Source organism: Macaca nemestrina, chromosome 13 (assembly GCF_043159975.1).
Source record: "Macaca nemestrina isolate mMacNem1 chromosome 13, mMacNem.hap1, whole genome shotgun sequence".
Lineage (NCBI taxonomy): Eukaryota > Metazoa > Chordata > Mammalia > Primates > Cercopithecidae > Macaca > Macaca nemestrina.
Window position 1 is genome coordinate 104,643,576 of NC_092137.1, and position 72,089 is coordinate 104,715,664.

The following is a 72,089-nucleotide window of genomic DNA, read 5'->3' on the forward strand; positions in this document are numbered from 1 at the left end:
ATGGTGAGAGTGAAATCCGTCCCAGATCCACTGCCGCTGAACCGAGAGGGAATCCCACTTTGCAAACTGGATGCCCTATAGATCAGGAGCTTAGGAATTTTCCCTGGTTTCTGCTGATACCAATTTAAATAATTGCTAAGGCTTTGACTCGCCTGGCAAGTAATGGTCACTCTGTCTCCTACAGATGCAGACTGAGAGGATGGAGACTGGGTCATCTGGATGTCACATCTGGCACCTGAGGTTGGAAACATAAAAACAAATATTCTTACAGTTAATCATGTTATCAGAGGATTTACCTCAAGAGTCAGACAGTACAGTGCACACTGAGTGAGTACATTCTTAGTGTTCTCCTTCCTTACCTGGGAGCCAGAGCAGCAGGAGCCCAAGGAGCTGAGCGGGGACCCTCATGTCCATGCTGTGTCCTGACTGAGACTGACTCCTGCACAGGGTGTGACCAGCCTATAAAAAAGTCTTCGGGGCAGAGGGTTGTGCTCTGGGAACATGCAAATCAGCAGGGGATGGGACAGACTGAGCACAGCTGCAGGGCTGGCTCATCTCAGCAACTCAGCACAGGGGCAGTGTCCCCAGAGTCCCAGGTCAGACTAGGACAGCGCAGATTTGCCTTGAGAGAATACCTTTCTCCTTGGGGACCATACAGTTACAGAACATATTTTTTGAGTGAATTTTCAAAATTGTAATGAACCTAAGACAAGAACTCATTTAATTTTAAATGAACCTAAGACTAGATTAAATAACATATTTTACACTTGTGTTAGGAGTGTATAGGAAAGCATCATTTTTGGCAGAAAATTCATAATAAAGTTGTAGAACGTGGGGCTGTCAGTACTTTCAGTTACTCTCGAAGGAATATGATGAGTGTGAAAGTATTTAGTGCGATACTAACAATGTCTCTGTCAGTGTGACGTTGCTTCATTTTTGAAATGAACATAAAAAGAACTTTTCAGAAGCATCTTCAATAAATTCAATAGAATTTACTAATAAATTTAAGACATTGTTCTTAGCAGTACAAGGAAAAACAATTCACTAACGACGCACAAAGATGATAACTGTGTCACGCATAGATCTGCCGTTACCCAGAGTTATGGGTCTCTTTGAAGCCAGGGACAAAATGGGCTGCACCTTATTCTTGGCGTGACGATCCCCATATTCTATCCCCTTTCCTGACTTTGGTATAATTTCTTGTGGTTCTCCAGCATGGAGAGCTGACTAGTGATACCAGGTCTGATTATTTCAACTAAAATCTCTGTTTCACTCGCTGACTATAGGAGCCTGCATTAGGATCAACTTGAAGCCTTCTCTGAATCTTGGCTCAAATAATCAATTGTTTCAAAGTAGGATGACAAAGGCCACATCCCCTGAGTAATGCTCTGAGCTGCGCTCCCCACCAGCCTGTTCCTGGGGTCTCAGGAGCATCTACCCAAGAACCTGGCTTTCTGGAGAGCAGATGAGGGGGAGGCCCTGGGGAAAGGCCAGGTCAGTGAACCTCTCTCCTTAGTGAGGGTGGCTGCTGCCCAACGCATGTTCTTGCCATGCACCAGGGCATCATCCTGACCCAGATGCCAGCCTCTCTGTCTCACATCCATTTAGAGAGAATCTCCATCTTCTGCCAAGACACTGCCCATGTAGACGAAAAAGTATTTTGCACCCAAATATATCTTAAGCACTGATTTGAACCTCAATACCTCACACTGCTGCTTTTCCCCAGGACAAGTCATCCTCACTGAACAGCAGGGGAAGTGGAGTCAATTACATGAGTATCAGTGGACTGAGAAATACTCCAGGGAGAAGTTCTCATGCATAACTACCAGTGGCCAGACCAAGGTAGTGCAGCCTGTGCACAAACCTCCTGCTGCTTTTCCAGAGGACTGGATTTCTGGGAAATGGCTACCAAACAGGCTACCAGGATCCAGATATCCAGATTCAGAGAGATACATCTCTGGATTCAAATGCACTTCTTTCTTTCTGCATAATTTTAGCAGTCATTGTTACTACGCCTTGGGGGTTCATGTCATTACACTGCAGCTGACTCTCTATGGCCCTTTCTCCTCATCACTGCTCTATCTGAACCTGGGGAAGGCAGCTCAGGCTGCAAATGAGGCAAACATCATGGCCTGGAATTAGCATCCTCTAGGATGGCTATCAATCTCTGATGACAAAGGAGGTGTACACATACCCCAGCTCCCTCACCTCTCAGGTGGAATAACAGAGGCCTTTTTCCAGAGTTTCCATGAGGGCTTGAGCTCTCGTCATCCTCAGAGGTGGCTCTTTGCTGAGGTACCTTTCACTTCCCCTTTCCCTCCTCTCTTCCCTTGCTCACTTGCTTATTTCCTGCACATTGAAAATATACTGGCTGCATGGGAATCTTTGGCATCCTTCTCACTGAGGGGACCCAACCTAATGCATTGGAAAAATCCTCATTCTTGGAGGGCATCATTTTAATGCATAGGGAAATTCCTAAAATTTAAGAAATCTTTAAATTCCCTTTGCCAAACTTTCTTAGATTTGATTTTAGCAGAGATTCATTTTTTCTAGGTCACAAAATCAAAGAAGCCTTCCACAAATGGCTACACACCATGGAGTCCACATAGAGCAGAGAGTCCAAATCCCCCAGAATTTGACATCCCCACATCAGAGAGTCCTGGAGTCTCAGGTTTTTTCTAGGTCTATTGCCTCATAAATCTGCCTTGTGATATTTTTATTCTACTTTAGGGGAAGACCATCGTGGGGATGATGAAAGTTGTTTGGGGAATGAATAATACGCCCCTCCTAAAGACATCATTGTCCTAATATCTGGAATCTATGATTATTACTTATTAATATGTCAAAAAATAACTTGGCAGACATGGTTAAGTTGAGAATTTTGAAGTCAGGAGAGTATCCTGAATTATCTGGGTGAGACCAGCATAATCACAAGGGTCCTTATAATAGGGAGGGAGGAGGGTAACAGCCAGAAGGGACCTCGGACAACGGAGAGTGAAACTGGAGTGATGGAGGAAACGGCCTTGGTGCCAGGAACCTGGGAACATCAAAAAGATGGGACACTCGATATTGGATTCTCTCTCTTGAAGACTCCAGAATTAATAGAGCCCTATTACTCCTTGATTTTATTTCATTGAGACTTCTGACCTCTAGAAATGTAAGATAATACATTTGTGTTATGTGGAGCCAGTAAGGCTGTGGTAATTAGTTACAGCAGCAACAGGAAACCAATGCAAGGGGGAAAGGGTGTGTTTTACTTCCCTAGTGTATCACTGTCCTAGTTCTCCCAAATAGTTATATGTTGTTGTCTTTTGCTGTCAATTTCAACAAGAGACAGAAACCATTTTTTCTATGAGGAGAGCTGCACCACAATTCTTCTTACATAGAAAGTGTCTTGAGTAATTCTGTGGGTTAAGTTTTGTACAATCTTGGTATCTGGGAGCCTGGAAGTCATCTCTCACAGCACATGAGCAGAGGAGAGGGCTGTAGGTTTGTTGTTTTAACATTCATAGGGAAAATTAGATGTACAAGACCCAATCATTTTTTTATATATGCTTTAAGTTCTAGGGTGCATGTGCACAATGTGCATGTTTGTTACATATGTATACATGTGCCATGTTGGTGTGCGGTACCCATTAACTTGTCATTTACATTAGGTATATCTCCTAATGCTATCCCTACCTCCTCTCCCTACCCCACAACAGGCCCCGGTGTGTGATTTCCCCACCCTGTGTCCAAGTGTTTCCACTGTTCAATTCCCACCTATGAGTGAGAACATGTGGTTTTTGGATTTTTGTTCTTGCGATAGTTTGCTGAGAATGATGGATTTCAGCTTCATCCATGTCCCAAGAAAGGACATGAACTCACCCTTTTTTATGGCTGCAAGCAAGGACTGAGTCAGAGAGATGGGGGTGGCAGAGGAGACTAAATGTGGTCAGGGCCATGCAAGATGTGACTCTGCTGCCATATCTGAAGGAAAGGTTCTTGGTGTTTTTAAAGGCTTTGAGCAAGTTGTGCTTTGTAGACCAAACTGTAGAAGGGTCTGGGTTCAAGCTTAGTGTCAGCGTGATGGGAACTAGAATTCGCAGTGAGCTTGTGTTAAGAACTCCACCATGCATTTCTGGCTTTGTCTCTTCTCTGGTTTTATAGGCGGTGGGTTCCTCCATGGAATGAATGTGGCTCTGTGGAAGGAACATAGTTGTGGTCAGACAGACCTAGATTCCAAGTTCAGCTTCAACAACTGCTGACCAAGTGACTTTTATGCAAATCAGCCATGTGCTCTCATGAACAGTTTCCTCCTGTGTGTAATGGGGCACTGAGGGTATGAAAGGGGTCCTGAGGGTTCCACCAGCTGACACACCATGAAGTGAACATACATGTAGAGACAGACACACATACACACACGAGGAGTATCTAATGCCCCTTTTATGCATCCTTGAGTAACTCAGAATGTTATGTGAGATACTACCAGTCATGTCATTTTCAACTAAAATTATCAATATTTATCTTATAACTAAGAGTTGCCTCTCCGTACACTGTAGGTTTCATGTGCATTTCTTCAATCACAAAATTTTTCACCAATCTATTTATGTCTAATATCAGAAAGTTAAGCAAGGAGATTGAAAAACCACCACAGCACCTGTAGTCTGGATTTTCCCGGAGCCCCATTTGTGTTAGTGTCCTTGGGCTACTGTAACAAGTTCTCAAAAATGTGGTAGCTTCAAACAACAGGAATGGAATCACTCATAGTTCTGGAGACCAGAAGTCCAGAATCAGTTTCACTGGGCTAAGATCTTGGAGACATCGGTTCTAGCCCCTTCAGAAGCTCTAGGAAGGAGTCTGATTTAGCTCTTTCAGCTTCTGGTGGCTTCAGCTCTCCTTGGATGTGGACACATTATTGCCATGTCTATCTCTGTGTTCAGATTGCCTTCTTCTCTTCAGTCTATGGTAAATGTCTCTCTACCTCTTTTTTTCTCAGGACACTTGTGTTCACATTTAGGACCCACTTGATTAATCTAACGTCATCTCCCTGTTTCAAGTTCTTTAATTTATACCTGCAAAAGCCCTTTTCCCAAATCAATCAGATACAGGCATATGTTTCTTGGAATGAAACCTCACTATTTGGGGATGATACTCAGTACTACACCGTCATAGATCAAGGTCTCAGTTTTAGTCCTATACACACATCACAAGCTCAAACTCTTTCTCACTCTCTCTCTCCCCACACGTCTTCCTCATTTTCTCAAGGTCATAAATCTCTTCACTTCCTTAAGTGTATACAGTGATACCTATAAACAAATAAGTATCTGATAAAAGTCTCAATCAATTTAGAAATTTATTTGGTCAAAGTTAAAGACATATAAGTGAAACAGCCTCAGAAGGTCTTGAGAACGTGTGCCCAAAGTGGTTGGGCTAAGTTCACTTGATGTGAGATATTACCAGTCATATGTCATTTTCATCTAAAATTATCAATATTTATCTTACAACTAAGAGTTGCCTCTCTGTACGCTGTAGGTTTCATGTGCATTTCTTCAATCACAAAATTTTTCACCAATCTATTTATGTCTAATATCAGAAAGTTAAGCAAGGAGATTGCAAACCAACACAGCACCTTTCGTCTGGATTTTCCTGGAGCCCCATTTGTGTTAGTGTCCTCGGGCTACTGTAACCAAGTTCTCAAAAATGTGGTAGCTTCAAGCAACAGGAATGGAATCACTCATAGTTCTGGAGACCAGAAGTCCAGAATCAGTTTCGCTGGTATAAGGTCTTGGAGTCGTCAGGTCTATCTCCTTCAGAAGCTCTAGGGAGCAGTCTGATTTAACTCTTCCAGCTTCTGGTGGCTTCCACTCTCCTTGGCTGTGGACACATCACTGCGATCTCTGTCTCTGTGTTCACATTGCCTTCTCCTCTTCAGTCTATGGTAAGTGTCTCTCTACCTCTTGTTTTTCTCAGGACACTTGTGTTCGCATTTAAGGCCCAGTTGATTAATCTAAGATCATCTCCTTGTTTCAAGCTCCTTAATTTACACCTGCAAAAGCCCTTTTCCCAAATAAAATACATGCATATTCTTCTTGGAATGAAACCTCACTCTTTGGGGATGATACTCAGTACTACATGATTACAGAAACACTTCTCAGGGTTAGTCCTGTACAAACATCTCTCTCTCTCTCTCTCTCTCTCTCACTCTGTCTCTCTCTCTCTCCACACATCTTGGCTTCCTCCTTTTCTCATTGTCATAAATCTCTTCACATCCTTAAGTGTGTCCAGTGATACCCACAAATAAACAAGTATCTGAGACAAGTCACATTCATTTTAGAAATTTATTTGGTCAAAGTTAAAGACATATCAGTGAAATAGCCTCAGAAGGTCTTAAGAATGTGTGCCCAAGATGGTCGGGCTACAGCTTGGTTTTATATGTCTTAGGGAGACATAAGATATCAATCAATATGTGTAAGCTGTACATTGCTTTGCTATGGAAAGGCTGAACAGCCCGAAGGAGGGGGCGTGTTGGGGACTTCCGGGTCATAGGTGGATTCAAAGATTTCATAAAACAGGAAAGAGTTTATCTAATGACCTGTAATCAACAGAAGGGAGTTTCTAGGTTTAGAAAAAGGGTCGTGGAGCCAAGGTTTCATCATGAAGATGAAGCCCCCAGGTAGCAGGCTTCAGAGAGAATAGATTGTAATTGTTTCTTAGCAGACTAAAAGGTGCCAAACTCTTAGTTAAATCTCTCTGGGTCAGGAAAGAGACTTAAAAAGGGGTAGGAATTTCTACAGAATATGGATTTTTCCCACAAGAAACAGCTTTGCAGAGACATTTTCAAATACATCAAATAAAAATATCTTGGGGAAAATACCTTGATTTCTCCTCGAGCCTGGTATCTGTCATGTTGGTATCTTACTACTATAAAGAGTTTGCTTTGTCAGTCTCAAGGTCTCTGTCTTAATATCAAAACCTGGTCAGTTGTGTCTGAATTGTAAAGGGTGGTAGGTTAATTAAGGCATATTCAATCATCCATTCCCATCATGGCCTGTACTTGTATTTCAGGTTGATTTTGGTGTATTCTTGGCTGAGAGGAGGAGTTTATGCAGTTGGCTAGAGAGAATATAGTGTCATTTTTGGTTTACACACCTGTGTCCAGGTAAGAGGGACTCACACAGGAGGGCTTGCACAGAACCTGGCTTGCAGGGCTGCTTACAGACCGGCTCTGTCTCCTGTTGTCATGCACAAGGAAGGACACAGCCAATGACTACCTTCAGCCAACCGGGGAGAACCTGTGTCTGCAGAGGGCTGTCATGAGCTATGAGTCCAGCTAACTGTGATTGTCTTCAGAGGCCTGCGGTCCTCAGCTTTCATGTGAGTTGTGTTGGAACTGGCTCAAAGAGCATCCACCAGGATTCTTATCAGAATATCTCATTCACAGAAGGCAGTGGGTGATATGACAGCACAGAGGGACTCTGTGGGGCCAGCTGCATGGAGCACTCTGGGAGAGTCACTGGCACCCGGGCTAGACAGAGCTTCTTGCAACTTCTGAAGCACACGGATTCGGATCTCTTAACATCATTTTGAAGGACTATTTATTATTCAGAAGGCAACCATTGTAATTAACTACGATAACTTATGTAATAGCTAGGAAGGAAAATGTGATATTTTGGCCGGGTGTGGTGACTTACCCCTGTAATCCCAGCACTTTGGGAGGCTGAGGCGGGCGGATCACGAAGTCAGGAGATTGAGATCATCCTGGCTAACACGGTCATACCCGGTCTCTACTAAAAATACAAAAAATTAGCCTGGCGTGTTGGCGGGCGCCAGTAGTTGCAGTTACTTGGGAGGCTGAGGCAGGAGAATGGTGTAAACCAGAGAGGCGGAGGTTGCAGTGAGCTGAGATAGCACCACTGCACTCCAGCCTCGGCGACAGAGCAAGACTCCATCTCAAAAAAAATAAAATAAAAATAAAAATAAAGTAATATTTTATTGCTAAGACGATTACAAGATAACAAACAAAAATAGCATGAAGGAAAAGAGCAACCCTAGACTGAGGGCTTTGGGTAAGAGCTTGAGACTTAGTAGTGAATCCCCGGGCCATCTTCTGTCAATAGAGAGGGACAATCAGGAAAGGGAAATGTGCAGTAGAGGCAAAACCTTGGTTAGTAAAAGAATCCTAACAGGAAGCAACAGTCTCCTTCCTGAGCATCATGTTGGTGTTGGGAAGATGCACATAATCCCCACATTCCATGTCTTACACTTTTCAGCAATTCAGGCTCAGCATGAATTTAGAAGACACCATTCACTTCACAGCAGATGAGGACAGAGTCAAGGCAGCGGTGAGAGGCAAGGCTGGGCTTTCAGTCTCAGAGCACAGAGCAGGTTCCCCACTACTCCGCAGCCTGCTGTCTCCTCTCAGATGTTCCAGATGTTCCACCTCATTCTTGCCTTAAGGGCTCCAAGTTGTTAATGGGACACTGGCCCTCTTCCTTTCCCAGGGTGTCTAAGAACTTGGCTGTCTTTTGTGTATTGTGGGGTTTGTTTGTCATCTAGAGGCAGGTTTTTGGTATAGCAACTTACGGGCTTTTTCTACTTGTGATATCAAAAATAATTACATAAATACATTTGCCATAAATAATAAATTGACTTAATGTATCAAATCAGTAAAAAAAAAAAAAAAAAAAAAAAAAGATGAGTTTCAGAGCTTAAAAGGAGTCTGATGAGGTTAAATAGAGAAATTACTTTCAGTGGAGGATAGTTAGAGCAACAGATGATTTTTTTTTTAATCAATGACATTTTGGGGAGTAATTATAATTTTATAATCAAAAAATTATTTCCAAGTATCACATAAATATATTTTCCGATTAAAACACACAATGTGGGTTTATCATCAGGTCCATCCAATGGAAGACTTCTCAAATGTGTACTTGGAGCAAAAATTGCATTTACTTCTATTTGCAAGTTCAAGATTTTTGATCTTTAGAAGAAAACAACATTCCCTTCACTCTGTTCCACTCATGCTTCTGAGGATGGGCGTGGGGGCAGCAACTGTGAGGAAGGAGGAAGCTGTGTGCTGAAGGTTGTCGTGCCTCCTGCCCACCTGAGTGATCACATGGAGCAGAGCCACTCACACCACGAAGGCCACGTGCCTGTCTCTGCACTGCCATGGCACAGACACAGAAACCTTGTCACACTTGGTCAACTGCAACTAGAGGCTTTTTTGAACCAGCCAAATTTGATTCTCCTTATATCTTCTCTCAGGCTTAGGGGATTGTTCACCTTTCACCATTTGTTTTCACGTGTAGCCCTCTGTAACATCAGCATTATATAACTTGTTTGTTTGTTTGTTAATATATCTAATCATCTTCGTTGGGTTGGGACTAATCTTGTGTATGACAGCAAAGTAGAAATTCAAGGTCGCTAGACGTTGTCAATCACATGAGGGTTAAAGATGATGATAGCATTGCTTAGTTCTGGGTCATAGTACTTACAAATTTTTTTTTTTTTTTTTTGAGAGTCTCGCTCTGTTGACCAGGCTTGAGTGAAGTGGCATGATCTCAGTTCACTTCAACCTCAGCCTCCCGGGTTCTAGTGATTCTCCTCCCTCAACCTCCTGAGTAGCTGGAATTACAGGCACATGCCACCACGTCTGGCTAATTTTTGTATTTTTAGTAGAGACAGAGTTTTACCATGTTGGCCAGGCTGGTCCTAAACTCCTGACTTCAGCAGATTTACCTGCTTTGGCCTCTCAAAGTGCTTGGATTACAGGTGTGAGCCAATGCACCCTAATATACTTTGTGTTCTTTGACTCCATTCTGTATAAAGCCTTTTAAACTCGATGATGTATTTATCAGAATTTTAAAAAACATATTGGGTCACTTTTTTTTTTTCATTTGAGAGCTCCAGTGTGATTGATAGCTATAAAAATTTTGCCATACAATTTTTAAACCGAACAGAAATGGAGCTTTGGAATTTTAATTGCACTTACCACGGAATCTATTATCTTAGAATTAACAATCATCCCAAGTGTGTGTACTTTCTACCCTTAGCCTGAAGCGGATCTTCTTCTGTTGATTCAGTCATTATTTTGTGTCTATCACACGGTGTTGTGACATGTAGCTCACATGACAAATTATGGGGTTCAATATTATTTAGAACACTATGTTTAATAAAATCTATGAAAAGCATAGATGCTCCATGCATTGACAACCGAAACAAAGAATTCAGATTCCTTTTCAGGTAATGATGCAATCATGTGAAAAGAATGCGTTCCTGTATTCTTTGAAACTTTTTCTTATGAAAACACAATAATAAATTTCTACTCTAAAATATAACTTAACCTAAATACTTTCAAAACTTTTAGAATTTGGAAGAGAAATAGAAATCTCACATAATTCCGAATGTTTCCTTTGTACTTGAAATAAACTTTTTTTTTAATCTTTGAGTTTATGCAGTTATTTTTAAAGACCACTTTTGGAATTCTGAAAACTTGCTTTCCACTTGCCAAATAATGATTAAGAGTAATCAATTTTTGACATCAAGTTCTCATACTTGCCATGAGTTTACAAAATCCATTGAAATAATCCAACATCAAACATTTTTACTGAGTGTCCTTAGCCATACTCCCCTGCAGACAGCTTGTGTAGAATGCTTTCTCCTGTAAGACACTGGAGAGGAGGGTTTAGTGGAAGTTGGATTGCAGAATTAGGGAGACTGGAGTCTAGGAGTTTCCCAATACGACTAGTGCCATCGTGTATGAAATAAACCCCGAGCTAGTCATTTCCCATATGTGTTCTACTTGTGTTGTCACTAAACTGCATCCATGGTCTGGTTATTCTGACAGCTGCATGAACTTGACAAATGTGGGCAAGATGGGGAGGGTGAGGATGTGAGCTTTCATTCACTCTGCCTTCATCATAGCCGGTTGCTCCCAGGGCACGTGGCCCCAATGAATTCTCCTCCTCCTGATGCCTTCCCCAGGCTGTGGTTGCTGGTGGGGCCTTAACGTGTGAGATCTGAGATGCTACTGAGGCTCTCATGGACCAGCATCTTCAGCAGCAAACGCCGCCCTGACGTCTCCAACAGCCTTCTCTTCTGCAGATTCAGAGACTCTGCTCAGCTGCTTCCCCAAGATAAGCGGCCCATGTGGGCAGTTGGGCCAACCCAGCAGGGAGGTTTCTGTTCGAGGATGTAGCACTGTGGGAGGAAGCTGTATACCTTGCATGCAGTAATAAACCCCAACATCCTCAGCCTCCACCCGGCTGATTTTCAGTGTGAAATCAGTGCCTGACCCACTGCCACTGAACCTGTCAGGGACTCCAGAGGCCCGGTTGGAAACCAAATAGATCAGGAGCTGTGGAGACTGGCCCGGCTTCTGCAGGTACCAATACAAATAGGTGTATCCATCACTATGCAGGAGGCTCTGACTAGACCTGCAGGAGATGGAGGCCGGCTCTCCAGGGGTGACAGGCAGGGAGAGTGGAGTCTGGGTCATCACAATATCCCCACTGGTCCCTGAAAAAATAACAGAGCAGTGCAAGTTTATACAGATATATTATAAGCAACTTTCACAATTTCTCTTGTGATATTGATTTACAGTTACATTTTTAAAATTTTGATTTATGTAATGAAAAGCAGACTTTCTAAAATAAACCCATTATTTACTAGCCAGTAGGGAACTCTTCATTTTCAAGTTCTGAATCAGAGCACTGGTCATCGTTCCCTGGAGGTGAATCCTGATTACTCATCAGACATACATGAATTCCATTCCCTGGAGCATGGACCATGTGACTCTATCGCATTATTGGAATAAACATGTGAAGCTGTGGAGCCCACAGAACTCACTTCCCACCCAATTCTCCTCCCTCATCTCCTTCAGTCCTTACCAGGGAGCCAGAGCACCAGCAGCCCCAGCAGCTGAGCAGGGAGCCTCATTGTGAGAAGGTGACCTGAGGAGTCCTGATCAGTCAAGGCAAGGTTAGAGCTGAGCTTTTATCTCAGACTCACGAGGGAAGGTCCTCCCTAGGGGACACTATGCAAATCCCCTGGTGGATGCAGTGGTGTGGAAAAGGTTGATGGGGCAGGGAAATGTCTCTTCTGTGAACAATGTGATATAAATTGTCCCTTGGAACAAAACAGAGAGAGATTCAGTCAAGTCTGCCCACAATCAAGGGAAGAAGGATCTGAAGGGGAAAGTTGGGACCTTTTGTAGGGACGCACTGTGTAGGGCATGACTGTAAGAAAGCACCAGAACCCTGACCATGTGGAAATGTGTGTCCAGGATGAATCTCTGGGAGGTAAATGCCATCTGGTTTGACTCCCTCCCAGTCAATCTAGAGAAGGAAACAGCCCCATCCCCACAAGTACTGCTGGACTGAGAGCCTGCAAATAAAAAGCAGCCTGTAGCCAGTTCAAGGGCTGTCTGGTATCTGCTGTTTCCAGGATAACTGTTCAAGAACGTTCAACTCAAATATTAGAATCTACCCTGCCCTGTCACCTGGTGAGTGAACCGCATACGAGCTCTCTGTCCAAGGGCCTCACAGAGAGAATGATGTGAGCCTCTCCATTTAGAGCCAAGAGCCCAGTGCAAGGAAGAGGAAAGAGAGACACAATTTTGTGCCTCAGGCAGTGAACATAAAAGTCCTGGTGACCAGTTGTTCAGTCCGGGATTTATCTCATCATAATCATCTCACACATCCAAGGTTAACCAGAGGGCTCTTTTATTATTATTATTTTTTTTATTTTTTTTATTTAGTAGAGATGGGGTTTCACCATGTTGTCTGGAAACATTCTTGAACTCCCGGCCTCAGGAGATCTGCCTGCCTTGGCCTCCTCCTACATTCCTGGAATTACAGGTGTGAGCCATTGTGCGTGGCCCAGAGGACTCTCTTAAGGGAAAAACCTTCTAGATTAATGATACAGAACAAATAAGAAATAACTTTGCATTATGTTTTTTTCAAGTGGTGATTAGAAAAACTCTTCTCACACAGTCTCCCTGGTCATGTGAAATCAGGTCCTGTCAGGGCTTCTAGGTTTTGTCAACTCTGAGCGAGACCTGAGTCTCCCCCACCCTGGATGTGGTGCAGCCACAGCCATGAATCCACAGATCAAAAGGAAATTCTCTATGTATAAAGAGCAAGAACTGCATTCACAGTTTTACATCTCTGGGAAAACTGTACCTGTAACTGATTGTTTCTTGACTTTATGTAAAAATGCTCACAGCTTAGAGGTATGAATCTCCTATTCAGCTGATCATTAAACAGAAAAAAAAACCACACTATTCTTCATTTGTCAGTGATGTGCTTAATATTCCATTGAACAGTTCCTGAAAAATGGTGCCAACAATAAACATTGTCACAAGGGCAGTAACATTTCTGGGGAAAAAAAAAAAAATCCAGGAACAATGAAGGACTAGCTTGTAGTGATTGATGTAATCTTGGGTAATTTAATACAAAGTCGTATTTAATTGCCCAAGAACACAAATAAATATCTTTGTAGGTAAGATTGCGAAGAAAAGTTGATCTGAATATCTTCTAGGGACTCTATCAAAATCTCATTTTTTAATAAGATTGGAAAACATACTTGAGTAACAATGATATTGACCATCAAATGTTGAACTCTGTGGCAATAATACGAGTTGACCATATCCAACAGTAGCTACGAGGTAGGATTGAAATAAAACTCTCATATATCACTGTCAAAATTTTGTTTACTCTTTTCTCTTACTACATTTTGCAAATTTTCTGTACTTGACTTTTTTTCTTATAATGTCAACAAATTCTGATCTGCTTCGTGGTATTGAAAAAGTCAGACTCTTAATTGCGATAGTGAAAAAAGTCAGAAATATCAGAAGGTGAAGGAATAGAATAAGGAGACATAAAACATAAACAGTTTAACTAAAATAGAACAAAATGGTGCATTTTATTGTTAGTTTTAGATAATTATTCTGAAAGGGCGTTAAATGAATAATCAGTTTTATCTGTTATCTAATATGAAGATTTGAATTGCAGGAAAGTGAATAACAGTAAAAAATTTGTCCTGTTTTCTTTTACTATAAGCCAATTCTTGAAAATGTTATTTTCCCAAACTATCTAGATTGCTTGAATTTAAGAAAGCCTTGCTATTTTCCGTGAGAATAAGTGAATCATTGAAAAGGCTACCCTGGGATTTTTAACAAAAATTTCATGATATGTCACCTTCCATATCCAGAAAATGTAAAAACTTGTACAAATCCTTTTTTAGTCAGAAAAAGACTTTGAAATTACCTGATTTAACCTGTAGACTTAAAGAACACTATTACTAATTCTAACCAGAAATCTCCCTCTCTTATCTGTTGACAAATCATGCCAGGACTTTCAGAACAGTAGACAAAGCTGGTCAGTCCCAGTGGACACACACAAGATGGAAGAGCAGCCTACATTTGAATCAGGGTGGGAGCAGGCCTCTGTGTGTCTCTCATCCGAACCATAGTCATCCAAAAGAGGGAGGACTCCTACAGACAGGGTTGAGTGTCTCCTTTTCCTCATGCAGTTAGTTTGGGATCCATGAAATTGAAAGCAACTGTATTACTCACATGACTTGGGAAGAGAGTCTTGGAAGTGGAATTGTTTGTGTTCATTACCGGGAGTCAGCGTTTACGGGGTAGATGCTGTGATCCTGTTTGTAGGGGGGTTGAGGTATCTGTGGGCTGACCAAGAGAAAAGAGATGACTACAGACTGCAGTAGCAGATGTGAGCTCTATTGGGTGAAGCTTGAACAGTTTGAGGCGAGAAGTCCCTCACAGCAGGAGGTGGTCCAGAGAATAAGGTACCAGGTTTGTTTTTCAAAATGGGCGGGACACTGGAGAAGGGATATGCATCTAGGGGATGCCACACAGTAGCACAGTGGGGAGTTTCTGTATCAGAGAGCTACAGAGGGCAGTACTAAGTGTAAGGTTTTCATAAACTGGGCTTTGTCTTGCCTACTGCTAGACGTGGGTGAGGCTTTCTGGATATGTAGAGTAAGTATTCCCTAAAAGGTTAAAACTATTCTTATTTGGGTTGTTTTTAAAACAATTACATTTTAAAAGTTGAGTTTGGCACAGGCCATTGAGAAGTAAGCCTACAGTTTTGAAATAAACAACATAGCATTTTCATTTATAGATCACTGTTGCACATCGTGTAGACTTTGTTCTACAGACTGTATTAGTCCAAATAGCGCAAATCCTCACTGCTGTGGATGAGGCTGAGACACACAGAGTCTTGTTCCCTACCTGAGCATCAATGAACCTTCTTTTCAATTAAAGGTGAAAGTATGTTCTTGAACGAGAATTAAGACCAAGTCACCCACAAATGGAGCTTCCATCTGTGAAGCTGCAGATCCTGAGAACGGACTCCTGGCTCTCAGGCACCTGGGATTGAATCTGTCTGCATTATCTCAGTAACTGAAATTGTCCCTCACTGGAGCATAGGTTCATGGATAAATATTCTGGAACACAGAGAGAAAGCACAGGGAATGTAGTTTCCATGAATGTGTATCTTCTGCTTCTGAGAATCTCTCTCTCCAAACATTAAAAGAAACAGCGTTGTTTCCATATCGGACTTTTCTGAATCTTCAGACCCTGTTCTAGATCTGTCTCATCTGAACCTGTTTCCACATGTTTCCATTTTGGTCTTTACTTTTCCTTGGAAAAGGTTCCCAGAAATCCTATGAAACTATCCACACAGCTGTGGGATTAAGTGGTGGGCTTCTCCTCTGTGCTTGTTAATATTTCTGCAGAATCCGCCACACCCACCAACTGCCCAAAGTGAAGGCATGAGTCCGTTTTCTTCCTGAGCCTTCTGTGTCTCTTAGGTTCACTTTGAGTTCACACCCTTGAAGAAAGGGGTCTCTGTCCTCAAAAGTAAAACTCCATAAAACCACAGATTGCCTGAGAGGTTAGTAACATTGTTCTACTCTTTGAATGTGACGTTAACCTTGAGGCCTTATAGTAAAATCTGGTTGACTTGACAGATGAGAAATGAAGATCCCACGAAGGTTCTAGAGACTGAATTGGGGATTCTAGCCATTTAAACTGTTGTAGAAGCTGCAGTTGATATAAAAACTTCAATGAATATAACAAGAAAATAATGTGGAATACCTTATTTACTTTTAACTTAGAAAAGATAGTTTACCTGTAGAAAAAAATGAGAGTAGAATTTGCAAATTCTCACACACATAGTTTTTTCATGTTAAACAATTTTAAGAATCAAGTAAATACTTATATAAATTATAATTAATAATGTTTAAGGGTTTAGAGGAAAATTAGGATTCAAATTAATCAAACTGAGTTCTAAAGTCAGTTGAATTTCTTTTTAAACTGCTTCTTTTCACCTCCTGTTAGCAAAAATTAAAACTACAGAAAAGTAAACAGACAAGAGCTGAATATTTAGTGCTCATTTCTTGTCTCATAATAATAATAAATAATAATAATAATAATAACAATACAGCCTCAGCACTGACACCTGGAAACACTGATTGAATAAAGTATTTAGTGCTCATTTCTTGTCTCATAATAATAATAATAATTAATAATAATAATAGTCTCTGCACTGACACCTGGAAATATTGACTCTACCCTTCTGGAAGCAGGAGCTTCACATCACGGTAGTGAACTTTATTATTATTTGGTCATTCTTGGGCACTAGCTAAGGATCACCCAAGTGTAAGTGCTCTATGAGGAGCCAATTGCCCTTACGTTGGAATACTTCTAGATATTAACTCTTCTAAAATATCTACTAGTCAAAAAAAAAAAAAATGAACTATCAGTAATATAAAGAAATAAATTCTGACCTCCCAGGAGCCATCAGGAAAAAAACTGTCACATTTAACAAAGGACTAGAGGCATAATCTCTTGCCCAACACTGATTTCGCTGGATCTCACTCATATTTAATAGTTTTACTCTAGTAAATTAGAAACATCCTCAACCTAGATAATGGTTTCTTTGGTATTCTGGAATCCTAGCAGCCCTATGTGAAAATTAAAACTGAAAATAAGAAGGTACACAAATCTGTTATCCTAGGAAAACTGTTTATGCAACAATTATTCGTATAAGACGAAGTAAAAGGAAGAAACCTGTTGATTTTGTGGACGATTGAAGCAAATACTTATGAGTCAAAAATAATCCTCAGTAAGCCATAAAGCAAGAGCAGTATCTTTTGTCTCTGGCTTGTGATGGTATTAAATTTCAAAATAATGATTTTGTTTTGGGTTGAAACTAACTTCGTAGGTTTTCTCAGAGTAGGTCATCTTACTCAGAAATTGTAGAGGAAAATGAAAATGAAGAGAAATCTGTCAGGAAATTTGCCCCAAGTTAACATTCACAGAGAGACTAAGAGAAGGACACCATTTAAATGACCATATTAATGGCATTAAAACATTTAATTTGCTAGGCAAATCTAAAATCAACCTTTCCTCTAGAATTTGAAAGAAGACAATCATATCTTCAGAGAATTTGACTTGAGTGCCCTTGTGAGTGGTTGACAGAAAGACCAGATGAAAGTTGGTGCAATAGAATCAAGGACATCACAACTTTAAATTTTAGACCCTCCTCATTAGAGAGCAAGTCCAGATAGTGCACCACGACCAGGTAAATGATCAGAAAATTACTTAGGAACTCTTTGTGGCTGCCTAGTCCTATCGTGGCTGTGGTTGGGAGGCTGATTTCCCCTGTCTGGTATTGCCCTGCACCTTGAATCTGGTCATTCGTCTCTACAGCTGCCGTCAAATGTCACTAAATGGTGTTCCCATTAATAAGGCCATTGTAATGCATGTAACATAAAGATGGAGTGAATCAGAGTTCAGAATTACAGGAATATTTATTTTGTCCCAGTGTTTTTAATGGGTGTTTTTGTCTTTCAAAGAAGGAAGCCACAAATAGAACTTTCTTGGTTTCTGGAGGCTATATATTCTACCCCTCGGAATACAGGTTTGGCCCACCAGGAGACATGAAATTGTGCCAGTCTTGATTGGGACTCAGGGTAGAAAAGGGCTCTGCAGCAAGTCCAGGTTGCAGTGCAAACAGCCCAGCCCCTTGGGCCAGTGCAGACACAGATGACTTGAACAACGCTATCAACCATCTGGACAAGACTGATACTTAGAGAACACTGCACCAAACCACAGCAGATTCCATGGTCTTTGGAAACATTGGCTAATGATACATTATATTTTAGGCAACAGGATATTTCAGTAAAATCATGCTGACTAAATCATAAAAAATAAATTATTTATAACTGAGAAGATTGTATTACAAATCAGAAAGGGAAAGTTATCAGAAGGGGGTTGGTGGGAGAAGAAGGAGAAATGAAAAATTACCTCTTAGGCACAAGGTACACTAATCGGGTGATAGGCAACTAAAGCCCAGAGTTCACTACTACACAATTCATCACTGCAACCAAAAACCACTCATACCCATAAAACCACTGAAATTCTAATTTGATTTTTTAAAAATTTGCCAAAAGAATCTAAATATTTGGAAAATAAGTAAAGTACCACTAAATGTAGTTTGGGGCAAAAAAGCAACAAAAATGGAAATTATAAGGTACTTTGATCTGAAAGTAAACATCACATATCCAAATTTATGAGATTCAAAAATATGCAGTTAATGTATAGCAATATGAATGCATTTTTTACAAAGAAGTTTTCACCTCAATCACTAGAAATGTAATCCTGACAAACTAGGGAAAAAGGAACAAATGTTACTCAAAAGAAGGGTCTTTTATTCTGAGAAATGTGAGGATGTGACAAGCACACATCTAGTATTCCACCAATAGAGTCATATCAGTCTCCAAATGAAAACACCATGAGCAGCTACACAAGAAGAAAGTCTTAGAGTGGATGGGCAGAGTGAGTAACTGCTCAGAGAGGATGAGGAGTCAAGGACTGTCAAAATAGGATTCCTATGTGATATTATTATAAGCTGCACAAACATGAGACTATGCTGATCCCTGAGTTACTCATAAGCCGAACATCATGGAGTACGGGCCGCCGTCCATCCTCCTGATAGTTGGTGAGAGTGGGGTCACTTGGAAAAGGCATGGAGAAGTGCCATGAAGTTCATCAGTGGCAGCAGGTGAGGACAGGACACACTAGGGTCCCCTTACAGTGACATGACTGAGCATCTCTACAGCCATGAGAACAGCAGGGAACTTTAGGGGCTGCTCCAGGGATGATGAGGCAGCCAACCCTGGAGGATCGGTGGGGATTCAGCGCCCTGTGTGTGGAGGAAAGAGGAGGCTTTGGAAGGTGTCCTGGAGGCCCCTGGCCCTGTTCACATAGAAGAGGAGCCTGTGCCTGTGACTAAGGCCTCATGGCGTCTTCCTTCCTCAAAGGCTTTCCAGTCATCTCCCTGAGCCCACCTGACTCCAACTGCTGGAGACACATCCCCTGGCACCGCAGCTGCTCAGTGGGCTGGGGAAGGCAGATCCACCCTTAATCTGGTGGATACAATTTAATCAGCTGCCAACAATTGTAAAGCAGGAAGAAAAATGTGAAAAAGAGAGACTGGCCTAGCCTCCCAGCACCAACATCTTTCTCCCATGCTGGATGCTTCCTGTCCTCGAATGTCAGACTCCAGGTTCTTCAGTTTGGGACTCGGACTGGCTCTCCTTTCTCATCAGTTTGCAGATAGCTCATTGTGGAACTTACAATCCTGTAAGTTAATACTTAATAAATTACCCTTTTAATATACGTGTATATATATATATATGCACACACATATATACATATATACACATATGTATACATATCTATGTATATATGTGTATGTGTTCATGAGTGTGTGTGTATGTATATGTATGTGTGCATATCTCTATATCTATATATCTATATCTATATCTATATCTATATATCCTATTCTGTCCCTCTAGGTGTCACTTGCTAATACTGGAAGTTTATTAAGTAGTAACTCACACAATCACCAAGCCTCACAATAGGCTGTCTGCTGGCTGAGGAGCAAGGAGAGCCAGCCAGAGTTCCAAAAGTGAGGAACTTGGAGTCCATGTTCGAGGGCAGGAAGCATCCAGCATGGGAGAAAGATGTAGGCTGGGAGGGGAGCCCGTTTCTTTCCACGTTTTTCTGCCTGCTTATAGTCTGGCTGTGTTGGCTGCTGATTGGATTGTGCCCACACAGATCAGTGGTGGGTCTGCCTTTCCCAGCCCACTGACTCAAATTTTAATTTTTTTGGGCAACACCCTCACAGACACACCCAGGATCAACACTTTACATCCGTCAATCCAATCAAGTTAACACTCAGTATTAACCTTCACAAGCCCACCCCTTGCCAACTTGAACCCATACACATCTCCTGAGATCATACATAATCATAAAATACAGACAATAGTAAGGTCATAGTTATCCCTAACATAATACAACTATCCTTTCTACAACTGAAAATGCAAATCAGTTCAGCAGTTGTGGAAAGCAGTGTGACTTCTCCTCAAAGAACTTAAAAGAAAAGCACCATTCGACCCAGCAATCACATTATTGCATATATACCCAAAGGAATACAAATGATTCTACTATACAGATACATGCACACATATGTTCATAGCAGCACTGTTCACAATAGGAAAGATATGGAATCAACCTAAATGACTATTAATGGTAGGCTAGATAAAGAACATGGGGTACATATATGCCATGAAGTACTACGCAGCAATTAAAAATGAAACAATATCCTTTGCAGCTACATGAATGCAGCTGGAAGCCATTATCCTAAGCAAATTCACACAGGATCACAAAACTTGATCAGACAGCACTGTCCTGTAGGCACAGCCTCCTGCCTCAACAACTTCCTGTTGCAATAGGAGGACTTTCCTTTTTCTCCTTTTTCTTTCTTTCTTTCTTTTTTTTTTAGAAGGAGTCTTGCTCTCTCACCCAGGTTGGAGTGCAGTGGTTTGATCTCGGCTCACTGCAACCTCTGGCTCCCGGGTTCAAGCGATTCTCCTGGCTCAGCCTCCTGAGTAGTTGGGATTACAGGATTGCGACGGCACACTTTGCAACTTTTTGTATTTTTAGTAGAGACGGGATTTCGACATATTGACCAGGCTGGTCTCGAAATCCTGACCTCAGGTGATCCACCTGCTTCAGCTTTCCAAAGTGCTGGGATTACAGGTGTGAACGACCGCACTCGGCCTTGGACTTTTCTTGATCATGGAAACACACAGGTGTCAGGGAGGAGGGAAATGAGTGCTGGAAGCTGTCTGAGCTCACTCCTCTGCTTTCTCAATCTGGTTTTAAGTCACCTAATCCATCAAAATAAACACAATTTTGCCTTACCAGGCACAGTGGCTTCTCTCATGGTCAACTGATTCAATGATAGAACAAGTAAGAAAGAATGAATGGACTGATTCTTGTGCTTCTCAATTCAAGCTGACTAAGAGGATGTGTTTGGTGTTCTCATCTCCTAAGGTCACTGTGCATTTCATCTCCCCTCTGCTGCACTAGCGTCCAAGTGCATGTGATCCTTCAGCTGCATTACTCAAAGCTTCATTCTGAAGTCTGTTGAAGTTAAGATAAACTTTTACCAGTGAAAATGTCACTAAATAAAAACAGTCCTGAAATTCCTCTAGGTTCCACATATTCTCTAGTTCCTCTCTAAAATATGTAAAAGGAACCCTATTTCCCCTTGATTATCAGGTTCTATGACCCCAGCCCACACCATAAGACACTGTGTTCAAAGTTTGTGCTGTATCATAATGAGAACTAAACGGTCATATGGTCATCATTCTTTCCAATTCGATGCAGTAATTATCATGCCAATTCTTTGAATTAAGAACTATCAACCAGAAAACCCCAGACAAGAGTGAATAGAAATAATGTTTCAATCTTGTCTCTACCCAGAATGAATAGTCATCTCTCAGATTCTCCTGTTCTGATGATGGGGGTAACAACGTCTTACACATCGGTGTTTCAGGGCCTCAGCACATCTGGTAAGACAGCGATTTGACATTACAAGGGTATGTATTTTGGCTTTCCCTGACTAATAATGGGTTTTCTCCTTTCTGTAAGGACAGTTGCCCCTGGACACATGACAACATCGTGAACATACGTTGCTTCATTTTTTTTTTTTTTTTTTTTTGCTATATTTAAGTTGCTTCTTCCAATGCTAAATGATGTAAGGATTTCTTGACCCTGATGAAAGCACTCAGAAATCTTCTAAGAGATGATTCTGGCAGAAACATGACTGACAAGAAAGGCAAATGCATATACAGGAAAACAGCCACTCTCCTTCGGATATTGGGTTAGTTCCACTGTACTCACTTGACATGCGTTTTTAGTCTGACCACTGATGTGTGGTATAATGTTAGTGGTTCAGGAGGGGTTATGCTATTTGGCAAGTTGAATGGTCAGAAAAGCTATAGGCATGCAAGCCTCATCAACTGAAATTCATATTTTTGTGCTCATGTATGGATTTCTATGGTTCTTGGGACTTCCTAAAAAAGCTGGGAAATATGACTGACTGAAGTCCTAGTATTTAATCCTCTAAATTACTAAAAACTGGCCCTCAATAATAGGATAGAGATGAATACTCATTTGAGAAGCATTTATTTTTTATTTTGACCTATTTTCCAAGGTGCGGTCATAGCTCTTCCAAACCAACTTTGTCTCCAGTCCTTCAGTTTTATTTCTTCTGAGGCCTGATGATCTCTCCAAATCAATAGCCAATGTCATGAAATTGCTAATCTCTCTTTGCAAAGTTTACAGTGACTTCACCCTTGGGGTTTGCCCAATATTGTGACTTCTATCTCCCAGGGTATCCTTGATGACAGCAGTGGTGTGACATCACTACAGCACCCAATTTTTAGAACTCTATCCAGCATGGCATCACTGGGGGCATATGCATGTTTGTACTTCCATAGGAACTAACATTAGGCAGTTATCCCCATACAAACCTTTTACCCCTCCACTGAGTTAGAAAAATATTGTAAGGTATAAATATCCATTAGGTGAGTGTTTTATAACTAAAGGTTATAAAGGAAATTTCTGTAACCAGAGTAGGTACTATACCTGGTCTTAGGCACCCATGTTTTTATGGGAGGAGACTGAAATCACCTTCACAGATTTAATTTTTATATAATTACTTTTTAAATATACATGTGTTGCCTTTATATGTATATATAAATATACTTAAATAGCCTTATTTAGACATAAATATGTGTACATATAAGTATATGCAGCCAAAACTTTTTCAAAAATATAAAAATATAAAAAAATAAATATAATACCAACATGTATGTTATATACGCTCAGTATGTACATTTCCCCAAATGATATGATTTCATGGTTTTTATTGGTAGCAAGTTTTAATGTTTTAAATGTTGTCTTAGTATCTCTATATATGGATTAATAAATATTCACATATAGCCATAAATTTTAGGAAAATGCATCTATCTAAATAGGTAGATGTATAAATACTGTATTGACCAGTTTTTGCACAAAAATTATTGACAATCAACCACTTAAACTCTTAGTGTCTTATTACACTAAGTATTTATTTTCACATTCCTGAATGTTCATTTTAATAATCAATTGGCTGATCAAGGCAGGGCTCAGCTGGTTGGTTTGTCTACAGGGAATTCAGTTTGTCTCCAGCCTATGGATGGCATTTATCTGAGGCCAAGACTGAGAACAGTGACTACTCACGGCAGAAGATTCTCATGGCAGATCTCAGGAGTAGATAACATCCCAAACGAGCTGACCTGATACAATTAAGTCCAAGAATCTCTAACATAGGCACACACAATTTTAATTGGTTCTTTCACTTGGTAATTATTAAACTTTCAAAATATGTTTACTCTATTTAAACATCTAGTTATTTGATAAGTACATGGATATATAATTATGATTTTCAACCTTAATAATCTTCAAAATGTTTTCAAATGCAATGTTGCATCAATTGGAAAGTAAAGCTGGGTGTGCGTTTATCATATGACCTTCCATTGAAATTTTCTTAAATGTCCTCATTGAGAAAAAAATAAATCTCTTTAGCTAAAATGTCACCTAAGACATAGCTTGTTAAACTTTATATAGACCACCTGTTACTGTGTTAAAATGAAGATTGTCTTTCAGTAAATTTGACGTGGGCCTGCTGTATGTCATGCAAAACACCCTCTCAGGGATGCTGAGGTGCTGCTGCATTCTGGGTAATTTTGAGTAGCAAAGGACTTTCATATTAAAGGGAGAAATTCTATATCCATGTTTAGGATTTTCTCTTGTTGTCTTCCTGTTTGTCAAAGAAAGCTTATTTGGTTGCCAAATGGTTGTTATATCTATCTGTCTATCTATCTATCTATCTATCTATCTATCTATCTATCTATCTATCTATCTGTCTGTCTGTCTATCTATCTATCTATCTATCTATCTATCTATCTATCTACCTATCATCTATCTACCTTTTTCATGAATGTGGAGACAGAGTCTTCCTACATTGCCCAGTCTGCCAAGACCAGCTCAGTCGTGGAGATCCTAACCCAGCAGCACTAGAGGAATTAAAGACACACACATAGAGATAGAGTGCAGAGTGGAAATCAGGGGGCTGACAGCCTTCAGAGCTGAGAGCCACAAACAGAGTTTTACCCACATATTTATTGACAGGTAGTCAGTGATAAACATTGTTTCTATAGACTATAGATTAACTAAAAGCATTCCTTACAGGAAACAAAGCGGTGGGTTCTGTCTAGTTATCTGCAGCAGGAACATGTGCTTAAGGCACAGATGGCTCATGCTATTGTTTGTGGTTTAGAAACGCCTTAGGCATTTTCCACCCTGGGTGGGACAAGTGTTCCTCACCCTCATTCTGGTAAACCAACAACTTGCAGTGTTGGCCTCATAGCCATCACAAGCATGTCACAGTGCTGCAGGAATTTTTTTTATGGCCAGTTTGGGGGCCGGTTTATGGCCACATTTGGGTGCCTGTTCCCAACATGTTCCTCTTTTTGTTTAAACAAACAACACAGATTAAAAGGACAATCATCATTGAAATCACAGAGCCTCCAAGTGTTTTTATGCATTTCAGTGGGTCAATAGCTGCTAATTCGTCTACAACTCTTTCAAGCACTCCAGTTCCTGGCATTAAGGTCAGGTGTGCCTGAGATTCTTTAAATATTTGTTCTTTGAATTTTGCAATATCCAGAGACAATTTTCCAGAGCGTCCTTCCAGATGTTTTTTTATTCTTTCCCATGCATGCTCTGATTCATTATAAGGGTGACGAGTGTTACAAAAGTCAGAAGCATTCCAGTTGCATTTTAGCTGCATTCTATATTCCAAACTAGCTACTGGATCTCCTAGCCACATTACAGTTTGTTCGAGATCATTGATTTGATTAACTCTCTTTTGGTCTATTTTAGTTTGAGAGTTCTAGAGCAGAGTAGAATTCTTTGGTCTGCCATTTATTTACAAAATCTGCTGTTTACACTGATGAATGTCATGCGACTCCAGCTGCCGCAGCAGTAGCTGTAACAGCAATCTGTCCCATAATAATCAAGATTAAAGTAGTAATGAAATGCTGAGAGTGTCTCAATATTTTCTGAAGAATTTCAGTTATAATATGTACAGAGGGAGAGGCTTCCCAAGGACGGGAAAACTTCACCAGTAACCATACTCTTTCTTGAGCTCTCACTACTAGGATAGAATTGTTAAACAAGGACTAGTTTACACAAGAGAACAATCTACATTCCTGGCAAGTTCCATGATAATTACGGATGTCAAACTTTAGATTGCCCAGTTCCAACAGAAAAGGAGGACAAGCACAACTTTGTATCCAAATTGTATTGTTTCCAGCAACTTCTAAAATGTAATTAGGATTATATTGTGATGGCATAGTGTATTTTCCTTCCTAAATGTTGGTCTTATTAAGAGCCATTAATAGTTTCCACCAATCCTTTTTTTAGCTCCTACAGTGGGTCATATCATTTGAGGTTGAGGTGCCACTATACCACTATGTTTCCAGATAATAGCGACTCCTGCCATACTTCTTATCATTTCCACCATCTGACTGTTTTGTTCTCACCATCTGAACATAGTGTAGCCATGGCACCCAGACTGAGAGGTGCAATTCAAGCTAAACATCCCCTTAGGGGACCAATCAATAATGATTCCATAGAAATTATTTCACCACACCTCTGCCTGTTCTGCAATGCAATCTTCCTAAACAAGTACGTTCATTTTTTTCTGACCAGGTCCAATCCTGTTTACAAACAGGTTTTTGAGGGTGGTATGCCTCAATTATAGGAGCATATTCATTACGGTAAATACTGAGAGCAGAAAGCATGTATAACTGGGTAATAGAGTGATTACATCCAGGTATTATCGTCAGCCAAGATTGATAGCAAGGGGGTAGGCAACTAGTGAACTTTCCAAAAGAGATAGGCGGATGTTCTAATCCTAAAGAAATATTCATAGCAGTTCCTTCCTTATGTGGGTGAGATGGGCCTCTATCATCTGTAGGACCAAGCATCCAAGAGCTATCATTAGTGTATACCTCCATTGGGGGGTCCAGCCAAATTACAGACTGTAGAAGTGGTGGAAAAGGGAAATATGTCCAATAAGTATAACTGTTCTCTGTGTCAGCCTGTGCCGAAGTAATACTCACCACAGTGGTGATCACTGCTATCATAGCTAGCATTAAATTACTCATTGTGACTGGTTGTCCTGCTTTCCTCAGGTTTTCTTCCACCATCTATGACTGGTTCTTGGTCTGTTCCCAGGTGGCTGCATTCAACCAGGGTGGCTGCTTTCAAGAGGTGTTGCTCGTGACAGTTGGGGTCCTCCTCAGTGTCAGTCTCAACATAGCTGAAATCGGGGGGTCCTTTGGTTCCCCCCACAATCTCTTCTTTGGCATCTGGCTCATGATAAGGCTTCAGGTGTCTTGATGGTATCCAAATTGGCTATTGATTTGGTCCTGGAGAAACACAAGCATAATCTCTACCCCATGTTATTATTTTACCTATTTCCCAACTTTTTGTTATCAGATCTCTCCACCAAACCAGTTGTTCTGCTTCTGTGTTTGCAGCTGGTTTCTGTAGATGCTGTTCAGCTGCTGATAGCATCTGGCCTTTAGGCAGGCTCAAAAAATTAACAATCAATAATGCTAGATCCAATTGCATGTGGGGTGTCCCACAGTCCCTGTTTCCCACTTTTTGCTTTTGCAACTGCTGTTTCAGGGAGAGATTCATTCTTTCCACTATGACTTGTCCTTGAGAATTATATGGGATACCAGTAATGTGTTTAATATTCCATATACAGAGAAGTGTAGCTAGAACTTGGCTAGTATAGCCTGTGGCATTATCTGTTTTAATAGAAGACGGAATGTCCATCACTGCACAGCACTGCAAAAAGGTGATGTTTAACACAGGCAGAAGACTCTCCTGAGTGGCATGTAGCCCAGATAAAGTGAGAAAATGTGCCCAAACATACATGTACATAAGCTGGTTCCAAACAAGGAACATGTGTGACATTCATTTGCCAAAGAGAATTAGTGTATCAGGAAGGGTACTGTCCTCCTCCTGAAGTGATTTTTTTTCTCAAGCTCTAATGCACACACCTCTAAGCTGCTCTATGGCATCATCCTGCATAACCACTTGTGCAACTAAGCCAGCCCAGCCTCTGACCCCAAAAAGTTGGTCCGCAGATTTATTAATTTGTGGTTGGGCCTGTGTATTGCGAGCAGCCTGAATGGAAGCTTCATCTGCCCACCAAATTTTAAATTGTAAGAACTGAGTAGGAGATAGACAAGCTCAGGTAAGAGAATCCCAGTCAGGAGGAATCATCCAACTGGAGACGGCAACATTCTGTAACAGTCCCATTACAAAAAGAGAACCTGGTCCATATTGATTAACAACTTGTTTAAATTCTTTGAGTAATTTAAAAGGAAAAGGCTCAAATGTAGCTATAATATTTCCCTGTTGATCTGAGGGGTGTATTCTAGCAGGGAACTGCAAAGCCTCTATGTCACCCTCATGTCTAACTTGCTGGATTCCTGCCTGAATAGAAATGAGAGTGATCACTCAAGGTCAGCTTGAACAGTCACTGGAGCAACTACTTTTCACCCAGTGTCTTCTGGGAAAGAAGGATCTAGAGGGTCAAGCCACTCTTACTTCAAACTAATGAGGGGGTGCAGAAGGAGGGGGATAAACCTCTCCCTCCTTTGCCACTTGAGATTTAGCTGGCAAACAAAAATGCTCTGTCAGCTCTTCTGTTACTTTGTTATAGTCTCCTTCTTCCTTATCATCAGTGTGAAAAGGTTGCAAGGTGGAACAAACCGGAGCTGACACTTGTCCCATTGTTACCTTGATGCTTCCAAGTTCCCCTTCTTACTCACCACAGGGATTGCTTAAGAGTACTCGGTGGCCTCCAGCATAGTTCCACGTTCTCCAACCATCACTCTAGCAAACCTTCGACCCAGTTTCAACCCCCACATATGGGCACCACTTGCCTAGACTAGCTTGGTCATGGAGAACCTAACCCAGTGGCATCAGAGGAATTAAAGTGACACACACAGAAATATAGTGTGGCGTGGGAATGAGGGGACTGACAGCCTTCAGAGCTGAGAGCCACAGAGTTTTACCCACGTATTTATTGACAGTAAGCCAGTGATAAGCATTGTTTCTATAGACTATAGATTAACTAAAGGCGTTCCTTATGGGAAACAAAGGGATGGGCTCTGACTAGCTATCTGCAGCAGGAACATGTCCTTGAGGCACAGACAGCTCATGCTGTTGTTTGTGGTTTAGGAATGTCTTAAGCGGTTTTCCACCCTGGGTGGGCCAGGTGTTCCTTGCCCTCATTCTGGTAAACCAACCACCTTCAGCGTGGGCGTCATAGCCATCACGAGAATGTCACACTGCTGGAGAGAATTTTTTATGGCCAGTTTTGGGGCCTGTTTATGACCAGATTTGGGGGCCTCTTCCCAACACCAGTCCAATCTCAAACTCCTGGGATGATGCGATTCTCCTGCCTTAGTCTCTCAAAGTTCTCTGCATTATAGGCATGAGCTACCACACACAGCGTTATAATATATTTCATACAACATCCTGATGTTTTTGCTTCATCTACGACTTAATGAAGTTTTCTTGCTATGAACCCAGACCTGCTGGTAAAACTCAAAAGCACATTCAAGTGTATTCTGGGACAATCTGTAACAGGAAAAATGTTGAGCCTTGTGGAAAGAGTAACCTAACTGGCCTGTCAGCTGTCAATTCCCCATCACTAGTATCACTTCTGGAAGCACATTTTCCAAAGCTCCTTTGCTATCTATGGTTTCTTTAGAGTTGGTCAACGAGTTGCCCTCCTACAACTCTGGGAAGTCAGAGTGGTGGATTTGTGTACACTGACACCTGAAGTAAAACACATGCAAGTTAGGTGTGGACTGGAGAATCACCTGGAGACGTGCTGCAGGCAGCTGAGAGCATCAGCACCCCCGCCCTGGGCTTCCCAAACAGGTCTGAGGATCATCACACGGTACTCAGCACATACCACCCGGGGCAGGTGCACTCTGGCTTCTGGAGGAGCACCTGAGAATCCCCTGTCTCTAGTACCTGCTTCATAAATGACACACCATAGGCTTCAGAAAGACTGTGGTTTAGACTCTAATTTAGTCAACTTGAACAGTTTCTCCTCGGAATACTGAGAGTAGCTTCTCTTTTTCTATATGAATTCCAATTATCCCATAACATTGATTCCTCAGGTGGACTTATCTCTCTTCCTTATTCAATCAGGACAGGCATGGTCCCTTCTTTTTGCTGGGGATGAGGGCAAAAGAGGCTTAGGGTTCAGAGGAGCCTCCCTGGCCCCCTCTACAAAAACCTCCCAATGACTTCCAAAACCTCACTGACTTTGAGAAATGCCCTCAGCACATGGAGGCACCAGGAGGAGCATCTGGGGCAGCCCAGGCTCACACATCTGCTTCCCTGGGGGTTTATGTTATGACTTGTAACACTGTGGGAGGGTTACTATAAACCTGTTGACAGTAATAAGCTGCAGAATCTTCAGGCTGCAGGCTGCTGATGGTGAGAGTGAAATCTGTCCCAGATCCACTGCCGCTGAACCGAGAGGGAATCCCACTTTGCAAACTGGATGCAGCATAGATCAGGAGCTTAGGGGCTTTCCCTGGTTTCTGCTGATACCACGCTAAACCACTATAAATGTTCTGACTTGCCCGGCAAGAGATGGTGACTCTGTCTCCTACAGATGCAGACAAGGCAGATGGAGACTGGGTCATCTGGATATCACATCTGGCACCTGAGATTGGAAACATAGAAACAAATATCCATACTGTTAATCATGTTATCAGAGACTTCCCTGAAGTTCCAGACAGTACTGAGCACACTGACTTGGTAAATTCCCAGTGTCCTTTCTCATTACCTGGGAGCCAGAGCAGCAGGAGCCCCAGGAGCTGAGCAGGGACCCTCATGTCCATGCTGTGTCCTGACTGAGACTGACTCCTGCACAGGGTGTGATCAGCCTATAAAAAGGTCTTCAGGGCAGAGGGCTGTGCTCTGGGACATGCAAATCTGCAGGGGATGGGGCAGGCTGGGCACAGCTGCAGGGCTGGCTCATATCAGTAACTCAGCACAGGGGCAGTGTCCCCAGGGTCCCAGGTCAGATCAGGCAGCGTAGATTTACCTTGAGAGAATACATTTCTCTCTTGGCCATATGGTTAAAGAACATATTTTTGGATTGATTTTTCAAAATTGTAAATGAACCTAAGACTAGATTAAATAATGTATTTCATCCTTGTATTAGGAGTGTATAGGAAAGCATCGTTTTTGGCAGAAAATTCATAATAAAGTTGTAGAATGTGGGGCTGTCAGAACTTTCAGTTGCTCTCAAAGTATTTAGTGCTGTGCTAACAATGTCTCTATCAGTGTGAAATTTTTTCTTTTTTGAAGTGAAAATAAAAAAGTCTTTATCAGAAGTGTGTTTGATATATTCAATAGAATTTACCAATAAACTTAAGCCATTTTTCTCAGCAGTGTAAGAAAAAGCAATTCGCTGTAGATGCACAAAGATGATACCGGTGCCATGTATAGATCTGCCATTATCCAGAGCTATGGGTCTCTTTAATGCCCAGGGGCTAAATGACTGCACATTATTCCTGCCGTGAGGATCCCCATACTCCATCCCCTTTCCTGCCTTTCGTATGATTTTTTATGGTTCACCAGCATGGAGGCCTGACTAGTGATGCCAAGTATGATTATTTCAACTAAAATCTCTGTTTCACTCACTAATGATAAGAGCCTGGATTAGGATCAGCTTGAAACATTCGATCAATCTAGGCCCAAATAATCAATTGTTTCAAAGTAGGATGACAAAGGCCACATCCCCTGGATAATGCTCTGAGCTGCGCTCCCCACCAGTCTGTTCCTGGGGTCTCAGGTGCATCTGCCCTAGAGTCTGGCTTTCTGGAGAGCAGGTGATTGGGAGAACCTGGAGAAAGGTCAGGTCAGTGAACCTTCTCTCCTTTGCGACAGTGGCTGCTGCTCAGTGTGTGTTTTTGCATGCACGCTTTGCTCTCATACTCTTTAGCAGTGAGTAAGGACATCATCTTGAACCAGATGCCAGCCTCCCTGTTTCACATCCATTTAGAGAGAGTCTCCATCTCCTGCCAAGTCACTGCCCACGTAGATGAAAAAATATTTTGAATCCACATAAACCTCAAACACTAATTTGAGCCTCAATACTTAAAACAGCTGCCTTTGCCCAGTGCATCTCAGCCTGATTCAGTGGCAGGGGAAGTGGAGTCAACTACATCAGTATCAATGGACTTAAGCCGAAGGACTCCAGAGAGTATTTCTCTTGTGAAGTATTAGTTGTCTGCAGAGGAACTAGCTCTCGTGGTATCGAAGAATGCACAACTAGGAGTGGCCAGAACAAGGTAGTGCAGCCTGTGCACATACCTCCTCCTGCTTTTTCAGGGGACTGGATTTCAGGGAAATGGCTACTGAACAGACTGTCAGCACCCAGATATCCAGATTCAGTGAGATACAGCTCTGGATTCAAATGCACTTTTTTTTCTGCATAATTTTGGCAGTCATTGTTACTACACCTTGACGTTTCCATTCATTCTACTTCAGCTGACTCTCTATGGTCCTTTCTGCCCCTCACTGCTCTCTCCGAACCTGGGGAAGGCAGCTCAGCCTGCAAATGTGGCGGACCTCATGGCCTGGAATTAGCATCCCCTAGGACAGCTATCAATCAGTGATGACAAGGGAGGTGTATACATACCCCAGTTCCCTCACCTCTCAGGTGGAATAGCAGAGGCTTTTTTTTTCTGCTTCTATGTGGCCATGACTTCTGGTCATCCTCAGAGGTGATTCCTTGCTGAAACACCTTTCACTGTCCCTCCTCTCTTCCCTTACTCACTTGCTTGTTTCCTGCACTTTGTAAATATACTGCCTCCATGGGAATCTTTGTCATCCTTCTTACTGGGGTATCCAACCTAAGGCACTGAAAAATTCCTAATCCTTGGAGGGCATCTTTGGTTTCCCTTATTGCCCCTTCTTATGTTTTGATGCCTATGGAAACTCAGAAAATTTAAGAAATACTTAAATTCCCTTTGGCAATCTTTCTTAGATTTGATTTTAGCAGAGATTTGTTTTTTTTTTTTTTCTTGGTCACAAAATCAAAGAAGACTTCCACAAATGGCTACACACCATTAAGTCCACTAGAAACAGAGAATCAGAATCTGCCAGAACTTGGCATTCACACATCAGCGAGTCCCAGAGTCTCAGGATTTCTCTAGGTCCACTGCCTCCTAAATCTGCCTTGTGATATTTTTTACTCTACCTTAGGGCAAGATCATCGTGGGGTAATGAGAGTTGTTAGTGAATTGAATAATATACCCCTAAACACATCATTGTCCTAAAATCTGGAATCTATGATTATTACTTATGAACATGCCAAAAGTAACTTGACAGACATGGTTAAGAATTTTGAGGTCAGGAGAGTATCCTGAATTATCTGGTTGAGACCAACACAATCACAAGTGTCCTTATAACAGGGAGGGAGAAGGGTCACATCCAGAGAGGAGCTGGGGCAACGGAGAGCGGTGCCGGAGTGACAGAGGAAGGGGCCATGGAACCACGAATGTGGGAACATGAGAAAGATGGGAAGCTGGATATTGACTTCTCTCTCTTAAAACCTCCAGAATACAGCCCTGTTACTGAGTTAACACAAAGGGTTGTAGAGCCAAGGTTTCATCATGCAGATGAAGCCTCCAGATAGCAGGCTTCAGAGAGAATAGACTGTAATGGTTTCTTAGCAGACTTAAAAGGTGCCAGACTGCTAGTTAAATCTCTCTGGGTCAGGAAAGAGACTCGAAAAGGCACAGGATTCTCTACAGAATGGAGATTTTCCCCACAAGAAACAACTTAGCAGAGGCATTTTCAAATACATTAAATAAAAATATATTGGAGAAAATACTTTGATTTCCATGGGGCCTGGTATCTATCATGTTGGCTTATTGCTACAAAGAGTTTGCTTTGTCAGTCTCAAGATCTTGGTTTTAACATTAAACGCTGGTCAGTTGTACCTGAATTTTAAAGGGAGGAACATATCTGATCATCCATTCCCATCACGGACTGTATTGTATTTCAGGTGGATTTTGGTGTGTTCTTGAATGAGAGGAGGAGTTTATGCAGTTGGCTAGGGAGCGTAGAGTTTCATTTTTGGTTCACACACCTATGTCCAGGTAAGAAGGACCCACAGGAGGGCTTGCACAAAACCTGGCTTGCAGGGCTGCTTACAGACCTGCTCTGTCTCCTGTTGTCATCCACAAGGAAAGACACAGCCAATGACTACCCTTAGCCATCTGGGGAGAACCTGTGTCTGCAGAGGACAGTCATGAGCTATGAGTCTAGCTAACTGTGATTGTCTTCAGGGGCTTGTGGTCCTCAACTTTCATGGGAGTTGTGTGGCGACTGGCTCAAAGAGCACCCACCAGGATTCTTATCTCATTCACAGAAGGCGGTGGATGATATGACAGCACAGAGGGACTCTGTGGGGCCAGCTGCATGGAGCACTCTGGGAGATTCACTGGCACCGTGCTAAACAGAGCTTCTTGCAACTTCTGAAGCGCATGGATTTGGATGTCTTAACATCATTATGAAAGACCATTTATTATTCAGAAGGCAACTATTGCAACTAACTAAGATGACATCTGTAATAGCTAGGAATAAAAATGTGATATTTTATTGCTACGATGATTACAAGAAAACAAACAAACAAAAATAGTGTGAAGGAAAAGAGCAACCCTAGACTGAGGGCTTTGGGTAAGAGCTTGAGACTCAGTAGTGAATCCCCTAGGCCATCTTCTGTCAATAGAGAGGGACAATCAGGAAAGGGAAATGTGCAGTAGAGGCAAAATCATGGTTAGTAAAAGAATCCTAAGAGAAAACAAGAGTCTCCTTCCTGAGCATCAGGTTGGTGTCAGGAAGATGCACATAATCCCCACATTCAATGTCTTACACTTTTCAGCCATTAGGGCTCAGGATGAATTTAGAAGACACCACTCACTTCACAGCAGATGGGGACACAGTCAAGGCAGAGGTGAGAGGCAAGGCTGGGCTTTCAGTCTCAGAGCACAGAGCAGGTTCCCCACTACTCCACACTCTGATGTCTCCTCTCAGATGTTCCAGATGTTCCACCTCATTCTTGCCTTAAGGGCTCCAAGTTGTTAATGGGACACTAGCCCTCTTCCTTTCCCAGGTTTTGTTAGAACTTGGTTCTCTTCTGTGTATTGTGGGATTTCTTTGCCATCTAGAGGCAGGTTTTTGGCATAGCAGTTTATAGGCTTTTTCTACTTGTGATATTGAAAATAATTACATAAATAAATTCATCATAAATAATAAATTGACTTAATGTATCAAATCAGTAAAAAAAAGATGAGTTTAAGAGCTTAAAAGGAGTCTGATGAGGTTAAATAGAGAAATTACTTTAAGTGGAGGACAGAGCAACAGATTATAATTTTTTAAATTGACGACATTTTGGGAGTAATTATCATATGGTAAATAACAACTTGAAATAAGCTGCTAAAATACAATTTTATACTCAAACATTATTTCCAAGAATCATATAAATACATTTTCTGATTAAAAGACACAAAAAAAATGTGGGTTTATCTTCAGGTGCACTCAACGGAAGATTTCTCAAATGTGTACTTGGAGCAAAAATAACATTTATTTCTATTTACAAGTTCAAGATTTTCGATCTTTAGAATAAAACAACTTTCCATTCACTCTGTTCCACTCATGTTTCTGAGGATGAGCGTGGGGGCAGCGACTGTGAGGAAGGAGGAAGCTCTGGGCTGAGGGTGGTCGTGCCTCCTGCCCACCTGAGTGAACTCATGGAGAAGAACCAATGACACCACCAAGGCCACGTGCCTGTCTCTGCACTGCCATGGCACAGACAGAGAAACCTGGTCACACTTGGTCAACTGCAACTAGAGGCTTTTTTGTACCAGCCAGTTTTGATTCTCCTTGTATCTTCTCTCAGGTTTAGGGGATAGTTCACCTTTCACCATTTGTTTTCACAGCATAGCCATTTGTTACATGAGCATTACATAAGTTGTTTCTTTGTTTGTTAAATATATCTAACCATCTTGAATGGGTTGGGACTAATCTTGTGTCTCATGGCAAAGCAGAAATTCAAGATCACTAGATGCTGTCAATCACATGAGAGCTAAAGATGACAATAGCATTGCTTAGTTCTGGGTCATACTACTTACAATATTTTTTTTTTGACAGAGTCTCACTCTGTTGACCAGTTTGGAGTGAAGTGGCATGATCTCAGCTCACTGCAACCTCTGCTTCCTGGATTGAAGTGATTCTCCTCCATCAGCCTCCTGAGTAGCTGGAATTACAGGCACATGCCACCACGCCTGGCGAATTTTTGTACTTTTAGTAGAGAAAGAGTTTCACCATGTTGGCCAGGCTGGTCCTAAACTCTTGACTTCAGCGGATTCACCTGCCTCGGCCTCTCAAAGTGCTTGGATTACAGGCACAAGCCACTGTACCCCATCACACTTTGTGTTCTTTAACTACATTCTTTATAATGACTTTTAAGCGCAATGATGCATTTATCAGTACTTTTAAAAACATATTGTGTCACTTTTTTTTTCATTTGAGGACTCCAGTGTGATTGATATGAATAAAAATTTTGCCATACAGTTTTTAAACCTAACAGAAATGGAACTTCGGAATTTTTTTTTTTTTTTTTTTTTTTTTTTTTTTTTTTTTTTTTTTTAGAGACTGTCTTTCAATGTGTTTTAATTAGACATTTAAAAACAATAACCCTGTTTTTTTTGTCCAGGGAACAGAGATTTCTAAGTTGGAAATAATGAATGGATTAGTGATTAATTCATTGCTGGCAGGTGTGGGGAGAAGCTATCTATAGCTTCTTAGCTTTTTTTGTCCCCTTTCTTTTTTTTTTTAATTTATTTATTATTATTATACTTTAAGTTGTAGGGTGCATGTGCATAACGTGCAGGTTTGTTACATATGTATACTTGTGCCATGTTGGTGTGCTGCACCCATCAACTCGTCATTTACATCAGGTATAACTCCCAGTGCAATCCCTCCCCCCTCCCCCCTCCCCATGATAGGCCCCGGTGTGTGATGGGCACTTCGGAATTCTAATTGCACTTACTAAGGAATCATTATCTTGGAATAAACAATCATCTCAAGTGTACTGTATATCCTTAACCTGAAGCGGATCTTCTTCTGTTGATTTAGTCATTATTTTGTGTCTATCACACGGTGTTATGACATGTAGCTCACATGACTCATTATGGGGTTCCATATCATTTAGAACAGTATGTTTAATAAAATCTATGAAAAGCATAGATTATCCATGCATTGACAACTGAAACATAGAATTCAGATTCCTTTTCAAGTAATGATGTAATCATGTGAAAACAATGCATTTCTGGCCGGGTGTGGTAGCTCACACCTGTAATCCCAGCACTTTGGAAGACAGAGGCAGGTGGATCATGAGGTCAGGATATCGAGACCATCCTAGCTAACACAGTGAAACCCCATCTCTACTAAAAAAAAAAAAAAACAAAAAATTAGCCGGGCGTGGTGGCGGACGCCTGTAGTCCCAACTACTCCCGAGGCTGAGGATGGAGAATGGCTTGAATCCGGGAGGCGGAGCTTGCAGGGAGCCCAGATTGCACCACTGCACCCCAGCCTGGGTGACAGAGCAAGACTGCGTCTCAAAAAAAAAAAAAAAAAGAATGCATTTCTGTATTCTTTGAAACCTTTTCTTATGAAAACGCACTAGTAAATTTCCACTCTAAAATAGAACTTAGCCTAAATACTTTCAAAACTTTTAGAATTTGGAAGAGAAATAAAAATCTCATATAATTCTGACTGTTTCCTTTGTACTTGAAATAAACTTTAATTTTTTATCTTTGAGATTATGCAGTTATTTTTAAAGGCCACTTTTGGAATTGTGAAAACTCGCTTTCCACTTGCCAAATAATAATTAAGAGTAATCATTTTTTGACATCAGGATTTCATACCTGCCGTGAGTTTACAAAGTTTATTTGAATAATCCAAAATCAAACATTTTTACTGAGTGTCCTTAGCCATACTCCCCTGCACACAGCTTGTGTAGAATGCTTTCTCCTGTAAGACACTGGAGAGGAGGGTTTAATGAGAGTAAGAGAGCAGAATTAGGGAGATGGGAGACAATGAGTTTCCTAATATGACTAAGTGTCATCCTGTATGAAATAAACCCTGAGCTGATCATTTTCCATATGTGTTCTTCTGGTGTTGTCACTAAACTGCATTCATGGTCTGGTTATTCTGACGGCTGCATGAACTTGACAAATGTGGGCAAGACGGGGAGGGTGAGGATGTGAGCTTTCATTCACTCTCCCTACATCATAGCCAGTTGCTCCCAGGGCATGTGGCCCCATGAATTCTCCTCCTCCTGATGCCTTCCTCAGGCTGTGGCGGCTGGTAGGGCCTTAACATGTGGGATCTGAGGTGCTGCTGAGGCTCTCATGGACCAGCATCCTCAGCAGCAAATGCCACCCTGACGACTCCAACAGCCTTCTCTTCTGCAGATTCAGAGACTCTGCTCAGCTGCTCCCCAAGACAAGTGGCCCATGTGGGCAGCTGGGCAAACCCAGCAGGGAGGTTTCTGTTCGAGGATGTAGCACTGTGGGAGGAAGCTGTATATCTTGCAAGCAGTAATAAACCCCAACATCCTCAGCCTCCACCCGGCTGATTTTCAGTGTGAAATCAGTGCCTGACCCACTGCCACTGAACCTGTCTGGGACTCCAGAGGCCCGGTTGGAACCCAAATAGATCAGGAGCTGTGGAGACTGGCCTGGCTTCTGCAGGTACCAAAACAAATAGGTGTATCCATTACTATGCAGGAGGCTCTGACTAGACCTGCAGGAGATGGAGGCCGGCTCTCCAGGGGTGACGGGCAGGGAGAGTGGAGTCTGAGTCATCACAATATCCCCACTGGTCCCTGAAAAAATAACAGAGTAGTGCAAGTTTATATAGGTATATTATGAGCAACTTTCATAATTTCTCTTCTGATATTAATTTGTAGTTACATTTTAAAGTTTTGATTTCCTGTCATGAAAAGTAGACTTTCCTGAATAAACCCATTATTTACTAGCCAGCAGAGAACTTTTCATTTTCAAGTTCTGAGTCAGAGCACTGGTCATCTTTCCCTGGAGGTGAATCCTAATTATTCATAGGACAAACATGAATTCCATTCCCTGGAGCATAGACCGTGTGACTCTATCATATTATTGGAATAAACAGGTGAAGCTGTGGAACCCACAGAGCTCACCTCCCACCCAATTCTCCTCCCTCATCTCCTTCAGTCCTTACCAGGGAGCCAGAGCACCAGCAGCCCCAGGAGCTGAGCAGGGAGCCTCATTGTGAGAAGGTGACCTGAGGAGTCCTGATCAGTCAAGGCAAGGTTAGAGCTGAGCTTTTATCTCAGACTCACGAGGGAAGGTCCTCCCTAGGGGACACTATGCAAATCCCCTGGTGGGTGCAGTGGTGTGGAAAAGGTTGATGGGGCAGGGGGAATGTCTCTTCTGTGAACAATGTGATATAAATTGTCCCTTGGAACAAAACAGAGAGAGATTCAGTCAAGTTTGTCCACAATCAAGGGAAGAAGGATCTGAAGGGGAAAGTTGGGACCTTTTGTAGGGACGCACAGTGTAGGGCATGACTGTTAAGAAAGCACTAGAACCCTGATCATGTGGAAATGTGTGTCCAGGATGCATCTCTGGGAGGTCAATGCCACCTTGCTTGATTCCCTCCCAGTCAATCTAGAGAAGGAATCAACCCCATCCCCACAAGCACTGCTGGACTGAGAGCCTGCAAATAAAAAGTTGCCGGAGCCAGTTCGAGGGCTGTCTGGTATCTGCTGTTTCCAGGATAACTGTTCAAGAACGTTCAACTCAAATATTAATATCTACCCTGCCCTGGCACCTGGTGAGTGAACAGCATAACAGCTCTCTGTCCAAGGGCCTCACAGGAAGAATGATGTGAGCCTCTACATTTAGAGCCAAGAGTCCAGTGTAAGGGAAAAGGAAAGAAAGACAAAATTTTGTGCTTCAGGCAATGAACATAAAAATCCTTGTGACCAGTTGTTCAGTCTGTGATCTAGCTCATCATAATCATCTCACATACACAAGGCTAACGGGAGGGCTCTTTTTGTATTTGTATTTTTATTTTTTTATTTAGTAGAGATGGGGCTTCACCATATTCTCCGGGCTTGCCTTGAACTCCTGACCTCAGGAGATCTGCCTGCCTGGACCTCCTAAGGTGCTGGGATTACAGGAGTGAGCGATTGTGTCTGGCCCAGAGGACTCTCTTAAGGGAAGAATCTTCTAGGTTAACGATACAGAACAAATAAGACATAACTGTGCGTGATGTTTTTTCAAGTGGTGATTAGAAAAGCTCTTCCCATGCAGTCTCCCTGGTCACGTGGAATCAGGTCCCGTCAGGGCTTCTAGGTTCTTGTCAACTCTGAGTGAGACGTGAGTCTCCCCCAGGCTGGATGTGGTGCAGCCACAGCCATGAATCCCCAGATCACAAGGAAATTCTCTATGTATAAAGAACAAGAACTGCATTCACAGTTTTATATGTCTGGTAGCCTGTACCTGCAACTGATTGTTTCTTGACTTTATGTAAAAATGCTCAGAGCTTAGGGGTGTGAATCTCCCATACAGCTGATCATTAAACGGAAAACCAACCACACTATTCTTCATTTCTCAGTGATGTGCTTAATATTCCATTGAATAGCTCCTGAATAATGGTGCCAACAATAAATGCTTTCACAAGGACAGTCACATTTATGAAAAAAACTAATAATCCAGGAACAATGAAGGACTAGCTTGTAGTGCGATGTAATCTTGGATAACTCAACACAAAGTCATATTTAATTGCCCACAAACACAAATCAATGCCATTGTAGGTAAGATTGCGAGGAAAGCTTGGTCTAAATATCTTCTGAGCAATCTACCAACATCTCATTTTTAAATAAGATTGGAAAACATATTTGAGTAAAAATGATATTGACCTTCAAATATTGAACTCTGTGGCAATATTATGAGTTGACCATATCAAACAGTAGCAATAAGGTAGGATTGAAATAAAAGTCTCATATTTCACTGTTAAAATTGTATTTACTCTTTCCTGTTAACTATATTTTGCAAATTTTGTGCACTCAACTTTTTTTTTATAATGTCAACAAATTCTGATCTGCTTCTTGGTGTTGCAAAGGTCAGACTTTTCATCATGATAGTGAAAAAAGTCAGAAACATCAGAAGGTGAAGAAATAGAATAAGGAGACGTAAAATATAAACAGCTTAACTAAAATAGAACAAAATGGTCCATTTTATTGTTAGTTTTAAATAATTGTTCTGAAAGAGCATTAAATGAATAATCAGTTTTATCTGTTATCTAATACGAAAATTTGAATTGCAGCAAAGTGAATAACAGTAAAAAATTTGTCCTGTTTTCTTTTACTATAAGTCAATTCTTGAAAATGTTATTTTCACAAAGTATCTAGATTGCTTGAATTTAGGAAAGCATTGTTATTTTCTATGAGAATGAATGAATCATTAAAAAAGGCTACCCCTGGGATTTTTAACAAAAATTTCATGATTTGTTGCCTTACATATCCAGAAAATGTAAAATATTGTACAAATCCTTTTTTAGTCAGAAAAAGGCTTTGAAATTACCTGATTTCACCTGTAGGCTTAAAGAACACTATTACTAATTCTAATCAGAAACCTCCCTCTCTTGTCTGTTGACACATCATGCCAAGGCTTTCAGAACAGCAGACAAAACTGGTCCATCCCGAGTGGACACAGACAAGATGGAAGAGCAGCCTACATTTGAACCAGGGTAGGAGCAGGACTCTGTGTCTCTCATCCAAACCATGGTCACCTAAATGAAGGAGGACTTCCACAGGCAGGGTGGAGTGTCTCCCTTTCCTGATGCAGTCAGTTTGGGATCCATAAAATTGAAAGCAACTGTATTACTCATATGACTTGGGAAGAGAGTCTTGGAAGTGGAATTGTTTGTGTTCATTACCGGGAGTCAGTGTTTATGGGGTAGACACTGTGATCCTGTTTGTAGGGGGCTGAGGGATTTGTGGGCTGACCAAGGAAAAAGAGATGACTACAGACGGCAGTAGCACATGTGACCTCTATTGGGTGAAGCTTGAACAGTCCCTCACAGCAGGAGGTGGTCCAGATATTAAGGTGCCAAGTTTGTTTTCTCAAAATGGACGGGACACTGGAGAAGGGATATGCATCTAAGGGATGCCACACAGTAGCACAGTGAGGAGTTTCTGCATCAGAGAGCTACAGAGGTCAGTATTAAGTGTAAGGTTTTCATAAACTGGGCTTTATCTTACCTACTGCTAGATGTGGGTGAGGCTTTCTGGATATGTAGAGTAAGTATTTCCTAAAAGGTTAAAACTATTCTTATTTGGGTTGTTTTTAAAACAATTACATTTTAAAAGTTGAGTTTGGCACAGGCCATTGAGAAGTAAGCCTACAGTTTTGAAATAAACAACATAGCATTTTCATTTATAGATCACTGTTGCACATCGTGTAGACTTTGTTCTACAGACTGTAGTAGTCCAAATAGTGCAAACCCTCACTGCTGTGGATAAGGCTGAGACACACAGAGGCCTGTTCCCTACCTGAGCATCAATGAACCTTCTTTTCAATTAAAGGTGAAAGTATGTTCTTGGACGAGAATTAAGACCAAGTCACCCACAAATGGAGCTTCCATCTGTGAAGCTGCAGATCCTGAGAATGGACTCCTGGCTCTCAGGCACCTGGGATTGAATCTGTCTGCATTATCTCAGTAACTGAAATTGTCCCTCACTGGAGCATAGGTTCATGGATAAATATTCTGGAACACAGAGAGAAAGCACAGGGAATGTAGTTTCCATGAATGTGTATCTTCTGCTTCTGAGAATCTCTCTCTCCAAACATTGAAAGAAACAGCGTTGTTTCCATATCGGACTTTTCTGAATCTTCAGACCCTGTTCTAGATCTGTCTCATCTGAACCTGTTTCCACATGTTTCCATTTTGGTCTTTACTTTTCCTTGGAAAAGGTTCCCAGAAATCCTATGAAACTATCCACACAGCTGTGGGATTAAGTGGTGGGCTTCTCCTCTGTGCTTGTTAATATTTCCGCAGAATCCACCACACCCACCAACTGCCCAAAGTGAAGGCATGAGTCCGTTTTCTTCCTGAGCCTTCTGTGTCTCTTAGGTTCACTTTGAATTCGCCCTTGAAGAAAGGGGTCTCTGTCCTCAAAAGCAAAACTCCATAAAACCATAGATTGCCTGAGAGGGTAGTAACATTTTTCTACTCTTTGAATGTGACGTTAACCTTGAGGCCTTACAGTAAAACCTGGTTGACTTGAGAGATGGGAAATGAAGATCACACGAAGTTTCTAGAGACTGAATTGGGGATTCTAGCCATTTAAACTGTTGTAGGAGCTTCAGTTGATAGAAGAATTTCAATGAATATAACAAGAAAATAATGTGGAATAACTTATTTACTTTTAACTTAGATAAGATAGTTTACCTGTAGAAAAAATGAAAGTAGAATTTGCAAGTTCTCACACTCATAGCTTTTTCATGTTAAACAATTTTAAGAATCAAGCAAATATTTATATAAATTGTAATTAATAATGTTTAAGGGTCTAGAGGAAATTGGGGTTCAAATTAATCAAACTGAATTCTAAAGTCAGTTGAATTTCTTTTTTAACTGCTTCTTTTCTCCTCCTGTTAGCAAAAATTAAAAGTACAGAAAAATAAACAGACAAGAGCTGAATAAAGTTTTAGTGCTCATTTCTTGTCTCATAATAATAATAATAATTAATAATAACAATAGTCTCTGCACTGACACCTGGAAATACTGACTCTACCCTTCTGGAAGCAGCAGCTTCACATCACGATAGTGAACTTTATTATTATTTGGTCATTCTTGGGCAGGAGCTAAGGATCACCCAAGTGTAAGTGCTCTATGAGGAGCCAATTGCCCTTACATTGGAATACTTCTAGAGATTAACTCTTCTAAAATATCTACTAGCAAAAAAAAAAATGGACTATCAGTAATAAAAAGAAATAAATTCTGACCTCCCAGGAGCCGTCAGGAAAACAACTGTCACATTTAACAAAGGACTAGAGGCATAATCTCTTGCTAGACACTGATTTAGCTGGATCTCACTTATATTTAATAGTCTTACTCTAGTAAATTGGAAACATCCTCAACCCAGATAATGGTTTCTTTGCTATTCTGGAATCCTAGCAGGCCTAGGTGAAAATTAAAACTGAAAATAAGAAGGTATACAAATCCGTTATCCTAGGAAAACTGTTTATACAACAATTATTCGTATAAGACAAAATAAAAGGAAGAAATCTGTTCATTTTATGGACGATTGAAGCAAATACTTACAAGTCAAAAACAATCCTCAGTAAGCCATAAAGCAAGAGCAGTATCTTTTGTCTCTGGCTTGTGATGGTATTAAATTTCAAAATAATGATTTTGTTTTGGGTTAAAACTAACTTCGTAGATTTTCTCAGAGTAGGTCATCTTACTCAGAAATTGTAGAGGAAAATGAAAACAAAGAGAAACCTATCAGGAAATTTGCCCCAAGTTAATATTCGCAGAGAGACTAAGAGAAGGACACCATTTAAATGACCATATTAATGGCATTAAAACATTTAATTCGCTTGGCAAATCTAAAATCAACCTTTTCTCTAGGATTTGTAAGAAGACAATCATATCTTCAGAGAATTTGACTTGAGTGCCCTTGTGAGTGGTTGACAGAAAGACCAGATGAAGGTTGGTGCAATAGAATCAAGGACATCACAACTTTAAATTTTAGACCCCCCTCATGAGAGAGCAAGTCCAGATACTGCACCACGACCAGGTAAATGATCAGAAAATTACTTGGGATCTCTTTGTGGCTGCCTAGTCCTATCGTGGCTGTGGTTGGGAAGCTGATTTCCCCTGGCTGGTATTGCCCTGCACCTTGAATCTAGGCATTCATCTCTACAGCTGCCATCAAATGCCACTACATAGTGTCTCCATTAATAATACCATTGTAATGCATATAATATAAAGACAGAGTGAATCAGAGTTCAGAATTACAGGAATATTTATTTTGTTCCAGTGTTTTTTATGGGTGTTTTTGTCTTTCAAAGAAGGAAGCCACAAATAGAACTTTTTTGGTTTCTGGAGGCTACATATTCTACCCCTCGGAATACAGGTTTGGCCCACCAGGAGACATGAAATTGTGTCAGTCTTGATTGGGACTCAGGGTAGAAAAGGGCTCTGCAGCAGGTCCAGGTTGCAGTGTAAGCAGCCCAGCCCCTTGGGCCAGTGCAGATACAGACGACTTGAACAACGCTATCAACCATCTGGACAAGACTGATACTTAGAGAACACTCCACCAAACCACAGCAGATTCCATGGTCTTTGGAAACATTGGCTAATGATACATTATATTTTAGGCAACAGGATATTTCAATAAAATCAAGCTGATTAAATTATAAAAAATAAATTATTCATAACTGAGAAGATTGTATTACAAATCAGAAAGAGAAAATTATCAGAAGGGGGTTGGTGGGAGAAGAAGGAGGAATGAAAAACTACCCATTGGGCACAAGGCACACTATTCGGGTGATGAGCAACTAAAGCCCAGAGTTCACTACTACACAATTCATCACTGTTATCAAAAACCACTCGTACAAATAAACCCACTGAAATTCTAAATTTAATTTTTAAAATTTTGCCAAAAAGAATCTAAATATTTGGAAAATAAGTAAAGTACCATTAAATGTAGTTTGGGGCAAAGAAACAACAAAAATGGAAATTACAAAGTACTTTGATCTGAACGTAAATATCGCACACCCAAATTTATGAGATTCAAAAAAATGCAGTTAATTTACAGCAATATGAATGCATTTTAGCAAAGAAGTTTTCACATCAGTTACCGGAAATGTAATCCTGGCAAACTAGGAAGAAAAGAACAAATGCAACTCAAAAGAAGGGTCTTTTCTTCTTAAAAATGTGAGGATGTGACAAGCACACATCTAGTATTCCACCAATAGAGTCATATCAGTCTCCAAATGGAAACACCATGAGCAGCTGCACAAGAATAAAGTCTTAGAGTGGATGGGCAGAGTGAGTAACTGCTCAGAGAGGATGAGGAGCCAGGGAATGTAAAAATAGGATTCCCATGTGATATTTCTATCATTCCTATGTGATAAGCTGTGCAAACATGAGACTACCCGGAGCCCTGACTTACTCATAAGCCGAACATTATGGAGTGCGGGCCACCGTCCATCCTCCTGATAGTTGGTGAAAGTGGGGTCACTTGGGAAAGGCATGGGAAAAAGCCGTGAAGGTAATCAGTGGCAGCAAGTGAGGACAGGACACACTAGGGTCCTCCTACAGTGACATGACTGAGCATCTCTACAGCCATGAGAATAGCAGGGAACTTTAGGGGCTGATCCAGGAATGATGAGGCAGCCAACCCTGGAAGATCGGTGGGGCTTCAGCGCCCTATGTGTGGAGGAAAGAGGAGGCTTTGGAAGGTGTCCTGGAGGACCCTGGCCCTGTTCACATAGAAGAAGAGCCTGTGCCTGTGACTAAGGCCTCATGGCCTCTTCCTTCCTCAAAGGCTTTCCAGTCAACTCCCTGAGCCCACCTGACTCCAACTGCTGGAGACACATCCCCTGGCACCACAGCTGCTCCTGCCACACTGAGAGGCTGAACTTCCATTGAGGTTTATGTTTGGGGCCATCACACTGTGCAGGGTCCTGGTGAGTTTCCTGCTCACAGGAGGCTGTGCAGCATCTCCGGGCTCCAAAATAGTATTTGTGATGGTGAAATCCCGAGAATTTTGGTTGGATGTGTTTTCTCACTTGTGAATACCTTCTGTAGACCTGTCATTCCGTGCTTTACAAACTCTTTTCTGTAAACTATCTATTCTTTGTTTTTGGACTTTTGGGTTAAGAATATAATTTTAATTGTACTATCTTTAGATCCACACTACTGATTGTGGAAGTGAAATCAGTGTATTTTTGGTTGGATGTGTGTTATCACTCAGGAATATGTGTGGAGAAGTCCTCTGAAGACTTGTCTATCTTTATATGTGTGACAGTTTCTTTCTTATATACCATGCTTTCATTATTTATTTATTTTTGATATTTCTCCTGGGTAATACAGTTTTAACTTCATTTACCATGGTGTGGATCATCCTAGAATAGACAATCATTTCTCATGGGGTTGATTATTTTAAACAGAAAAAAAGCTATTTTGTCCTTTGGGTACAAATAATTCTACATGTTGATTATATCACCTCCTGAAATGGAACTGATTTGTCTATCATGTTCATAAATATTTCTGAAGAATTATTTTAAGTGACACCACATAAAACATACTTTTTCCATCCCATTACTATAAGAATATTGGACTCAGACATATTTTCAGATATTGACCATATTGTGTAAAAATTATACATTTACTTATTTCAATACCTTTTATTTTTCTGACAATTTCATACCCAAACTGTCATTTCTAAGTGACTAGTAAGTTTCAAAAGGAATTTTCCTATTCCGGGGCAATGATGTAGGGGTTGAAAGGCTAAAAGAACCACTGCAAGAACCTGGAGATAAAGCAATGCAAAAGTTTATATTAATAACATCAGAGAACAGTAGAAGAAATGAGAACTAAATGACCTAAAAATCCAAAGTGAAAAGCACCCCTTCTAGTTTGGTCGACGCTGACCTGACTCTTTGTCCTCCTGCCATATCTGCCAAGATTGCATGTGGACACAAGCTCTGTCTTGGCACAAGCAGAGGAACTCTCCTGAGAATGGAGAATCAGGTTGACCCCCAAGGGTTGCACAGGGCAGCCTCTATACATGGCCTGTGTCCTCCATGGACATTTGCTGAGATCTGACTCATCAGGCAGGCTGGAGGAGATGGCTAGAAGAACATAAAACTCCCACAGACTCAGCATGTTCTTCTGAATCCACAAGGTTGAACAGAGCATCCTGAACACATGTCTGAATCATGAACATCAACCTCCATACCCATTGACTCCCTGCAGGTGTAGACCCTGCCTGGCCTTCTGCTCAGCATGTCAGGATTTGTGACATCTCTAGAACCAACCAGTGGTCTCTGCTAAACCTCCTCTAGGGGCAGAATGAGTTTCAGAAGCTCTGCTTGGTTGCCGTGATTTGGCTTAGGACCGAGTGACGTGACCTCAGGTCTCCTTGCACAGGGACTTCACTAAATCTTTGGTGATTACAGACCTAAAGCTCTATTCACGGCATTACTTTACTGTGAGACTCCCAGTGACACAGGCTTCACCCAGCAAGCCAGAAGCAGTGCCTTCAACTCTGTGGTTCTTCCCAAGTATCATATTTGGCTCCATTGTGGGTCCACATCAGCTGCCAAGCCCACCACCATCCACATCCCCACCCACCATAAGCCAAGGCAGTTTAATTGAAAAATAGCTGACCTCTCCTGTATTCCCCTCATGCTCCCATTCCTGCAGTCTGCCAAATCTTGAATTCCGCACTATGGGGAATAGAAAGTTTATATCATCCTTTATTTTCCTGGTGATTCATGGAAAATACTACATCTTTAATATACTACATCTTTCAGGATTTGCATTTTATTATTAAAACCAACTTTTGGAATTTCAAAAACTCTGTTTTTCTATCAGTGAGAGGCTATTGTTCTAAAAAATTTAGTATAATGACCTTGCATCTGACATGAAATTAGAAAATCTGTTTGACATTCACAACCAAGTTGTTACTAATTGTCCTCAGCCAGCTCCCTCTGAGGTTGACTAGTGGAGAATGCCATCTTTACTGTCTTACAGAGTGAGCAATGAGTGTTAAATAGAAAAACAAGGAATTTGAAAAAGTAGGAAAGCACTTGGATTTGAATAAAACTGAATACAATATGCACCCATTGTATCTCACACCTTTAACAGGGGCCAAGGCATCTCAGCCTGGTGCAGTCGCAGAGGAAGTGGATTGAACTGCATCAGCATCAGTGGGCTTCAGCCTGGGTTCTGGGGAGTATTACTGATGCTTGACTAGGAGTGGTCAAATCACTGTGGCGGATCCCCTGCACACACCCTCCTGTTGCCTATTGAGGGGCCTGAATTTTGAGGAACTTACTCATTTAGAGGGAAAAATGGAAACTTCCTATTTGCCCTCTAAAGGTTTGCAGAAAATGAATAGACAAAACACAAACTAATAGAAGAAAGAGGCAACAAAAAAAAAAATTCTGTAAAAGCAGGGGAAAAATCACAGGGTCTCACTCGGTTACCCAGCATGAAGTACAGTGGTGTGATCATGGCTCATGGCAACCTTGAATTCTCAAGCACAAATGATTCTCCCACCTCAGCCTATGGAGTAGCTGGGATCACAGGGTGTGCCACAGTGTCCACATGCATGGGTATTTGGTGGATAGGAGATGGAGACTCTCTGTCCTGGATGTGAGACAGGTGGCTGGCATCTGGGTAAGGATGACATTCCCTCATTGCTAAAGAGTAAAGGGAAAGTGTCATTGATAGTGCAAGACAGGAACATGCCCTCACCCAGTGAGGTCCAGAGGCTTATATATCCTTCATAGGGGAGTGGGAAGAAGAGAGTGTAGGCAACCCAGGGGAAACAAATGACCCAAAATAAAAGAAACAGGTCATCAGAAGTGTAGATGTATTAGTCAGGGTTCTCTAGAGTGACAGAATTAAAGGACTATATACATATATATGAAGGGGAGTGTGATGGTTAATTGCGAGTGTAAACTTGATAGGATTGAGGGATACGCAGTATAGATCCTGGGTGTTTCTGTGAGGGTGTTGCCAAAAGAGATTAACATTTGTTGAGTCTGTGGGCTGAGGAAGGCAAACCCCACCCATAATCTGGTGGGCACAATCTAATCAGCTGCCAGCAAATATAAAGCAGGCAGAAAAATGTGAAAAGGAGAGACTGCCCTAGCCTCCCAGCCCACATCTTTCCCCCATGCTGGATGCTTCCTGCCCTCAAACATTGGACTTCATGTTCCTCACTTTGGGACTTGGACTGTCGCTTCTTTCTCATCGGTTTGCAGACAGCCCGTTGTGGAACTTATGATCCTTTAAGTTAATAGACTCCCCTACATATATATATTTGTGTGTGTGTGTTTGTCTGTGTATGTGTATTTATGTGTGTGTGTGTATAAATATGTGTGTGTATGTGTATATATATATATATCCTGTTAGTTCTGTGCTGTGCCTCTAGATGTCACTGGTTAATATAGGAAGTTTATTAAGTAGTAACTCACTCAATCACCAGGTCTCACAATAGGCCATCTGCTGGCTGAGGAGAAAAAAGAGCCAGCCAGAGTTCCAAAACTGAAGAACTAGGAGTCCATGTTCAAGAGTAGGAAGCCGAGACGGGTGGATCACGAGGTCAGGAGATCGAGACCATCCTGGCTAACACGGTGAAACCCCATCTCTACTAAAAAATACAAAAAACTAGCCGGGCGAGGTGGCGGGCGCCTGTAGTCCCAGCTACTCAGGAGGCTGAGGCAGGAGAATGGCGTAAACCCGGGAGGTGGAGCTTGCAGTGAGCTGAGATCCGGCCACTGCACCCCAGCCTGGGCGACAGAGCAAGACTCCGTCTCAAAAAAAAAAAAAAAAAAAGAGTAGGAAGCATCCAGCACTGGAGAAAGATGTAGGCTGGGAGGGTAGGCCCATCTCTTTTCACATTTTTCTGCCTGGTTATAGTCTAGCTGTGTTGGCAGCTGATTGCATTGTGCTCACACAGATTAATGGTGGGTCTGCTTTTCCCAGACCACTGACTCAAATATTAATCTTCTTTGGCAACACCCTCACAGATACACCCAGGATCAACACTTTACACCCTTCAATCCAATCAAATTGACACTCAGTATTAACCTTCACAAGCCCACCCCTTGTCAACTGGAACCCATATACATCTCCTGAGATCAAACATAATCTTAAAATACAGACAATAGTAAGGTCATAGTTACCCCTAACATAATATAACTGTCCTTCTTACAACTTGAAATACACTAATCCCCAACCCAAAAACTATTATATAAAGTGAACAATACTTAAATGCTCATATGAGGTCAATAAATCTTATGTCACCTGATAAAGAAATGGAAATGAAATGAAGATAATTTCTGAGTACAAGTGTATACATGCACAAACATGTTTTTAACAAAAGAAGAAGGAAATACTCATGATAGTTCCAGTCTTCCTTGCTGCAGCTGGTCACGTGGTCGTAGCTGGTATTGATGACTACCTTCTTCCACTATTCATTCTGTATTCCCTTTGCCTTCAGCAAGCACCTCAGCAGGTCACGGCCTGGACAGGATCTTGACTATTTGTAGTCCCACTTGGATTGGGTATAGTTTCCCATTGACCTTAATCAGAGTGCATGATAATACCAAGAGATGCCCTAATGGATATCCTGTATTCCACACATACTCTTTGTCACTTCCATTGTGGAGTAGTGGACTGAGTTCATCTTGATAGTCTGCGTCAATCCCCGCAGCCAACACTGTAACTCCATTCTTAGCCTGTTGACTTAAAGATAGAAGGAGCCCAAAGTGTCCAGGTGGCCAACTTAACTTCCGGTTTAATGGAATCTTTATGGTGTCTCCTGGTGGCAGCGTTCTTCCCTCTAGAACTAAGATGTCTAGCCCAGCAGAACATAATGTCACCGGAACAGAAAGCAAACATTTTGCTAGTGGATCACTAGGGATGATAGTGAATGGTTTCACTTTCACTTCCACCCCTTGAATCCTGGATCTGTGAATCCTGGCTATGGGAGAAACAGTACCATACATTGGGTGCTGATTCAGAGCATTCATGGCCTTCTGGAGTACCTTGCTCCAGCCCTGCAAAGTATTGTAACCTAGTTGACGTAATTGTGACCTCAAAAGGCCGTTCCACCATTCTGTCAAACCAGCGGCTTCAGGATGATGGGGAATATGGTAAGACTAGTGAGTTCCATGAGCATGAATCCACTGCCCCACTTCTTCACCTGTAAAGTGAATCCTTGGTCAGAGATAATGCTGTGGAATACCGGGATGGTGGATAAGGCATTCCTTGAGTCCATAAATGGTAGTCTTGGCAGAAGCCTTGCATGGAGGTAGGCAAATCCATATCCAGAGTAAGTGCCTATTCCAGGGAGGACAAACCTCTCTCGTTTCCATGATGGAAGAGGTCCAATATAATCAATCTGCATTCAGGTAGCTGGTCAATCACCCCAGGGAACGGTGTCGTACAAAGTGTTCACTGTTGGTCTCTGCTGCTGCTGGCAAATTGGGCACTCAGCAGTGGTCACAAACATATATATATACACACACACACATATATATATATACACACACACACACTCATATATATAGATGAGTATATTACATATTAACTTATAGGATCACAAGGTCCCACTGTAGGCTGTCTGCAGGCATCAGGAGTGAGGAGCAAGGAGATCCAGCTCGAGTCTCAAAACTGAAGAACTTGGAATCCAGTGTTTGAGGACAGGAAGCATCCAGCAGGGGAGAGAGATATAGGCTGGGAGGCTGGGCCAGACTCACTTTTTCACCTTTTTTCTGCCTGCTTTATATTCACTGGCAGCTGATTAGATGGTGCCCATAGATTAAGTGGGAGGTCTGCCTTCCCCAGCCTACTGACTCAAATGTTAATCTCCTTTGGCAGCACCCTCACAGACACACCCAGGAGGAATGCCTACATCCTTCAATCTAATCAAGTTGACAATCAGTATTAATTATCACAGGATTACAGGCCTGAGCCATCACACACAGCCTTATTGTATATTTCATACAATTTCCTGATTTTCCTATTTTATCTGTGACTTAATAAAGTTTTCCAGCTATGACCCCAAACTGGTAATTCTTGAAAGCACATTCAAATGTATTTTGCGACAATTCGTAACTGGCAAAATGTTGAGCCTCGTGGAGTCACCTCACTTCTCTGTCAGCTCTCAATTCCCCATCATTACTATCACTTCTGGGAGCATGTTTTCCAAAACTCGTTTTCTCTCTATGGTTTCTTCAGAGTTGTTCAATGAGATTGCAATAAGTTACAACTTATTACTGTCATGAGATTGGGAAGTCAGAGTGGTGGATTCATGTAAACTGACACCTGAAGTAAAACACATGCAGTTAGGTGTGGACTGGAGAATCACCTGGAGACATGCTGCAGGCAGCTGAGAGCATCAGCACCCCCGCCCTGGGCTTCTCAGACAGGTCTGAGGATCGTCACATGGTACTCAGCACATACTACCAGGAGCAGGTGCACTCTGGCTTCTGAAGCAGCCACCTGAGAATCCCCTGCCTCTAGTACGTTCTTCATGAATAACATACGGTAGGCTTCAGAAAGACTGTGATTTAGACTCTAATTTATTGAACTTGAACAATTTCTCCTTTAAATACTGAGAATAACTTCTCTTTTGCTGTACAAATTCCACTTATCCTACAGCACAAACTCCTCAAGTGGACTTATCTCTCCTCTTTATTCATTCAGGACAGCCATTGTGATGTCTTTTCTCCCAGGGATGAGGGCAAAAGAGGCTTAGGGTTCAGGGGAACCTCCCTGGCCCCCTCTAAGAAAATCTCCCAATAATTTTCAAAACCTGACTGAGTTTGAGAACTTTCCTCAGCAGATAGAGGCACTAGAAGGAGCCCTGGGGCAGCCCAGCCTCACACATCTGCTTCCTTGGGGATTTATGTTATGACTTGTAACACTGTGGGAGCGTAACTGTAATCCTGTTGACAGTAATAAGTGGCAAAATCTTCAGGCTGCAGGCTGCTGATTGTGAGTGTAATCCGTCCCAGATCCATTGCCGCTGAATCGAGAGGGAATCCCACTTTGCAAACTGGATGCAGGATAGATCAGGAGCTTAGGGGCTTTCCCTGGTTTCTGCTGATACCAATTTAAATTATTGCCAATGCCTTGACTCGCCTGGCAAGTGTGGGTGACTGTGTCTCCTACAGATGCAGACAGGGAGGATGGAGACTGGGTCATCTGGATGGCACATCTGGCACCTGAGGTTGGAAACATAAAAACAAATATTCTTACAATTAATCATGTTATCAGAGGACCTCCCTGAAGTTCCAGACAGTACTGAGCACACTGACTGAGTAAATTCCTGCTGTTCTCCTTCCTTACCCGGGAGCCACAGCAGCAGGAGCCCCAGGAGCTGAGCGGCGACCCTCATGTCCATGCCGTGTCCTGACTGAGACTGACTCCTGCACAGGGTGTGACCAGCCTATAAAAAAGTCTTCAGGGCAGAGGGTTGTGCTCTGGGAACATGCAAATCCGCAAGGGATGGGGCAGGCTGAGCACAGCTGCAGGGCTGGCTCATCTCAGTAACTCAGCACAGGGGCAGTGTCCCCAGAGTCCCAGGTCAGACCAGGGCAGTGCAGATTTACCTTGAGAGAATACATTTCTCCTTTGGGCCATACAGTTACAGAACATATTTTTGGAGTGAATTTTCAAAATTTTAAAAGAACATAAGACTAGATTAAATTTTATATATATATATATATATATATATATATATTTTTTTTTTTTTTTTTTTTTTTTTTTGAGACGGAGTCTCGCTCTGTCACCCGGGCTGGAGTGCAGTGGCCGGATCTCAGCTCACTGCAAGCTCCGCCTCCCGGGTTCACGCCATTCTCCTGCCTCAGCCTCCCGAGTAGCTGGGACTACAGGCGCCCGCCACCTCGCCCGGCTAGCTTTTTGTATTTTTTTAGTAGAGACGGGGTTTCACCGTGTTAGCCAGGATGGTCTCGATCTCCTGACTTTGTGATCCGCCCGTCTCAGCCTCCCAAAGTGCTGGGATTACAGGCTTGAGCCACCGCGCCCGGCTAAATAATATATTTTATATTTGTATTAGGAGTGTATAGGAAAGCGTTACTTTTGGCAGAAAATTCATAATAAAGTTGTGGAACGTGGGGCTGTCAGAACTTTCAGTTACTCTCAAAGGAATGTGATGAGTGTGAAAGTATTTAGTGCGATACTAACAATGTCTCTGTCAGTGTGACGTTGCTTCTTTTTTGAAATGAATATAAAAAGAATTTATCAGAAGCATCTTTAATAAATTCAATAGAATTTACTAATAAACTTAAGATATTGTTCTTAGCAGTACAAGGAAAAACAATTCGCTGAAGATGCACGAAGATGATAACTGTGTCATGCATAGATCTGCCGTTATCCACAGCTATGGGTCTCTTTAAGGCCCAGAGGCTAAATGGGTCGCACCTTATTCTTGGCGTGATGATCCCCATATTCTATCCCCTTTCCTGACTTTGGTATAATTTCTTATGGCTCTGTAGCATGGAGAGCTGACTAGTGATACCAGATCTGATTATTTCAACTAAAATCTCTGTTTCACTCGCTACTACAGGAGCCTGGATTAGGATCAACTTGAAGCCTTCTCTGAACCTTGGCTCAAATAATCAATTGTTTCAAAGTAGGATGACAAAGGCCACATCCCCTGAGTAATGCTCTGAGCTGCGCTCCCCACCAGCCTGTTCCTGGGGTCTCAGGAGCATCTGCCCAAAAACCTGGCTTTCTGGAGAGCAGGTGAGGGGGAGGCCCTGGGGAAAGGCCAGGTCAGTGAACCTCTCCTTAGTGAGGGTGTCTGCTGCCCAACGCATGTTCTTGCTGTGCACCAGGGCATCATCCTGACCCAGATGTCAACCTCCCTGTCTCACATTCATTTAGAGAGAGTCTCCATCTTCTGCCAAGACACTGCCCATGTGGATGAAAAAGTATTTTGCATCCAAATATATCTTAAGCACTGATTTGAACCTCAATAACTCACACTGCTGCCTTTGCCCAGGGCATGTCGACCTGGCTCAACAGCAGGGGAAGTGGAGTCAATTACATCAGTATCAGTGGACTGAGAAATACTCCAGGGAGAAGTTCTCATGCACGACTACCAGTGGCCAGACCAAGGTAGTGCAGCCTGTGCACAAACCTCCTGCTGCTTTTCCAGGGGACTGAATTTCTGGGAAATGGCTACCAAACAGGTTGCCAGGATCCAGATATCCAGATTCGGAGAGATACATCCCTGGATTCAAATACACTTTTTTCTTTCTGCATAATTTTAGCAGTCATTGTTACTACCCGTTGGGGATTCTAGTCATTATACTTCAGCTGACTCTCTATGGCCCTTTCTCCCCTTCACTGCTCCATCTGAACCTGGGGAAGGCAGCTCAGGCTGCAAATGAGGCAGACCTCACGGCCTGGAATTAATATCCCCTAGGATGGCTATCTATCAGTGATGACAAGGGAGGTGTACACATATCCCAGCTCCCTCACCTCTCAGGTGGAAGAACAGAGATATTTTTCCTGTGTTTCTATGTGGGCTTGAGCTCTCATCATCCTCAGAGGTGACTCTTTGCTGAGGTACCTTTCACTTTCCCTTTCCCTCCTCCCTTCCCTTGCTCACTTGCCTGTTTCCTGCATTTTGTAAAGATACTGCCTGCATGTGAATCTTTGGCATCCTCACTGAGGGGACCCAACCTAATGCATTGGAAAAATCCTCATTTTTGGAAGGCATTGTTGGTTTGAATTATTGTCAATTCTCATATTTTAATGCATAGGGAAATTCCAAAAATTTTTAAAATCTTTAAATTCCCTTTGCCAATCTTCCTTAGATTTGATTTTAGCAGAGATTCATTTTTTCTAGGTCACAAAATCAAAGACACCTTCCACAAATGGCTACACAGCATGGAGTCCACATAGAGCAGAGAGTCCGAATCCCTCAGAATTTGACATCCCCACATCAGAGAGTCCTAGAGTCTCAGGTTTTTTCTAGGTCTATTGCCTCATAAATCTGCCTTGTGATATTTTTATTGTACTTTAGGGGAAGACCATCGTGGGGATGATGAAAGTTGTTTGGTGAATGAATAATACGCCCCTCCTAAAGACATCATTGTCCTAATATCTGGAATCTATGATCATTACTTATGAATATGTCAAAAATAACTTGGCAGACATGGTTAAGAATTTTGAGGTCAGGAGAGTATCCTGAATTATCTGGGTGAAACCATAATCACAGGGGTCCTTATAATCAGGAGGGAGAAGGGTCACACCCAGAGAGGAGCTGGGACAATGGAGAGGCTTGCTGGAGTGATGGACGAAGGAGCCATGGAGCCAGGAATGTGGGAACATCAAAAAGATGGAAAGCTCGATATTGGATTCTCTTTCTTGAAGCCTCCAGAATGAATAGAGTCCTATTACTCCTTGATTTTACTTCATTGAGACTTCTGACCTCCAGAAATGTAAGATAATACACTTGTGTTATGTGGAGCCTGTAAGGCTGTGGTAATTTGTTACAGCAGCAACGGGAAACCAATGCAAGGGGAAGGGGTGTGTTTTACTTCCCTAGTGTATCACTGTCCTTTGTTCTCCAAAATAGTTCTGTGTTGTTGCTTTTGCTGTCAATTTCAGCAAGAGACAGAAAACATTTTTCTATGAGGAGAGCTAGCACCAGAATTCTTCTTACATAAAAAGTGTCTTGAGTAATTTTGTGGGTTAGGTCTTGTACAATCTTGGTATCTGGGAGCCTGGAGGTCATCTCTCACAGCACATGAGAAGAGGAGGGAGCTGTGGGTTTGCTTTTTTAACATTCGTAGGGCAAATTAGATGTACAGGACCCAATCTGAGAAGTGAGGACTGAGTCAGAGAGATGGGGACGGCAGAGGAGACAAAATGTAGTCAGGGCCATGCAAGATGTGACCCTGCTGCCATATCTGAAGGAAACGTTCTTGGTGTTTGTAAAGGCTTTGAGCAAATTGTGCTTGGTAGACAAAACTGTAGAAGGGTCTGGGTTCAAGCTTAGTGTCAGCATGATGGGGACTAGAGGTCGCAGTGAGCTTGGGTTAAGAACTCCGCCCTGCACTTCTGGCTTTGTCTCTTCTCTGGTTTTATAGGTGGTGGGTTCCACTACGGAATGAATGTGGCTCTGTGGAAGGAACGTAGTTAAGGTCAGACAGACCTAGATTCCAAGTTCAGCTTCAACAACTGCTGACCAAGTGACTTTTATGCAAATCAGCCATGTGCTCTCATGAACAGTTTCCTCATGTGTGAAATGGGGCACTGAGGATATGAAAGGGTGTCCTGAGGGTTCCACCAGCTGACGCACCATGAAGTAAACATACATGTAGAGACAGACACACATACACACACACACGAGAAGAGTATCTAATGCCCCTTTTATGCATCCTTGAGTAACTCAGAATGTTATGTGAGATACTACCAGTCATATCATTTTCAACTAAAATTATCAATATTCATCTTATAACTAAGAGATGCCTGTCTGTACACTGTAGGTTTCATGTGCATTTCTTCAATCACAAAATTTTTCACCAATCTATGTCTGATATCAGAAAGTTAAGCAAGGAGATTGAAAAACCACCACAGCACCTGTAGTCTGGATTTTCCCGGAGCCCCATTTGTGTTAGTGTCCTTGGGCTACTGTAACAAGTTCTCAAAAATGTGGTAACTTCAAACAACAGGAATGGAATCTCTCATAGTTCTGGAGACCAGAAGTCCAGAATCAGTTTCACTGGGCTAAGATCTTGGAGACATCAGTTCTAGCTCCTTCAGAAGCTCTAGGAAGGAGTCTGATTTAGCTCTTTCAGCTTCTGGTGGCTTCATCTCTCTTTGGATGTGGACATATTATTGCCATGTCTATCTCTGTGTTCAGATTGCCTTCTTCTCTTCAGTCTACGGTAAATGTCTCTCTACCTCTTTTTTTCTCAGGACACTTGTGTTCGCATTTAGAGCCCACTTGATTAATCTAACATCATCTACCTGTTTCAAGTTCCTTAATTTATACCTGCAAAAGCCCATTTCCCAAATCAGATACAGGCATATGCTTCTTGGAATGAAACCTCACTATTTGGGGATGATACACAGTACTACACCATCATAGATCAAGGTCTCAGCTTTAGTCCTATACACACATCACAAGCTCAAACCCTCTCTCTCACTGTCTCTCTCTCCCCACACATCTTGTCTTCCTCATTTTCTCAAGGTCATAAATCACTTCACTTCCTTAAGTGTATACAGTGATACCTATAAACACATAAGTATCTGAGAAAAGTCTCAATCAATTTAGAAATTTATTTGGTCAAAGTTAAAGACATATAAGTGAAACAGCCTCAGAAGGTCTTGAGAACGTGTGCCCAAGGTGGTCGGGCTACAGCTTGATTTTACACATTTTCGGGAGACATAAGATAATCAATCAATATGTGTAAGCTGTACATTGGTTTGATATGGAAAGGCAGGACAGCCTGAAGGAGGGGGCGTGTTGGGGACTTCCAGGTCATAGGTGGATTCGAAGATTTCATAGACAGTGAAAGAGTTTATCTAATGACCTGTAATCAACAGAAGGGAGTTTCTGGGTCTAAAAAAAGGGTTTTGGAGCCAACCTTTCATCATGAAGATGAAGCCTCCAGGGAGCAGGCTTCAGCAAGAATAGATTGTAGTTGTTTCTTAGCAGACGTAAAAGGTGCCAAACTCTTAATTAAATCAGTTAAATCGCTCTGGGTCAGGAAAGAGACTTAAAAGGGTTGGGAATCTCTACTGAATGTAGATTTTTCCCACAAGAAACAGCTTTGCAGAGGCATTTTTAATATACACCAAATAACAATATCTTGGGGAAAATACTTTGATTTCTCCTCGGGCCTGGCATCTGCCGTGTTGGTATCTTATTGCGACAAACAGTTTGCTTTATCAGTCTCAAGGTCTCTGTCTTAATATTAAGCGATGGTCAGTTATGTCTGAATTTTAAAGGGAAGAGGGTAAGTTAAGGCATATCCAATCATCCATTCCCATCATGGACCGTACTGTATTTCAGGTTGATTTTGGTGTGTTCTTGGCTGAGAGGAGGAGTTCGTTCAGTTGGCCAGGGAGCTTAGAGTTTCATTTTTGGTTTACATACCTATGTCCAAGTAAGAGGGCCCCACACAGGAAGGCTTGCTAGGAACCTGGCTTGCAGGGCTGCTTACAGACCTTCTGTGTCTCCTGTTGTCATGCACAAGGAAGGACACAGCCAATGACTACCCTCAGTCATCTCGGGAGAAGCCGTGTCTGCAGAGGACAGTCATGAGCTGTGAATGTAGAGACCTGTGATTGTCTTCAGGGGCCTGTGGTCCTCAGCTTTCATGGGAGTTGTGTGGGCACTGGCTCAAAGAGTATCCACCAGGATATTAATCAGAATATCTCATTCACAGAAGGCAGTGGGTGATATGACAGCACAGAGGGACTCTCTGGGGCCAGTTGCATGGAGCACTCTGGGAGAGTCACTGGCACTCATGCTAGATAGAGCTTCATGCAACTTCTGAAGAACATGGATTTGGATCTCTTTACATCATTTTGAAAGACCATTTATCATGCTGAAGGAAACCACTGTAATTAACTAAGGTAACATCTTTAATAGGTAGAAACAAAAAGGTGATTTATTTTATTGCCAGGATGATAACAAGAAAACAAACAAAAATAACAAGAAGGAAAAGAGCAACCCTAGACTCAGGGCTTTGGGTAAGAGGTGGAGACTCAGTAATGAATCCCCTGGGCCATCTCTGTCAATAGAGAGGGACAATCAGGAAACGGAAAAGTGCAGTAGAGGCAAAATCTTCATTAGTAAAAGAATCCTAAGAGAAAACAAGAGTCTCCTTCCTGAGCATCAGGTTGGTGTCAGGAAGATGCACATAATCCCTACATTCCAGGTCTTACACTTTTCAGCAATTAGGCCTCAGTATGAATTTAGAAGACACCATTCACTTCACAGCAGATGGGGACACAGTCAAGGCAGCGGTGAGAGGCAAGGCTGGGCTTTCAGTCTCAGAGCACAGAGCAGGTTCCCCACTCCTCCGCAGCCTGGTGTCTCCTCTCAGATGTTCCAGATGTTCCACCTCATTCTCGCCTTAAGGGCTCCAACTTGTTAATGGGACTGTAGCCCTCTTCCTTTCCCAGGGTGTCTAAGAACTTGGCTGTCTTTTGTGTATTGTGGGGTTTGCTTGCCATCTAGAGGCAGGTTTTTTGGCATAACAGTTTATAGGCTTTTTCTACTTGTGATATCGAAATAATTACATAAATAAATGTATCATAAGTAATAGACTTAACATATCAAATCAGTAAAAAAAAAATAAGATGAGTTTCAGAGCTTAAAAGGAATCTGATGAGGTTAAATAGAGAAATTACTTTCAGTGGAGGACAGAGCAACAGATGATTTGTTTTTAAATCAATGACATTTTGGGAGTAATTATCATATGCTAAATAATAACTTGAAATAAGCTTCTAAAATATAATTTATACTCAAAAATTATTTCCAAGGATCATATAAATACATTTTCAGATTAAAGCATACAAAAAAATGTGGGTTTATCATCAGGTGCACTCAATGGAAGATTTCTCAGATGTGTACTTGGAGCAAAAATAACATTTATTTCTATTTGCAAGTTCAAGATTTTTGATCTTTGGAAGAAAACAACTTTCCCTTCATTCTGTTCCACTCATGCTTCTGAGGATGGCCGTGGGGGCAGTGATCGTAAGGAAGGAGGAAAGCTATGTGCTGAGGGTGGTCATGCCTCCTCCCCACCTGAGTGACCTCATGGAGCAGAGTAGCTGACACCACCAAGGCCACCCACCTGCCTCTGCACTACCATGGCACAGACACAGAAACCTTGTCACATTTGGTCAACTGCAGCTAGAGGCTTCTTTGTACCTGGGCATTTTGATTCTGCTTGTATCTTCTCTCAGGTTTAGGGGATCGTTTACCTTTCACCATTTTGTTTTGAGAGTGTAGCCCTTTGTTACATCAGCATTGCATAAGTTGTTTGTTTGTTTGTTTAAGATATCTAACCATCTTGAATGGGTTGGGACTAATCTTGTGTCTCATAGCAAAGCAGAAATTCAAGGTCGCTAGAGGCTATCAATTACATGAGGGCTAAAGATGACGACATCATTGTTTACCTCCAGGTCATTCTACTTACAGTTTTTTTTTTTTTTTTTTTTTTGACAGAGTCTCCCCTGTTAACCAGGCTGTAGTACAATGGCTTGATCTCAGCTCATTGCAACCTCCACCTCCCAGATTCAAGCGATTCTCCTGCCTCAGCCTCTCGAGTAGCTGGAATTACAGGTGCATGCCACCACGCCTGGCTAATTTTTGTATTTTTAGTAGAGACAGGGTTTCACCATGTTGGCCAGGCTGGTCCTAAACTCCTGACCTCAGGGGATTCACCTGTCTTGGCCTCCCAAAGTGTTGGAATTACAGGCGTGAGTCACTGTGCCCCGATACACTTTGTGTTCCTTAACTGAATTCTGTATAATGGCTCTTAAGCTCAATGATTCATTTCTCAGTATTTTAAAAACATACGGTGTCACTTTTTTTTCATTTGAGGGCTCCAGTATGATTGATATTTATATAAATATTGCCATACAATTTTTAAACCTATCAGAAATGGAAATTCGGAATTTTAATTGCACTTACCGTGAAATTTGTTATCTTGGAATAAACCATCATCAAAGTGTACTTTCTACCCTTAGCCTGAAGCAGATCTTCTGTTGATTCTGTCATTATTTTATGTCTATCACACGATATTATTATATGTAGCTCATGTGACTCATTATTGGGTTCAATATCATTTAGAACACTATATTTAATAAAATCTATGAAAAGGATAGATGCTTCATGCATTTACAACTGAAATATAGAACTCAGATTCATTTTCAGGTAGTGATATAGTTATGTGAAAAGAATGCATTTCTGTATTCTTTGAAACCTTTTCTTTTGAAAACATAGTAATAAATTTCTACTCTAAAATAGAACTTAGCCTAAATTATTTCAAAACCTTTAGAATATAGAAGAGAAATAAAAATCTCACATAATTCTGAATGTTCCCTTTTTCCCTTGAAATAAACTTTATATTTTCCATCTTTGAGTTTATGCAGTTTATTTTCAAAGGCCACTTTTGGAATTGTGAAAACTCTGTTTTCACTTGGTAAATACTAATTAGGAGTAATCAATCTTTTGACATTAAGATCTCATACCTGCCATGAGTTTACAAAGTCTGTTTGAATAATCCAACATCAAACATTTTTTCTAACTGTTAGCTGTACTCCCCTTGTGTAGAATGCTTTTCCCTGTAAGACACTGGAGAGGAGGGTTTAGTGCGAGTCATAGAGAAGAATTAGGAAGACGGGAGAGTATGAATTTCCCAGTATGACTAAGTGTCATCGTGGGTGAAATAAACCCCAAGATGGTCATTTCCCATATGTATTACCATACTGGTATTGTCACTAAACTGCATCCATGGTCTGGTTATTCTGACAGTTGCATGAACTTGACAAATGTGGGCAAGACAGGGAGGGTGAGGATGTGAGCTTTCATTCATTCTACCTTCATCATAGCCGGTTGCTCCCAGGGCACGTGGCCCGCATGAATTCTCCTCCTGATGCCTTCCCCAGGCTGTGACTGCTGGTGGGGCCTTAACATGTGAAATCTGAGGTGCTACTGAGGCTGTCATGGACCAGCGTCCTCAGCAGCAAACCCTGCCCTGATATCTTCAACAGCATTCTCTTCTGCAGACTCAGAGACTCTGCTCAGCTGCTCCCTCAGACAAGCAGCCTATGTGGGCAGCTGGACCAACCCAGCAGGGAGGTTTCTGTTTAAGGATGTAGCACTGTGGGAGGAGTTTGTAGAGTTTGCATGCAGTAATAAACCCCAACATCCTCAGCCTCCACCCTGCTGATTTTCAGTGTGAAATCAGTGCCTGACCCACTGCCACTGAACCTATCAGGGACTCCAGAGGCCCGGTTGGAAACCAAATAGATCAGGAGCTGTGGAGACTGGCCTGGCTTCTGCAGGTACCAATGCAAATGAGTGTATCCATCACTATCCAGGAGGCTCTGACTAGACCTGCAGGAGATGGACGCCGGCTCTCCAGGGGTGACAGGCAGGGAGAGTGGAGTCTGGGTCATCACTATATCTCCACTGGAGGCTGAAATAATGAGAGAGAAGTGCAAGGTTACATACAAATATTACATATCACGTTCATAATTTTTTATTTGTTATTTCAGCCTATATATAAAAGTAATTACGGGTTTTGCCATTGCTTTAACTGCAAACAAAACGTAATTCCTTTTGCACCAATCTAATAATTTCTTTGCAACTTTTATTCATACTTCAAGCTTATTCAATTTCAAGAAAGGACTCTACAGATGCAAGGCACAAAAAAGTCCCCGAATTCATCCTCCTTTTCATGAGTCAGAGTTTCTCTAGGGCACAGGCCCTTGCTTCTTCTAGAATCTTCCTCACTCTCACAGATCAGGACATCACCTGCCCCACACTGGAGGACAACGTAAGCACATCTAACACATGCACAGAACACACATGAGAGGCAGTGGGGCCCCCAGAGCTCACCCTCCAACCCAATTCTCCTCCCTCATCTCCCTTTTGTCCTTACCAGGGATCCAGAGCATTAGCAGCCCCAGGAGCTCAGTAGGGAACCTCATTGTGGGAAGGTGAACTGGGGAGTCCTGATCAGTTAAGGCAACATTGGAGCTGAGCCTTTATCTCTGACTCACAAGGGAAGGTCCTCCCTAGGGGACAGTATGCAAATTCCCTGGTGGGTGCAGTGGGTTGGAAAGAGCCAAGGGGGGTGTGAAGGGGCCTCTCTTGTGAGAGAAATAACTTAAATATCTTCTCTGTTTGGAGGGAAACCAACAGAGATAAAATCCATGCTGCATGAGTAGGATAAATTCCCTGTCCCTTTCATCTTCTCTCTTAGATTTCCTGTTTCTTAGCTCTTCCCAGGTGCATTTTTCACTCCTCTTTAGTAAGGCTGAGATTCCATAAATAATTGATAATTCTTCTTTCTTTGTTCTTATTTGTTTGAGTCTAGAATTAGCTTTTTCAATTTTTTTATTGAGGTAATACACACACAGTGCAAAGGGCTGAAGTGTGAAATATGCAACTGAGTTTTATGTGTGTTCTTGATCCCAAAGAATCTATAGAATATTTCAAGTTCTCCAGATTCATTCCTCGTAGACCTTCCCAGGCAACAGCTGCTCCCCCATCCTGCTCAAGGTAACTGGAATTCAGATATTCATCACAATAGCTTGGTTTTCCCTGGACTAGAGTTTCATATAAATTGAAGGAAATACCTTTTTTAAGGGTTTTTTTTTCCTTGCCTCTTGCTCTTTTCTTTGCTATTTGTGAAATCTTCATTAATTTCTGTGCATTCAGCTATCTGCTGTCATCTGTGATTCTGAAAAATTTCCTCTTAAATATCTTATAGAACATATCTGCAAGAAATCATTTCTCTTCATTTTGTTCATTAATAAATGCTTTTACTTTACCTTTATTTTGGAAGCATATTTTCACTAGATTATGAATCCTTGATTGAGTCCCCTCCACCCAGCATTTAAATATGTAATCTCACTGTCTTCTTGCCTTTATTGGTCCCATGAACAGTTAAACAAGGATTTTATTACTGTTTCTCTGGTAAATTGAACCAGTTTTTTTCTTAATACATTTGAGATTTTCTCTTCCTATGTGATTCAGCATTTGAACTATGATCTGTATACTGATGCACGTCTTGATGTTTATCCTGAATAAATTCCTTTTTTTTTTTTTTTTTTTAGTGTTATAGACGAACATGTTTCATTACTCTCGACACATTTGCCAATAGTTCTCAGGTCTCAGGTGTGCCACCTCTCAGAGACACTTTCTGTGTGGTTATTCTCTGCAGTTCACTATACAGTGTTGTTGTATATTTTCTATTTATGTTATGTCTTAGGTAATTTTCAGAACAGCCTCAGGGCCAGGCTCTGGAGTGTGGGTGCTCTTGTAGTGACAGCACCTCTGGGCCTGGGGAGGGGCTGATCCACAAGGAAGTGGCTCGGGGTCTGAGTTGCCAACACAGGATGAGGTCATGGAGCTCGGATCTGGGATGATGCAGAGTTGGAGCTGGGAGGCAGCCCCATCCCAGGCAGCACAACAGTGGCTGCTTCTTGGGAGGATGTGGAGGGAAGGTATTGCAGGATCTTCCTCTCTGGGGTGATGTACATGTCCATGGTTGCAGGTATTTTTAGTGCCAAAACCACCAGTGTCCTCTGTGGAACAGGTTGCTGTGATCCTCATCAATGAACACTAAGGGACCTTCATCAGGAAAGTTGTAGAGTGGAGCTACCTTGGGGGATACTGAGGTCCTCAGCTGCAAAGGCTGCAGGGTCTTCCGCAGAGCAGGCTGTGGGGACTGCAGTGGCCTTTCCTCCTGGCTGATAACAATTGCCTCCTGCTTTTTTGCTCCTAGATGTCTCAAAACTCTCAGATGTGCCATCTCCCTGCAATGCTTTCTGTATGGTAATTCTGGGATTTTTGTCCACTGTGTTTCTGCACTTATTTAATTGGACCCTTGAGGTCTGCAAGGGATGTTTTCTTTCTTAGAGAGCTGTCTAACTGTTGGTTTTGCTTTTTGTGTGTGCATTTATGGTTTCTTTTGTGCGAGGGGAGGTGAGCAGATTAAAGTTAATATCCCCTACTCTGTCATTTTGCTAATATCACTCCCACAGGATATCATTTTGAAGGTACCCTAACACTATCCCACTATCATGGGATAATACTTGAGCATGTGGAGCTGAGAGTATTTAGCATTTGGGAGAAATGTGAATTGCTTTGGTGACGGGTGCGTTGATGCCTCTTGTATCCTCCAAAATGCCTGTGACAAGAAATCGTATCGTGCAGTTTCTTCTAACAGTGTGATTTTGGTGCTCCTCCTGTTAAGCCTACTGCTTTACACTTCATTTCTGTTGACTCTTGGTGGGGATGTGACTGTAGTAGAAGTAACACTATTTCCCTTGTGAGGCTATAAGAGGCTATTTAGTCTGCATAACTTCTGTCTACTCCTGTGGGGGAAGTGTTGAGGGAACCAAGTAGCCGTATGACTCGGCAAACAGCCCCATCTGAGAACCCTGTATCCAGTGTCAACCACCTTTGAGATGACACCTTCCCCACCCACCCTCTGACTGCAGGAGCTTTTCTGAGCCCAGGCAACATCCAGAAGAGCAGAGATGATAGGCAGATGATTGCGTTTTTCATGTGTTATTAAGGTTTGGGGTAGTTTGTTTTGTTTGCACCAATAGTACCCAGAATACCAACTTATAGAAGGAATACAGAATTAGAAAGTCAGTTACTGATACCAAATGAACCTGGGTCCATTTTCTATTTCTTACAATATTTTCACAGCTTGTCTCTGACATTATGGTAAAATAAAAACTTATAAAGAGTATGTGCAAATGTACAAAAGGTAATGGAGAGAGAATCAAGGAGACCCAATAAATGAAAACTGATTCCACGTATACATATTAGAAAACTTAATATTGTAAGCATAACAGTTCTCCCCAAATTAATTCAATACAGGGACAATCAAAATCACTGCAGATTTTTGTTGAAATTGAAAAGATGTTTCTAACTTAGATGGACAAGCAAAGAGGCAAAAGACAGCCATGGTAATTTTACATAAGGAGAAAGAAATGGAAGGACTCAAAATGAAAACCTATATTAAATAATCATACTGTGGTTAGGTGCAGTGATTCACACCTGCAGTTTCTGCAGTTTGGGAGGCTGAGGTGTGTGGATAGCTTGAGCTCAGGAGTTTGAGATCAGCTTGTGAAACATGGTGAAACCCCACTGCTACAAAAAGTACAAAAAAAATTGCTGGACATGGTGGTGCACACCTGTGATCTCAGCTACTTGAGAGGCTAGGTAAGAAGATCCCTTGAGCCTGGGACACAGAGGGTCCAGTGAGCTGAGATTGCAGCACTGCACTCCAGTTTAGGCAACACAGCAAGACCTTGTCTCAAAAAATACTAAATTAATTAAATTTAAAAAAGGATGAGACAGATAACATAGTACAATGAGTTAGAGAATCTGAAACCAGTTCTGCATATATATATAGTCACTCAATTTACAATAAAAGTTCTACAACGATTTTCTCAAAACACTTGTGCTGAAAAAAAAGCACATTAAACTGGGTGTTAATTAACAACACAAATTTATTTTCTCACAGTTCTGGACACTGGAAAGTGCAGGGTAAAGCCACTGGCAATCTCAGTGATTGGTGAGGGCTGCTCCTGTTTCCAAGGTGGCACCTTAAAGGCAACTAGAGAGAAAGGCCAGCTCTCACACCAATAAAAGCCCACCAGACTAACAGTGGAGCTCTCAGCAGAAATCCTACAAACTGGAAGAGACTGTGGATCAATATTCAATACTCTCAAAGAAAAGAAGCTCCAACCCAGAATTTTATATCCGGTCAAACTAAGCTTCATAAGTGAGGACAAATAAGATCCTTTTAAGACAAGAAAATGCTGAGGGAATACATCACCGCTAAACCTGCCTTACAAGAGTTCCTGAAGGAACCACTAAATATGGAAAGGAAAGACCATTACTAGCCACTACAAAAACACACTGAAGTACTCAGACAAGTGACACAATAAAACAACCACATAAACAAGTCTGTGAAATAACCAGCTAACATGATGACAGGATCAAATCCACACATATTCACAATAACCTTAGATGTAAATGGGGTAAGTGCTCCAATTAAAAGACATAGTGTGGAAAGCTGGGAAAAGAACTAAGATTCATCGGTATGCTGTTTCAAGAGACCCATGTCACATGCAATGACAAATGACACATATAGGCTCAAAATAAAGAAATGGAGAAAAATCTACCAAGGAAACGGAAAACAAAAAAAGTAGAGATTGCAGTTTCTGACAAAACAGATTTTAAACCAACAAAGATCAAAAAAGACAAAGCAGTGCAAAATCTTCAGGCTCCAGGCAGCTGATGGTGACACTAAAGTCTGTCTCTGATCCTTGACCACTAAATCCCTCTGGGATGGTAGTGGCCCTGTTGTATCCACCGTAGATGAGGAACCAGGGGTCCTTCCCAGGTTTCTGCTGATACCAAGCTAAAGAGTTCCCAGTGTTCTGACTGCACACACACATGAGGAAGTCTCTGTTCCCTGAAGATGAAGACAAGGAGTCAGTTGACTGCATCAACATAACTTCTCTGGAGGACCTGAGATAGGAATGTAACAGGAAAGCCACCCACATAAGCCGCATGAAGTGCACCACCCTCATAGTATAGCCACAATCACTGATCTACATTGAATTATAATTACTGTTCTTGCTCAGCAGGGATTCCAGGTCAGAGGAACCAACAAGGTTGAGTTTCAGTGCAAAGCTATCTACCCTTCCCCTCACTTAGGAGCTGGAGTACAGAAGGCAGAGAAGATGAACTGGGGCTTCTGTGAGTCTTTCTGGGTCCTAACTGAGCCGTTCTTCCCCTGAGTTCTGACCCAGACATTGATATGAGCGCTGAACAGCAGCATGGCTAGGAGGAACATGCAAAGAAGCATGGAAAGTGCTGTGCTTCTGCAGAGACCACCTACCTCCTCTTCTTTGCACTGAGAAGCCCCTGCCTAGGTGGTCAGGTCAGAAAGCTATTGGCTCAGCATGGGGGTAGACCTTTTCCACTCTGGACACACAATTGAATCCCTGTCCTCCTACCTCACCAGTTACCTAGGCTCAGACAGACGGTGTTTAGTACAAACTTCCCGGGAGAAAAAAAATAAAAATCTGTGGTTTATTTTTCTCTTTCTTCCTCCAACATGCCCAGTCATTTTCCTGGCTGCATGATTGTACCTGCCTGAAGTCATTGATCAGAAATTCATTTTCCATACACACTTTTCCTTCACAGCTTAGACATCTTTTCTATGAGCCCTGAACATTTTTCCATTCTTTGGAAGAACTAAAAAAGGACATCACTTTATTAGGCCAAGCACTGTGGGTGAATGAGTGAAAACAGCTGCAAAGATAAGCAGACTCCAGGCTCAGACTCTTCAGTGTGTGATTCTACTCCTTGCAGAGTGATGATGGTGCTGTCCTGCTGGCCAGGAAAAATTGGGGGTGGCATCTTCTCTTCTCTAGAGCACTCCATTCTGCACAACACAGCCATTCACCCAGACTCAGACTCTTTTCCCTTCAATAGTTTTGAAAACCTCTGTTCACACCACTGATGGAAACAAGAATCTTATCTGGTGTTTTCTTGTTTTCCACAGACTCTTTTCCCTTTAACAGTTTTGAAAACCTCTTTTCACACCACTGATGGAAACGAGAATCTTATCTGGCGTTTTCTTGTTTTCCTCAGAATTGTGAACAAGTAGTGGTGAGTGAGGTTCTCCTGAACAGGCTGAGAAGCTCTTTGAATTACATTCCATTTAAAATTATTAATAACAATTGCAGAAATTTGTTTTCTTTCTTATTTAAATATCTAGGTAATGTATTCAGTTTTCTTTCTTGGCTAACAAAACTGAAATATCAATTATCTGACTCCTGATATAATCTGATAACTTTTGTCTTTTAAATGGGAAGTCAATGAATTTACTGTAGTTATAACTTATGTAGCATACATTATATATCATTATATATGAAATATAATGTAATCAATTGAGTACAATAATGTTATTTTATTATTGTATGTTTTTAGGAAATACAACCTAAAATATCACTTGAGACAAATTACATAAGTTCTGAGAATTGTAATTTTCCTTATTTCCTAAAGACTGAGTATGAAAAAGGAATAAAAAAAGGAAAAGGGAACATTGTCCATATAAGAAACAGTTTATTCCACTCTTTACAGTCCTCCCAGACTTCTAGACACGTAGACTCCTGGAAAGAGTGGCCCCCCACTGAGCACCTATTGTTTTCCAGGTGCTCCCATTACACTGGGATACAGCAATGCAAATAATAGACAATGGCCTCTGACCCCATGAAGCTTAAATTCCACTAGAGGGAGTCAGCCTATCAAGTGTAAAATCATAAGGAAATAAATTATATCATAATTTATTATGTCAGAACGTGAAAAGTGCTTCAGACAGAAGTGTGGAGTAGAGTGTCTTATGAACACATTCAGAGGGATCATCAAGATGAGAATCTCTGGGTTGGCTTTGGAAGTGGGGGATGAAGTCCATGAAAGATCAGGGGAAAAGCATCACCACTGAGAAAGCAATGAGATTAGAGATCCAAGGGCGTGGCAGTGTGAGGCCTGTTTAGGGCAGAACCAGGAAACCAGAGAGTCCGGAGCTCAGTGAGTCAGTGGACAGAGCCATGAAAGGGTTTATATAAGTAACAGGGAGGGTTCAGGGAAAATGGGGCCAGGTGGGCACTGGAAGAAATTGACCTTTTACTCTGATCATTCTCTTTTGCTAGGTCTCTTTGCAATAGGACCCTTGCTGGTCAACTGTAAGCAGATGCCTTAGAAAATCAGGCAGGTTCTCCAGGCAGAGACCATCAGCAGCCCCAAACCAGGGCTTCCCAGATATGTCTGAGGACAATATGGTTGGCAATTATACCTTCTGTGACAGATGCACTCTGGATTCATGGCAAAATCCAGAGAATCCTTCTTTTTTAGTATTTGCATCTTTACTCCCATGCCCCCAAGACTTTAAAGACTATAGTTTAGATTCCCATTTCCTGTATTGAGAAAAAATATTACCTGGAATTCCAAGAGTGCTGTCTCCTTTAAGATATTAATTCCAATTCACACTATAACTCAGACTTCTCAGGCATAATCATCTCTGTTCGTAATGCAATCAGAAGAGGCTTTGCCATGTCTGTGCTGCTGGGGATGAGGAGAAGGAAAGACAGTTAAGTTAAAGAAGAGGCTTCAGTGTACCTTGTACAAAAACTTTCCAATGACATTCAAAGTGTGGATGCTATTTGGGAAATGTTCTCAGCAGATGGAGGCACCAGGAGGAGTAGCTAGGGCAGTGCGGACTCACATTATCTGCTTCCCTGGGGGTTTTTGTTATGGCTTGTAACACTGTGGACGGGGTATTATAATCCTGTCGACAGTAATAAGTTGCAACATCTTCAGGCTGCAGGCTGCTGATGGTGAGAGTGAAATCTGTCCCAGATCCACTGCCACTGAACTGAGATGGGACCCCTGTATGCAAACTGGATCCAGAATAGAGCAGGAGTGTAGGGGCTTTCCCTGGTTTCTGCTGATACCAGGCTAACTCATTGTTAATGCCCTGACTCGCCCGGCAAGTGATGGTGACTGTGTCTCCTACAGATGCAGACAGGGAGGATGGAGACTGGGTCATCTGGATGTCACATCTGGCACCTGAGTTTGGAAACATAAAAACAAACATCCACACAATCAATCATGTTATAAGAAGCCCTCCCCGAAAATCCAGCCAGTCCTGAGCACAGTGGCTGAGTAAACTCCCAGAGTTCTCCTTCCTTACCTCGGAGCCAGAGCAGCAGGAGCCCCAGGAGCTGAGTAGGGACTCCCACGTCCATTCTGTGTCCTGACTGAGACTGACTCCTGCACAGAGTGTGATCAACCTATTAAGAAGTCTTCAGGGCAGGGGGCTGTGCCCTGGGAACATGCAAATCAGAAGGGGATGGGGCCCACTGG

The 72,089-nt window shown here is 41.8% G+C and overlaps 4 gene segments (V, D, J or C); all 4 read right to left on the bottom strand.

The window, feature by feature from the left end:
* LOC105471722 (immunoglobulin kappa variable 1-39-like) overlaps positions 1 to 445 on the bottom strand; it is a 572-nt gene extending 127 nt beyond the window's left edge. Inside the window, 2 exon segments of the V gene segment in view lie at positions 1 to 235; positions 360 to 445. The exon segment at positions 1 to 235 is cut by the window's left edge and continues 127 nt beyond it. Of these exon segments, the coding sequence occupies positions 1 to 235; positions 360 to 414 (290 nt within the window).
* Positions 446 to 29,919: 29,474 nt separating this feature from the next.
* On the bottom strand, positions 29,920 to 30,440 carry LOC139357925 (immunoglobulin kappa variable 1-39-like). The segment is given in 2 exon segments: positions 29,920 to 30,242; positions 30,366 to 30,440. Coding segments are annotated over 2 exon segments (378 nt in total).
* Positions 30,441 to 53,374: 22,934 nt separating this feature from the next.
* Positions 53,375 to 53,798, bottom strand: LOC105471723 (immunoglobulin kappa variable 1-6-like). The segment is given in 2 exon segments: positions 53,375 to 53,625; positions 53,750 to 53,798. Coding segments are annotated over 2 exon segments (300 nt in total).
* A 17,402-nt stretch (positions 53,799 to 71,200) lies between these two features.
* On the bottom strand, positions 71,201 to 71,971 carry LOC105471761 (immunoglobulin kappa variable 1-39-like). The segment is given in 2 exon segments: positions 71,201 to 71,792; positions 71,917 to 71,971. Coding segments are annotated over 2 exon segments (465 nt in total).
* Between the last annotated feature and the right edge of the window lie 118 nt (positions 71,972 to 72,089).